General features: G+C 43.8%; 2 protein-coding genes and 1 pseudogene across 3 annotated transcripts; all 3 read left to right on the forward strand.

Annotated features, from left to right (window-relative positions):
• Positions 1-19,213: 19,213 nt before the first annotated feature.
• Positions 19,214-24,191, forward strand: LOC123072376 (disease resistance protein RGA5). 2 transcript variants are annotated; one of them, XM_044495935.1, is made up of 6 exons: positions 19,215-19,593; positions 19,753-20,709; positions 20,919-22,898; positions 22,994-23,027; positions 23,134-23,182; positions 23,762-24,191. In XM_044495935.1, exons 2-3 carry the CDS (start codon positions 19,895-19,897, stop codon positions 22,873-22,875), a joined length of 2,772 nt encoding a protein of 923 aa, XP_044351870.1. In that variant the 5' UTR covers positions 19,215-19,593; positions 19,753-19,894; the 3' UTR covers positions 22,876-22,898; positions 22,994-23,027; positions 23,134-23,182; positions 23,762-24,191. The 2 variants fall into 2 exon arrangements, with proteins under 2 accessions (XP_044351871.1, XP_044351870.1); XM_044495936.1 differs by having other exon boundaries at positions 19,214-19,593; positions 22,994-23,182.
• Positions 24,192-26,188: 1,997 nt separating this feature from the next.
• LOC123067892 (disease resistance protein RGA5-like) lies at positions 26,189-30,983 on the forward strand (annotated as a pseudogene).
• Positions 30,984-52,880: 21,897 nt separating this feature from the next.
• Positions 52,881-56,484, forward strand: LOC123066543 (disease resistance protein RGA5-like). Its single transcript, XM_044489600.1, has 2 exons — positions 52,881-53,707; positions 54,555-56,484. The coding sequence occupies exons 1-2, from the start codon at positions 52,881-52,883 to the stop codon at positions 56,482-56,484; spliced, it is 2,757 nt and encodes a 918-aa protein (XP_044345535.1).
• The last annotated feature ends 15,605 nt before the right edge of the window (positions 56,485-72,089 follow it).

The raw sequence follows: 72,089 nt of genomic DNA on the forward strand, positions 1-72,089 counted from the left end.
TAGATACCGGTTCGGTTGCTAAGTGTTAGTAACTCGAAATAAAAGCTACGGAATAAACGGAGACTAGCTAAAGGTGAGCTGACGATATGTGTTGGAAGTGTTTCCAAGGTTGATGTGATCAAGCATCGCACGCTCCCTCTACCATCGAGATTGGTGTTAAACCTAATAATTGTTATTTGGTGTTTGCGTTGAGCATAGACATGATTGGATTATGTCTATCGCAATACGGTTATTCATTTAAGGAGAATAATGGTTACTCTGTTTATTTGAATAATACCTTCAATGGTCTTGCACCTAAAAGGAATGGTTTATTGAATCTCGATCGTAGTGATACACATTTTCATGCCAAAAGATATAAGATAGTAATGATAGTACCACTTACTTGTGGCACTGCCATGTAAGTCATATTGGTATAAAACGCATGAAGAAGCTCCATGTTGATGGATCTTTGGACTCACTCGTTTTTGAAAAGTTTGAGACATGCGAACCATGTCTATTGGTGTATACGCATGAAGAAACTCCATGCAGATGGATCGTTTGGACTCACTTGATTTTGAATCACTTGAGATATGCAAATCATACCACATGGGCAAGATGACTGAAAAGCCTCGTTTTCAGTAAGATGGAACAAGATAGCAACTTGTTGGAAGTAACACATTTTGATGTGTGCAGTCCAATGAGTGCTGAGGCATGCAGTGAATATCGTTATGTTCTTACTTCACAGATGATTCGAGTAGATGTTGAGTATATTTACTTGATGAAACACAAGTCTGAATTATTGAATGGTTCAAGTAATTTCAGAGTGAAGTTGAAGATCATTGTGACAAGAGGATAAAATGTCTATGATATGATCATAGAGATGAGTATCTGAGTTACGAGCTTTGGCACGCAATTAAGACATTGTGGAAATTGTTTCACAATTAATACCGCCTGGAACACCATAGTGTGATGGTGTGTCCGAACATCATAGTTGCACCCTATTGGATATGGTGCGTACCATGATGTCTCTTATCGAATTACCACTATCGTTCATGGGTTAGGCATTAGAGACAACCGCACTCACTTTAATAGGGCACCACGTAATTCCGTTGAGACGACACCGTTTGAACTATGGTTTGGAGAAACCTAAGTTGTCGTTTCTTAAAAGTTTGGGGCTGCGACGCTTATGTGAAAAAGTTTCATCGTGATAAGCTCGAACCCAAAACGGATAAATACATCTTCATAGGATACCCAAAATGGTTGGGTATACCTCCTATCTCAGATCCGGAAGCAAAAGTAATTGTTTCTAGAAACGGGTCCTTTCTCGAGGAAAAGTTTCTCTCGAAAGAATTGAGTGGGAGGATGGTGGAGACTTGATGAGGTTATTGAACCGTCACTTCAACTAGTGTGTAGCAGGGCACAGGAAGTTGTTCCTGTGGCGCCTACACCAATTGAAGTAGAAGCTTATGATAGTGATCATGAAGTTTCGGATCAAGTCACTACCGTACCTCGTAGGGTGACAAGGATGCGTACTACTTCAGAGTGGTACGCAATCCTGTCTTAGAGGTCATGTTGCTAGACAACAATGAACCTACGAGCTATGGAGAAGCGATGGTGGGCCCGGATTCCGACGAATGGCTCGAGGCCATAAAATCCGAGAAAGGATCCATGACTTTGGAAGAAATACTTGATGGTCGTAAGGCCGTTGGGTAAAAATGGATTTTAAAAGGAAGACAGACAATGATGGTAAGAATCACCATTAAGAAAGCTCGACTTGTCGTTAAGATGTTTTCCGACAAGTTCAAGGAGTTGACTACGGTGAGGCTTTCTCACTCGTAGCGATGCTAAGAGTCTGTTGGAAATGGATTAGCAGTTACTGCATTATTTATGAAATCTTGCAGATAGGATGTCAAAACATTGTTTCCTCGACAGTTTTCTTGAGGAAAGGTTGTATGTGATACAACCAGAAGGTTTTGACAATCCTGAAAACGCTAACAAGTATGCAAAGCTCCAGCAATCCTTCTAAGGACTGGAGTAAGCATCTCGGAGTTGGAATGTACGCTTTGATGAGATGATCAAAGATTTTGGGTTTATACAAAGTTTATGAGAAACTTGTATTTCCAAAGAAGTGAGTGGGAGCACTATAGAATTTCTGATGAGTATATGTTGTTGACATATTGTTGATCAGAAATGATGTAGAATTTCTGGAAAGCATATAGGGTTATTTGAAAGTGTTTTTCAATAGAAAACCTGGATTAAGCTGCTTGAACATTGAGCATCAAGATCTATGAGGATAGATCAAAAACGCTAAATGGTACTTTCAAATGAGCACATACCTTGACATGATCTTGAAGGTGTTCAAGATGGATCAGTCAAGAAGGAGTTCTTGCCTGAGTTGTAAGGTATGAAGTTAAGAGTTAAAACTCGACCACGGCAGAAGAGAGAGAAAGGACGAAGGTCGTCCCCTATGCTTCAGACGTAGGCTCTATAGTATGCTATGCTGTGTACCGCACCGGAAGTGTGCCTTGCCATGAGTCAGTCAAGGGGTACAAGAATGATCCAGGAATGGATCATTGGACAGCGGTCAAAATTGTCCTTGGAGTAAATAAGGACATGTTTCTCGATTATGGAGGTGATAAAGAGTTCGGCGTAAAGGGTTACGTCGATGCAAGCTTTAACACCTATCCGAATGACTCTGAGTAGCAAACCGGATACGTATAGTGGAGCAACCATTTGGAATAGCTTCAAGTGGAGCGTGGAAGCAGCATTTACAATATGACATAGAGAATTGCGAAGTACATACGGATCTGAATGTTGCAGACCCGTTGACTAAAACCTCTCTCACAAGCAAAACATGATCAAACCCCAGAACTCATTGAGTCTTAATCACATGGTGATGTGAACTAGTTTAGGACACTAGTAAACTCTTTGGATGTTGGTCACATGGCGATGTGACCTATCAGTGTTAATCACATGGCGATGTGAACTAGATTATTGACTCTAGTGCAAGTGGGAGACTGTTGGAAATATGCCCTAGAGGCAATAATAAATTAGTTATTATTATATTTCCTTGTTCATGATAATCGTTTATTATCCATGCTATAATTGTATTGATAGGAAACTCAGATACATGTGTGGGTACATAGACAACACCATGTCCCTAGTAAGCCTCTAGTTGACTAGCTCGTTGATCAATAGATGGTTACGGTTTCCTGACCATGGACATTGGATGTCGTTGATAACGGGATCACATCATTAGGAGAATGATGTGATGGACAAGACCCAATCCTAAGCCTAGCACAAAGATCGTAGTTCGTATGCTAAAGCTTTTCTAATGTCAAGTATCATTTCCTTAGACCATGAGATTGTGCAACTCCCGGATACCGTAGGAATGCTTTGGGTGTACCAAACGTCACAACATAACTGCGTGGCTATAAAGGTGCACTACGGTATCTCCGAAAGTGTCTGTTGGGTTGGCATGAATCAAGACTGGGATTTGTCACTCCGTGTAACGGAGAGGTATCTCTGGGCCCACTCAGTAGGACATCATCATAATGTGCACAATGTGACCAAGGGGTTGATCACGGGATGATGTGTTATGGAACGAGTAAAGAGACTTGCCGGTAACGAGATTGAACAAGGTATCGGCATACCGACGATCGAATCTCGGGCAAGTACAATACCGCTAGACAAAGGGAATTGTATACGGGATTGATTGAGTCCTTGACATCGTGGTTCATCTGATGAGATCATCGTGGAACATGTGGGAGCCAACATGGGTATCCAGATCCCGCTGTTGGTTATTGACCGGAGAACGTCTCGGTCATGTCTGCATGATTCCCGAACCTGTAGGGTCTACACACTTAAGGTTCGATGACGCTAGGGTTATAAAGGAAGTTTGTATGTGGTTACCGAATGTTGTTCGGAGTACCGTATGAGATCCAGGACGTCAAGAGGAGTTCCGGAATGGTCCGAAGGTAAAGATTTATATATGGGAAGTCCTGTTTTGGTCACCGCAAAAGTTTCGGGTGTTATCGGTAATGTACCAGGACCACCGGGAGGGTCCCGGGGGTCCACCAAGTGGGGCCACCGGCCCCAGAGGGCAGCATGGGCCAAGTGTGGGAGGGGACCAGCCCCAGGTGGGCTGGTGCGCCCCCCACCAAGGCCCAAGGTGCCTAGGGTTTGGGGGAAATCCTAAAAGGGGGGCGCCCCCTTGCCTTGGGGGGCAAGGCAAAACCCCTGGCCGCCGCCCCCTCCTCAAATTGGATCTGAGGGGGCCGACCCCCTCTCCCTTGCCCCTATATATATGTGGGGGGTGGGAGGGCAGCCGCACCCCAAGTTCTGGCGCAGTCCTCCCCCTCTCCCAAGTAATCCTCCTCTCCCGCGGTGGTTGGTGAAGCCCTGCAGGATTGCCACGCTCCTCCACCACCACCACGCTGTCGTGCTGCTGCTGGACGGAGTCTTCCCCAACCTCTCCCTCTCTCCTTGCTGGATCAAGGCATGGGAGACGTCACCGGGCTGTACGTGTGTTGAATGCGGAGGTGCCGCCCGTTCGGCACTAGGATCTCCGGTGATTTGGATCACGATGAGTACGACTCCTTCAACCCCGTTCTCTTGAACGCTTCCGCTTAGCGATCTACAAGGGTATGTAGATGCACTCCCCTCTCCCTCGTTGCTAGTTTCTCCATAGATAGATCTTGGTGACTCGTAGGAAAATTTTGAATTTTTGCTACGTTCCCCAACAGTGGCATCATGAGCTAGGTTTATTGCGTAGATTCTATGCACGAGTAGAACACAAAGTAGTTGTGGGCGTTGATTTTGTTCAATATGCTTACCGTTACCAGTCCAATCTTGATTCGGCGCCATTGTGGGATGAAGCGGCCCGGACCGACCTTACACGTACACTTACGTGAGACAGGTTCCACCGACTGATATGCACTTGTTGCATAAGGTGGCTAGCGGGTGCCAGTCTCTCCCACTTTAGTCGGATCGGATTCGATGAAAAGGGTCCTTATGAAGGGTAAATAGCAATTGACATATCACTTTGTGGTTTTTGTGTAGGTAAGAAACGTTCTTGCTAGAAACCCATAGCAGCCACGTAAAACATGCAAACAACAATTAGAGGACGTCTAACTTGTTTTTGCAGGGTATGCTATGTGATGTGATATGGCCAAAAAGAATGTGATGAATGATATGTGATGTATGAGATTGATCATGTTCTTGTAATAGGAATCACGACTTGCATGTCGATGAGTATGACAACCGGCAGGAGCCATAGGAGTTGTCCTAATTTATTGTATGACCTGCGTGTCATTGAAACAACGCCATGTAATTACTTTACTTTAGTGCTAACCGGTAGCCATAGTAGTAGAAGTAATAGTTGGCGAGACAACTTCATGAAGACACGATGATGGAGATCATGATGATGGAGATCATGGTGTCATGCCGGTGACGATGATGATCATGGAGCCCCGAAGATGGAGATCAAAAGGAGCAAAATGATATTGGCCATATCATGTCACTTTTTGATTGCATGTGATGTTTATCATGTTTATGCATCTTATTTGCTTAGAACGGCGGTAGTAAATAAGATGATCCCTCATTAAACTTTCAAGAAAGTGTTCCCCCTAACTGTGCACCGTTGCGAAAGTTCGTCGTTTCGAAGCACCACGTGATGATCGGGTGTGATAGATTCTAACATTCACATACAACGGGTGTAAGCCAGATTTACACACGCGAAACACTTAGGTTGACTTGACAAGCCTAGCATGTACAGACATGGCCTCGTAACACAAGAGACCGAAAGGTCGAGCATGAGTCGTATAGTAGATACGATCAACATGAAGATGTTCACTGATGATGACTAGTCCGTCTCATGTGATGATCGGACACGACCTAGTTGACTCGGATCATGTAATCACTTAGATGACTAGAGGGATGTCTATCTGAGTGGGAGTTCATTAGATGAACTTAATTATCCTGAACATAGTCAAAAGGTTTTTGCAAATTATGTCATAGCTCGCGCTTTAGTTCTACTGTTTAGATATGTTCCTAGAGAAAATTTAGTTGAAAGTTGATAGTAGCAATTATGCGGACTGGGTCCGTAAACTGAGGATTGTCCTCGTTGCTTCGTAGAAGGCTTATGTCCTTAATGCACCGCTCGGTGTGCTGAACCTCGAACGTCATCTGTGGATGTTGCAAACATTTGACATACACGTTTTGATAACTACGTGATAGTTCAGTTAAACGGTTTAGAGTTGAGGCACCAAAGACGATTTCGAAACGTCGCGGAACATATGAGATGTTTCGAGGGCTGAAATTGGGATTTCAGGCTCGTGCCCACATCAAGAGGTATAAGACCTCCGACGATTTTCTTAGCCTGCAAACTAAGGGAGAAAAACTCAATCGTTGAGCTTGTGCTCAGATTGTCTGAGTACAACAATCACTTGAATCGAGTGGGAGTTGATCTTCCAGATGAGATAGTGATGTTTCTCCAAAGTCATTGCCACCAAGCTGCTAGAGCTTCGTGATGAACTATAACATATCAGGGATAGATATGATGATCCTTGAGATATTCACGATATTTGACACCGCGAAAGTAGAAATCAAGAAGGAGCATCAATTGTTGATGGTTGGTGAAACCACTAGTTTCAAGAAGGGCAAGGGCAAGAAGGGATACTTCATGAAACGGCAAATCAGCTGCTGCTCCAGTGAAGAAACCCAAGGTTGAACCCAAACCCGAGACTAAGTGCTTCTGTAATAAGGGGAACAACCACTGGAGCAGAATTACCCTAGATACTTGGTAGATAAGAAGGCTGGCAAGGTCGATAGAAGTATATTGGATATACATTATGTTAATGTGTACTTTACTAGTACTCCTAGTAGCACCAGGGTATTAGATACCGGTTCGGTTGCTAAGTGTTAGTAACTCGAAATAAAAGCTACGGAATAAACGGAGACTAGCTAAAGGTGAGCTGACGATATGTGTTGGAAGTGTTTCCAAGGTTGATGTGATCAAGCATCGCACGCTCCCTCTACCATCGAGATTGGTGTTAAACCTAATAATTGTTATTTGGTGTTTGCGTTGAGCATAGACATGATTGGATTATGTCTATCGCAATACGGTTATTCATTTAAGGAGAATAATGGTTACTCTGTTTATTTGAATAATACCTTCAATGGTCTTGCACCTAAAAGGAATGGTTTATTGAATCTCGATCGTAGTGATACACATTTTCATGCCAAAAGATATAAGATAGTAATGATAGTACCACTTACTTGTGGCACTGCCATGTAAGTCATATTGGTGTAAAACGCATGAAGAAGCTCCATGTTGATGGATCTTTGGACTCACTCGTTTTTGAAAAGTTTGAGACATGCGAACCATGTCTATTGGTGTATACGCATGAAGAAACTCCATGCAGATGGATCGTTTGGACTCACTTGATTTTGAATCACTTGAGATATGCAAATCATACCACATGGGCAAGATGACTGAAAAGCCTCGATTTCAGTAAGATGGAACAAGATAGCAACTTGTTGGAAGTAACACATTTTGATGTGTGCAGTCCAATGAGTGCTGAGGCATGCAGTGAATATCGTTATGTTCTTACTTCACAGATGATTCGAGTAGATGTTGAGTATATTTACTTGATGAAACACAAGTCTGAATTATTGAATGGTTCAAGTAATTTCAGAGTGAAGTTAAAGATCATCGTGACAAGAGGATAAAATGTCTATGATATGATCATGGAGATGAGTATCTGAGTTACGAGCTTTGGCACGCAATTAAGACATTGTGGAAATTGTTTCACAATTAATACCGCCTGGAACACCATAGTGTGATGGTGTGTCCGAACATCATATTGCACCCTATTGGATTTGGTGCGTACCATGATGTCTCTTATCGAATTGCCACTATCGTTCATGGGTTAGGCATTAGAGACAACCGCACTCACTTTAATAGGGCACCACGTAATTCCGTTGAGACGACACCGTTTGAACTATGGTTTGGAGAAACCTAAGTTGTCGTTTCTTGAAAGTTTGGGACTGCGACGCTTATGTGAAAAAGTTTCATCGTGATAAGATTGAACCCAAAACGGATAAATACATCTTCATAGGATACCCAAAATGGTTGGGTATACCTCCTATCTCAGATCTGGAAGCAAAAGTAATTGTTTCTAGAAACGGGTCCTTTCTCGAGGAAAAGTTTCTCTCGAAAGAATTGAGTGGGAGGATGGTGGAGACTTGATGAGGTTATTGAACCGTCACTTCAAGTAGTGAGTAGCAGGGCACAAGAAGTTGTTCCTGTGGCGCCTACACCAATTGAAGTAGAAGCTTATGATGGTGATCATGAAGTTTCGGATCAAGTCACTACCGTACCTCGTAGGGTGACAAGGATGCGTACTACTTCAGAGTGGTACGCAATCCTGTCTTAGAGGTCATGTTGCTAGACAACAATGAACCTACGAGCTATGGAGAAGCGATGGTGGGCCCGGATTCAGATGAATGGCTCGAGGCCATAAAATCCGAGAAAGGATCCATGACTTTGGAAAAAATACTTGATGGTCGTAAGGCCATTGGGTACAGATGGATTTTAAAAGGAAGATAGACAATGATGGTAAGAATCACCATTAAGAAAGCTCGACTTGTCGTTAAGATGTTTTCCGACAAGTTCAAGGAGTTGACTACGGTGAGGCTTTCTCACTCGTAGCGATATTAAGAGTCTGTTGGAAATGGATTGGCATGATCTTGAAGGTGTTCAAGATGGATCAGTCAAGAAGGAGTTCTTGCCTGAGTTGTAAGGTATGAATTTAAGAGTTAAAGCTCGACCACGACAGAAGAGAGATAAAGGACGAATGTCGTCCACTATGCTTCAGACGTAGGCTCTATAGTATGCTATGCTGTGTACCGCACCGGAAGTGTGCCTTGCCATGAGTCAGTCAAGGGGTACAAGAATGATCCAGGAACGGATCATTGGACAGGGTCAAAATTATCCTTAGAGGAATAAGGAAATGTTTCTCGATTATGGAGGTGATAAAGAGTTCGGCGTAAAGGGTTACGTCAATGCAAGCTTTAACACCTATCCGAATGACTCTGAGTAGCAAACTGGATACATATATTGGATCAACCATTTGGAATAGCTTCAAGTGGAGCGTGGAAGCAACATTTACAATATGACATAGAGAATTGCGAAGTACATACGGATCTGAATGTTGCAGACCCGTTGACTAAAACCTCTCTCACAAGCAAAACATGATCAAACCCCAGAACTCATTGAGACTTAATCACATGGTGATGTGAACTAGTTTAGACACTAGTAAACTCTTTGGATGTTGGTCACATGGCGATGTGAGCTATCAATGTTAATCACATGGCGATGTAAACTAGATTATTGACTCTAGTGCAAGTGGGAGACTGTTGGAAATATGCCCTAGAGGCAATAATAGATTGGTTATTATTATTATATGATAATCATTTATTATCCATGCTATAATTGTATTGATAGGAAACTCAGATACATGTGTGGGTACATAGACAACACCATGTCCCTGGTAAGCCTCTAGTTGACTAGCTCGTTGATCAATAGATGGTTATGGTTTCCTGACCATGGACATTGGATGTCGTTGATAACGGGATCACATCATTAGGAGAATGATGTGATGGACAAGACCCAATACTAAGCCTAGCACAAAGATCGTAGTTCATATGCTAAAGCTTTTCTAATGTCAAGTATCATTTCCTTAGACCATGATATTGTGCAAATCCCGGATACCGTAGGAATGCTTTGGGTGTATCAAACGTCACAACGTAACTGGATGGCTATAAAGGTGCACTATAGGTATCTCCGAAAGTGTCTGTTGGGTAGGCATGAATCAAGACTGGGATTTGTCACTCCGTGTATCGGAGAGGTATCTCTGGGCCCACTCGGTAGGACATAATCATAATGTGCACAATGTGACCAAGGAGTTGATCACGGGATGATGTGTTACGGAACGAGTAAAGAGACTTGCCGGTAATGAAATTGAACAAGGTATCGGCATACCGACGATCGAATCTCGGGCAAGTACAATACCGCTAGACAAAGGGAATTATGTACGGGATTGATTGAGTCCTTGACATCGTGGTTCATCTGATGAGATCATCGTGGAACATGTGGGAGCCAACATGGGTATCCGGATCCCGCTGTTGGTTATTGACCGGAGAATGTCTCGGTCATGTCTGCATGGTTCCCGAACCCGTAGGGTCTACACACTTAAGGTTCGATGACGCTAGGGTTATAAAGGAAGTTTGTATGTGGTTACGAATGTTGTTCGGAGTCCCAGATGAGATCCCGGACGTCACGAGGAGTTCCAGAATGGTCCGGAGGTAAATATTTATATATTGGAAGTCCTGTTTTGGTCACCGGAAAAGTTTCGGGTGTTATCGGTAATGTACCGGGACCACTGGGAGGGTCCCGGGGGTCCACCAAGTGGGGCCACCGGCCCCAGAGGGATGCATGGGCCAAGTGTGGGAGGGGACCAGCCCCAGGTGGGCTGGTGCGCCCCCCACCAAGGCCCAAGGTGCCTAGGGTTTGGGGGAAACCCTAAAAGGGGGGTGCCCCCTTGCCTTGGGGGGCAAGGCAAAACCCCTGGCCGCCGCCCCCTCCTCAGATTGGATTTGAGGGGGCCGGGCCCCCTCTCCCTTGCCCCTATATATATGTGGGGGGTGGGAGGGCAGCCGCACCCCAAGTTCTGGCGCAGCCCTCCCCCTCTCCCAAGTACTCCTCCTTTCCCGCGGTGCTTGGCGAAGCCCTGCAGGATTGCCACACTCCTCCACCACCACCACGCTGTCGTGCTGCTGCTGGACGGAGTCTTCCCCAACCTCTCCCTCTCTCCTTGCTGGATCAAGGCATGGGAGACGTCACCGGGCTGTACGTGTGTTGAATGCGGAGGTGCCGCCCGTTCGGCACTAGGATCTCCGGTGATTTGGATCACGATGATTACGACTCCTTCAACCCCTTTCTCTTGAGCGCTTCTGCTTAGCGATCTACAAGGGTATGTAGATCCACTCCCCTCTCTCTCGTTGCTTGTTTCTCCATAGATAGATCTTGGTGACTCGTAGGAAAATTTTGAATTTCTGCTACATTCCCCAACATAGGGTTCATACTTTCACTAGTGCAAGTTCTCTCAACAATAATAACATAATTGGATCTTATAACAATCCCTCAACGTGCAACAAAGAGTCACTCCAAAGTCACTAATAGCAGAAAACAAAAGAAGAGATTATTGTAGGGTACGAAACCACCTCAAAGTTATTCTTCCGATCAATTCATTGGGCTATTCCTATAAGTGTCACAAACAACCCTAGAGTTCGTAGTAAAATAACACCTTAAGACATACATCAACCAAAACCCTAATGTCACATAGATACTCCAATGTCACCACAAGTATCTGCGGTTTTGATTATACGATATGCATCACACAATCTTAGATTCATCTATTCAAACCAACACAAAGTACTTCATAGAGTGCCCCAAAGTTTATACCGGAGAGTCAAGACGAAAATGTGTGCCAACCCCTATGCATAGATTCCCAAGGTCACGGAACCCGCAAGTTGATCACCAAAACATACATCAAGTGGATCACGTGAATATCCCATTGTCACCACAGATAAGCACATGCAAGGCATACATCAAGTGTACTCAAATCCTTAAAGACTCAATCCGATAAGATAACTTCAAAGGGAAAACTCAATCCATTACAAGAAGGTAGAGGGGGAGAATCATCATAATATCCAACTATAGTAGCAAAGCTCGCGGTACATCAAGATCATGCCAAATCAATAACACGAGAGAAAGAGAGAGAGAGATCAAACACATAACTATACTGGTACATACCCTCAGCCCCGAGGGTGAACTACTCCCTCCTCGTCATGGAGAGCACCGGGATGATGAAGATGGCCACCGGTGATGATTCCCCCCTCCGGCAGGGTGCCGGAACGGGGTCCCGATTGGTTATTGGTGGCTACAAAGGCTTGCGGCGGCGGAACTCCCGATCTAGGTTCTGTTCTAGAAGTTTGGGGATATATAAGAGGTGTTGGCGTTGGGAAAAATCAGGGGGGTCCATGAGGCAGCCACGAGTTAGGGGGCGTGCCCAGGGGGTAGGGCACACCCTCCACCCTCGTGGTGGCCTCGGCACTCTTCTGGTCCATCTTCGATGCTCCGTGGGCTTCTTCTGGTCCAAAAATAATCTTCATAAATTTTCAGGTTAATTGGACTCCGTTTGATATTCCTTTCTGAGAAACTCAAAAACAAGGAAAAAACAGAAGCTGGCACTGGGCTCTAGGTTAACAGGTTAGTCCCAACAATAATATAAAATAACATATAAATGCATATAAAACATCCAAGATGGACAATATAATAGCATGGAACAATAAAAAATTATAGATATGTTGGGGACATATCATTTCTCTCCGCAAGGAATATATTAGATCAAGCATCATGTCATGTACACCATAAGCTTTTGTTGTCTTCATAGTCGATGTCTATCGGTTGGATCATGCTTTTCTTTATCAAGTCATTGAAGTAACCCTCTCCTAGCTCAAATGGGCCAATTTCTCGTTTACATGATACATAAAACATCCAGATATCTATCTCCATATGAACTGGTCTCTCTTAATTTTGCAATCTTCTGGATATATGCTTACATATAATAAGTGATGTGAAGGTAGATCATAGAACAACAACATAATCTTTAGTCTTAAACAAGGTGGAGTAGACTAGAGATAGAATGCAATATGTGTCACATACAAAACAACAACATGGAAAGTAGCAAAGAAATAGTAGAGGGAGCTCCTGACTTGTAGATTATGTCAAAGAAATGATTAGAGTCAAGCTTCTTTTACTACCAGTTTTGATCTACATTACCATCTATAGGATTAGTTATTATATGTAAGTATGTTTTCAAAAGATTAGAAGATTAAGCAACGTCAATTGATATGTAAATGGATAGCTGAATGTTTTGTTTATCATGAAAAACAAGATATTAGCTTCTTTGAGACCGGTGATAGAGTTACTCAATGAGACCATAAATAGAAACATGATTGAACCAACATAAATCGATATTGATGAAGGCATGGGAAAAAATCTTATCGTATACATGATGTGATGATTGATCCCATATGTTTTTGCCAAGTGAAGAAAACCACTTGTATGGAATTAGGTGAAACTGATCTATCTAAAGGAAAGATTTGAAAATTATCCATCCAGAAGAGGGTGATAGATATGACTACCATCAGAAGCAGCAACAATGCCACAAGTGAGCTCTCTTTGCAATATTAATGTCCAGTTGGCGTGTGTCCTCTTGATCTGTATATATGGATCTAGTTTGGACAGGATTTGGGGTTAATTTTCTCCACAGATCGTATGGCTCGGGGTATTGGACTTTGTCCTTGACTTCACGTCGATGATTTGTGGGGTGATTTTTATCTTCTTCCGTTGATCTATTCCGTCCCCGATCATGCTTTAACAACACATTTTCGGCAACTTCATCAGCGAATTCAGGAAATAGACACCATCGCGGGTATGATTTGCCTGTGTTTGCACGGCACAACTCCAGGTCTCTCTCGCTTTTGACAACCTCTACCCACTTGTCATTGAGTGTGTTTTGATTAGCTTGAAGTTGCTTCTGTTGCATTTTCATACTGCGAGCGGTTGCAACGAGCCGTCGTCAAAATCTTTCTTGCTCATACGGATGCTCAAGGACAATGAAATCCTTGGGTCCAAGGCTAACATCTTCCTCAGATTCAGGGAGGTAGTTACCACCTTCCCGTCGTCGGGATTTTCGAGGTCCTCATTATCGGACATCCATGTCGGCCGTTAACTTCGGCAGGTGTGGCGTTCTTGCCATTGACTTGGTCCTCGGCATCATCTGGAGTGGCTCCGTTATCGGTGGCCTCCGTATTGTTGGTCTGGCTCTCCTTGCCCCACCGGTACCCTTGGGTCGCCTCCAAAGACGTTGGCCGCTTGGGGGGGGGGTCCTTTGGGGTGTCGACCATGTATATGTAACGCTGTGGTCCGGTTGCCAGTATGGGATATGGCCATGGTTGATGCCACTCCTGATGTTCCATCGACATCTTCATAAATGTCCGTCGCCTCATTGGGCATATTTCAGTACGTCGGGTAAATCTTCGATCGTAGCGACTAGGTGGGTGGTGGGAGGGACATCAATTTCCCTATCGCCGGGTTTTACATCCGATCTGGTCATAGGCTGCTGATGAAATCGCGAGTTTCTGGATTCGGTCTACCACCTCGTTTAAGTGCGAGAGCTATACCGGGTCCATTGCTTGACTGTAGGCTGGGTTAACCTTCAATACGCCCAACGGGTCGCTTGACACAACCTTGGGGCATCGGTCAGCCAGCGTCGATTCCCGGTCTGTAGACGAAATGATCGGATCCGAGCCTGAGGCCGGCTCCGAAGTAAGACCTGACTCAAGATCAAGATCTGATGGGACAGTGGTCGGACCCGCACTCAAGGTTGGGTCCAACGTAAGGCCTGCCCCCGATTCTAGATCTAAAACTGGTTCCGGTGTCGAAGTCGCGCTAGTCGAAGAGATCTCAAGACGATCTGGCCTCCATCAAGAGAGGGCGACATTGCCGTGGGAGTCGGCAATGTATTCCAAACTTCCAAACATGACGACTTGGTTCAGTTGAAGCTTTCGACGAGGTCGAGATGACCGGTCGTATTGGCGTGAAGAACAATGCTGCCAAACGCAAAGGGATGGTTGGGGACAAAGATGTCGCCACAACCAATGTTGTTGTTGATCTGAAGACGAGCCATTGATCCTTTTTTACCACACATCAGGACTTGTATGGGCCATCAATGTCGGTACTAAAACCGGCTGATCTCGCGGATAGGGGGTCTCAAGCTATGGATCTGGGAATGATGGGTAATAGGAGACAATGTTTACCGAGGTTCGGGCCCTCTCAAAGAGGTAAAACCCTACGTCCTGCTTTGATTATATTGATGATGGAATATCGAGTACAAGATGACCTACCTCGAGATTGTATGTTGTGTCCTAAACCCTAGGGCTGGTAATTGTGACTACGCCCCTAAAGACTAAACCCTATAGCTTATATAGGCATCATGGGTATCTAGGGTTACATATGGTCGTTTGCCAACTTGGAATAAACACGCCGGCAATTGGAGTTGTCCTTGAAGTATACACCAAGTCTGCTGCAGTGTCCGTCTTGATCACACAAGGATTCATAGCTTCCGGAGTCCTTCCTTTGGAGATTGACGGGCCGTAAGCTCGGCCTATGGATTGTGGGTAATATAGGTTGGTACCCCCAAGTCCAGGACACCGTCAACGGGTCGAGACACCAACGATCATTTAGATTAGGTATTAGTTATACCTCCAAAGTCGGACTAGCACCATTTTGATGTAATTGTAATGAAATCCGTCATATTTATATGAAATCCGGTCGTGTTTATATGAAATCCGGACGTGTTTGAACGAATTTCATCTGTTAGTTCGAGTTGTTGCGAAAATGTATGCGACTAGCGTTAGATGGCTGCCTCCCGCATCCGTGTCCCCGGACTAGTCCCCCACCCCTGTCCGTGGACAGATGCGGGAGAAAATTTACGGATCACCGTTGGAGATGCCCTTACATGGGCCACAAGAGGCTAGTCAGCTCGTGGAAAGAACACGAACATGATGAATGGAACGATGAGAGCAACTAATCTAGGAGTACTCCTTCGGGATCCCATGCAAGGGTCACTTAGTGTGGGATGGGACCGCGCCATAAGGCGCACTTTCAGCCGCCGCCACATGTCGTGCTATGGGCGCTTCCTCCGGAATTTGTTTTTTTATCTGTACGTGTTTTCGGCTTTTAGCTAAAAAAGTTAGGATTTTTTTGGCTTTTCGGTTTCCCCCCAGTTTTTCTTAGGATTTGGACGCGAGAAAACACGGTTCCTTTTTTCGTTCCACGAGAGGCACAAATTTACTTCTCGTGGAGGCACGGATTTTCTTTCGCGAGAGGCACGATCGTGCCTGTCAGAAAGGGAAAAAGGTGTTTTTTCGTTCGGCGAGAGGCACAGATTTACTTCTCGTGGAGCATGGATATGCTTCCACGAGACGTACGATCATGCCTCTCGGAAAAAAAACATGTTTTCTTTTTTTGGTTTCGTAAGAGGCATGGATTTAGTTCTGGTGGAGGCACGTATTTGCTTTCGCAAGAGGAACGGTCATGCCTCTCGTAAAGGGGGAAAACACGTTTTTTCCATCCGCCGGGAGGCATGGATTTAGTTCTCGTGGAGGCATCGTGCCTCTGAGAAAGAAAAAAAAACACCTTCTCTGTTCTGCAAGAGGCATGAATTTATTTCTCGTGCAGGCACATATTTGGTTCCGCAACAGACACGGTCGTGCCTCAGGGAAAAGAAAAAAAGCATGGTTTTTTCGTTCCGCGAGAGGCATGAATTTGCCTCTCGGAAAAGGAAAAAACGCGTTTTTTTGTTCCGAGGAAGGCACGGATTTTCTTCTGCGGGAAAGGAAAAAAACGTGTGCCTCTGCGGGAAGTGAAAAAACGTGCTCCAGGTTCGATTTCTATCGTCAAAAAAAAGTTCGCAAAACCTTTTAACATATGATCTAGTTTTGAAGATCTCGATGCGAGAACTTGAACGGTGAAAACGGCTCGAGATTTGGACGCATGGTTTAAGAGATAAAACGTTTTGAATAAACATATCTGCTCAAAAAGGAAGAACTCTGAGGTTGCGACAAGTGACGCGCATGTGGCGCACCACGTGTCACAAACCGGGGAGGTGTGAGTGATCTTCGAAAACAATACTACTACCTCTGTCTAGGTGAATAAGTCATTCACGCAGTTCTAGGTCATCGATTTGAGGAATTAAATATGTGTTATATGTCATGAAAAGTATATCACTAGATTTGTACACGGATGTAGTTTTTAAATATATATTTTTGTCACATATAATATATATTTAGAAAATTAAATTGTCGACCTAGAATTACGTGAATGACTTATTCACCGAGACGGAGGTAGTACTTAATTAGTGATTTTGATCGATTGTGCTTAAAAAACACAAATAGATCGATCTGGTTGCATCGCTCGTCGTCTGCCTCGCGTGGTTTTCGTCTGTCCGCCGCGCGACGTGCCTATGCCATAGGCCCTACTACTCCGAACTAGTGGAGGCAGCGAGGTGGAGTAGTAGTGCAGCGACGGCCAGCAAGCCCGCAAGAGATGGCGCACAGCCGGACCTCCAATCGACTCCGGCCGGCGGAGATTGTGATTGGAAGCGCAAGCGCGGGAGCCTAGGCGTTCCTAGTGGGAATTTCACTCCGGCTCGTGGTGGCTCGTGGCCGTCAGATCTCCAACGAGCACTAGACAGCGACCCGCCACGACGTGGGCCTTCGGCGGCAAGCGACGGCTAGGTGAGTTATTACCTACAATTTATGGAAAAATTATGCAATTGAATGCTGATTGTGTCGATTATGTTTATTCAGTTTCAGAATTATTCGTTTGGTTGTGTGGCTATTGTTTAGCGAGTTATTCTGTACTTTTGTGGTCTATATGAAATATTACTTACCCAAATATAAGAGTGTGCCCAGGCTTTGAAATATATGATACTTGTGGTGTTTGGTGCTCCCTTTGTAAAGAAATTTAAAACCGTTGGGATCACTAAGTAGCAAGCTTCAAAGCATCTGATATCGGGGTTCGTATCGGTTTGGCTTCGACATACCGGATGTCGGATATATCGGGTGATATATCGGACGATATGTAGATATATCGGAGAAACCAAGTCTTGTTTTTTTTTTCATTATTCTTGTTCAAGACATTTACTTTTAGTAAAAGAAAATGTATGATCTCAATGCTTTAACATAAAACTTTTAGATTCCTAGTTTATTAACTTGTTGATAAAGAAACTATTAAGGAAGGATTCACAAAATCTCTCTATGATTCAAAACAGTAAGATATATATGCATTTGTACAAAACATTGCACATGACTTAATAATATATAATGAAATTGTAAACGCATAATGCTTTCACTGCTTTCTAATAAAGAATTGTTGTCATCTACTCATCGTTCTATATCAGTGCACACATCAGTCGATGTTTCGGTTCATATCGGATGATATGTTGGAAAATGATATTTACCAAATGATGTGTTATGCTTATATCGGTAGAAGCCCCAAAAGTGATATATCGGCCGTATCGGCCTAGATTTAAAAGCTGGCTAAGTAGTGATAACAGTGGGAGTAGATCAATGAATACTTTAGCTTACGGTGTGTCCAGGCTTTGAAAATTACGCTAGCTCCGTGCCATTGCTTGGTCGAATCACAATGAAGCAGTTAAATGACAAGGGACAACAGGAGGAGTGGTGTTTCATCGGCTCCATTGATGACGGTGGATCTCGGCGGCGTGGCGCAGTGGAGACTCGGCGCCTGATGAGCGGAGATGGACTCGCACAGGAGGGTGACGCTGCCTGGCGTCATGGTGGCGTCGGCGGCAGTTGGACCGGGCAAGGTTGATGCAGCAGTACAGCTCTCAAGATGGATTGGTGGCAGGTGGCTGCGGCGGCCTCCTCATACCCGACAGGGGTCCTGATTGAGAAGCACGCCGGACTGGTGGGTGCCCATACCCGGCAGGCGTCCTGGGTGGGACCTCAAGTCTTTAGATGTTTAGGTTTGGCTGCGTGGTCTGTTCGGTATTAGGCCCAGACTTTCAGCGCCCCTACATCAACTGGATAGGGATAGCGACAGTTGTTGCTTAGTTTGGTGGCTTTAGACTTATTGTTGTATGACTCTGTACGGTCTTGTGTCAATAATTAATAAAATGACCATATGCATCGTCCAGATGCAGAGGCCAGGGGTCGTCCTCCTTTCCTAAAAAAAATGACATGTTTGTTCGGTGCAAAACTGCATAGTGCACATGCATCAATGGTTTGGTTTTCTTCATTCATACGACCCGTTTGCTTCGAGCAGCAGTGTTGCCGACAAGAGCGCGTGATCCCACTGCCACAGTTGCATCCAGCGTGTGAATGCCCTCGACTTAAATTGGTAGCCAACGCAGCGGTCCAACAGTGGCCAGTTTGGATCATACCAAGGCAGTTAAAGCTAGGACGGACCACTGGCAGCGTAGCCTGAGCTGCACTGCACATGACCAGACCACTCATCGCTCCGGCCGGTTGGTGGCTAAATTTAAGTCTTGTACTACAGCCCGGGAAAATCATCAGTCCAATCTTTATGCTGCTCGCGGCAGCTACACACAACACACACACAAGCCATTACGAGAAGAGAAACAGAGAGGCGTCGGGGTTTCTTAGCTGTCGCCGCCGCCAAGCCTGCCCGCCCGCGTTCGAGCCTCACCGCCGGGCGCCGGCCGGCCCTGACTCCGGATCCGCCCGTCAGTTACTCGAGCCTGCACCAGACCCCGGCCCAGGCCCTGCTCCAACCCATTTGTCCCCTCCTCTTCCACCGGAGCCTCGAGCTGCTGATTTTAGTCGACCACCTCTACATCCTCGAGCCACGGTCGTCCATCTCCATCTCTAGCCGCCCTGGTTCATCTCAGGCGTTCTCTACTGGTCTCTCTGCAAGCTCTTACTGTTTGTCTGAAGGTAATTTCACTCCCACTAGTCCACCTGTTGTTGTTTAGTTTCACTTCCACCTGTTTTGTGAACATCACAAAATTGTTGTTGTTGTTGTTGTTGTTGTTGTTGTTGTTGTTGTTGTTTTATGCTGATCCTAAATGCTTGTAATCATTCATCTCACTCCAGGTTTCACACACTCCTGTATTCTCCGGAACAACAAACAAACACACAGTGAGGAGAGCCTTTGTAGCAACCAACTGTTATCTTCCACCCAGTACTACCGCAATCTTGCATGTAGAGAGAGGTCCATCCCAGCATTGAGATCGCGATGGCAGCTATCCGCCCTCTCATCCCAAAGCTCGGCGAACTGCTTGTTGGCGAGTTCACCCTCGAGAAGCGCGTGAAGAAAGGCGTGGAGTCTCTTGTCAGAGAGATGACACTCATGCAAGCCGCGCTGCGTAAGGTGGGGAAGGTGCCAGCAGACCAGCTCGATGAGGGGACCAAGATCTGGGCAGGAATGGTGAGGGAGTTGTCCTACCAAATGGAGGATATCGTTGACTCATTCATGGTGTGTGTGGAGGATGGTGGCAAGCCTGCCAACCCAAAGAACAGAGTCAAGAAGTTGCTCAAGAAGACCAAGAGATTATTCAAGAAGGGGAAGGATCTCCATCGTATCTCTGATGCTCTCGAAGAAGTGTTTGTTCAAGCTAGGCAATTGGGCGAGCTGCGTCAAAGGTATGAACAAGAGACGCGGGATTCCGACGCTGGTGCTAGTGTTGACCCTCGCGTGATGGCCCTATACACAGATGTTACAAAGCTTGTCGGCGTTGAAGAACCACGAGACAAGTTGATCGACATGTTGATTGAAGGTGATGATTGGTCGAAGCATCCATTGAAGACGGTTTCTATTGTTGGATTTGGTGGGATGGGCAAGACAACTCTTGCCAAAGCAGTGTATGACAAGCTCAAAGTGCAATTTGATTGTGGTGCCTTTGTTTCAGTTTCTCAAAATCCCGACATCAAGAAGGTTTTCAAGAATATTTTGTATGAATTTGACAAGTGCAAGTATGCACACATTCATAATACAGAATGGCAAGAAAGACATCTGATCGATGAAATCATTGAATTTCTTAATGACAAGAGGTATTCTCCTTTTTTTCTGGTTATAACAATTCTTTGCTAATAGCAGATTGTTGATCCACTATATATAGGTTGTAGTGTTGACATAAATTTCTGGAGTTCTCTCCTCTGCATTTTTTCCCTTTATCTCATCATTTTTAATAATAGTATCTTCATAAAAAAATAGATATACCAATTGATTTGTAACCAAACTCTTGCAAACTATCATATAGGTATCTCATCGTAATTGATGATATATGGAATGAAAAATCATGGGAGCTAATCAAGTGTGCTTTCTCCAAGAAGAGTCATGGCAGTAAATTAATCACGACAACCCGTATCGTAAGTGTCTCTGAAGCATGTTGCTCTTCTAGTGATGATATTTACAGAATGAAACCTCTCTCGAATGATCTCTCGAGAAGGCTCTTCTGTAAAAGAGTATTTTCTCATGAGGAAGGGTGTCCTAAAGAATTGGTGCAAGTATCCGAAGACATCTTGAAGAAATGTGGTGGAATACCGTTAGCCATTATTACTATATCAAGTCTTATGGCTAACAAGCATCGGATAAACACAAAGGAGCAATGGTATGCTTTGCTCAATTCCATTGGCAGGGGACTCGCGGAAGACCGCAGCGTGGAGGAGATGAAGAAGATATTACTATTCAGCTATTATGATTTACCGTCATATTTGAGGCCTTGCTTATTATACCTAAGCATCTTTCCAGAAGATAGTCATATTTTAAGAGACAAGCTGATATGGAAGTGGATAGCCGAGGGCTTTGTTTATAGTGAAAACCAAGAAAGTAGCTTGTATGAGCTCGGTAAGAGCTACTTTAATGAGCTAGTGAATAGAAGTATGATCAGTCCAATAGACATTGAAGATAATTGGGGAGAGAAGGAGGAAGCTTGCAGTGTACATGACATGGTGCTTGATCTCATATGCTCAATTTCAAGTGAAGAGAACTTTGTCACTATATTGGATTGCACCAAGATAAAAATGTCTAACTCGCAAAGTAAGGTTCGTAGATTATCAATCCAAAATAGCAAAGTAGATGTGGAAACCACCGGGATGGCACAAGTAAGATCTCTTTTTTGGACCAATAATATTGCTGTAAAAAAACTGGATATTTCACGTTTCCAACTACTCCGTGTACTGGATTTGGAAGGTTGTGATGTCTCAGATATTGAATATGTGGGGAATCTGTTACATTTGAGGTACTTAGGGCTAAAAGGTACTGATGTCCAGGACCTTCCCATGGAAATAGGGAGCCTACAGTTTTTGCTTACCTTGGACTTAAGAAGTACTTGGATAACAGAATTGCCATCGAGTATTGTGCAACTAAGACATCTGATGTGCCTGTATATTGCCAATGAAACGAAGCTGCCGCCTGGGATATGTAACCTGACTTCTCTGGAAGTGCTAGGTGAACCGGTGTTGTCTGACAAGGACGTCAATGTTGTGAAAGAGCTGGGCCATCTGACAAAACTGAGGGTGCTCCGGTTTGGTTTGCAAGATCTGAATGAGAGTCTAGATAAAGCATCATTGGAATCCCTAGGTAAAGCTGTGGAGGAATCCCTAGGTAAGTTGTGCCAACTGGACAGTCTCTATATTGTGTCTGATGCTGAACATCTCAATTTGATGAGTGACAGTTGGGTGCCCCCTGTACAACTCCGTAGATTGCTTATTCCCTCAATGTCCAGTTTCTTCCAGACACTGCCAGCATGGATTAATCCTTCATCACTTCCTCTACTCGCCTATCTCAGTTTAACCGTGGATGAAGTGCGATCGGAGGACATCCGGCTTCTTGGGATGATGCCGGCTCTTTGTTCTCTCATGCTTCTATGTCTTGCTGATTCCTCACGAGGGAATGTGGTGGAAGTGCCTGTCCTTTCCTCTGGTGCATTCCCATGTGCTACAGAGTGCTACTTCGTTTGTATTGACGTCGTGCCGTCAATGTTTCCACGAGGAGCAGCGCCAAGGCTTAAACGCCTTTCATTCACCTTCCCAGCTAAGTGGATCTCCCATGAAAACATTGATTTGGGCATGCGGCACCTCCCTTCCCTAGAGGAAGTCGAGGTTTCAGTTGTAAAGGAGGAAGCTAGCGACTGGGAGGTGGATGAAGCAAAGGCTGCGGTGAGGGCCGCAGTGGAGGACCACCCCAACCGTCCCGTCCTTGACCTACGTTACTAGCACACAAGCATGCATGGGGAAAAGTACGTACACTAGCCGCACAAGAAGCATGTATTTCCATTATCTCATCTGTACATTCTCCCAGTTGTTCATTGCCCTTTCTTTGTTTCTTGCTCAGTTCTAGGCAGAGAGGAAGCGAAGCATGCGTCAAGGTTTGCCAGATATATACTCCTCCACGAGCTACCTCTGTTGTTCCTGTAGTTCTTTTTTTTTTCTTTCTCATCAAGTGTCTAATTTCTCTCTTCTTCGGTTTTTCAGTTTCAGGCGGGCGGATTGCTCGGATCGATTAATCAAATGTCGCAATCAGGTATACTATACTAACTCCATTGATTAGAAGCGCCAAACTATTCTCACTTTTTGCATTTTCTTTAGCCAAAATGTTGCAACATCCATCTATTCAGTGTTGGTCTCTTAATCAAAGTTTCAAATAGCGCGCTAAGCATCTTAGCGGCGGACCTCTTCCAAATGCTATAGCGTGCTATAGCGGAGCTATAGCGCGCTATTTAAAATGTTTGTTCATTTGTTTGGACCAAAGTCTCTTAGCGCAAGACCTTATGTAAACGCTATAGCGTGCTATAGCGGAGCTATAGCGGGCTATTTAAAACAGTGCTCTTAATTTACACCGGAAAGATACATAGGGCCATTTAATTGTTTTTCTCTACTAGCACGAACCTTTTTTTTTACTTATGGTGCATACATACATAACATCAATTATTTCTTCTGCTTGCCAAATGATCACATACATACAACGTAGCCCGGGTTAGCAAGCAATCCGCTAGTAATATGTGTATAGACCTTTGCTCTAGCTGGATGGACTCTGTTTTCTTCTTCTGTGTAACATTTAACAGAACCATTCACATGTATATCCTTCCACATGGCATTGCAGGTAGTAGCAGCTAAAAATTCTCGTCCACCTGGGCTTCGATGGTGTAAGCCTCCAAACCGGGTGCCGCCTTTATTCCAACCAAAACAGTCAAGCATACTGCGTCTGACCCATCTTCCGGCTGTGTCGAGACGAAGCTCTCAATCTGTCCACTCATGTCTGAATTCTCAACTTGCTTCTGGCAATTCAAGAACCATTAAATTTGTATCCCCCCTCCCCCCTGCTTTTCACCCATTGCGAACCATTAGTTATTACTAGGTTTGGCTGTTCTCTTGCCTTCTCTTCATTGAACTCCTTTGTTTGTAACAACTTAATTTCAGACTCGATGTTCATTCCAGACACACAAACTATAAATAGTTGCGTCCAGTTTGTACTATTTGTCATATTGGCTTATTCAAATATGCCGTTTTGATTTGACATCTCTTACAGCTTATAATAAGTACATGTTTTTTTTAGTTTATTCAAACTGGAATTTGAATTGCTGGTGCATCTCACTTGTGCCTTTGCTTTGCTGTCATATTTAGTCTGTAGAGTTATTGGCCCTTAAGTGATGCAATGATTTCCGGAGGTAAGAATGATTGGGTTTACTTGGCCGAAATCACTATTCTGACCTTTTCAGCAATCTTTGCCACAAAGTGAACTCGACATGAAAGTATTTCACGATCTGATCCTTTTAGCAACGCCACAGACCGTGACGTTTCTTCTCCATATAAAAACGCCGAGCTAGTTAGCGTTTCAAATCCACATTCAAACACCGGAGTAGCTAGCGTTTCCAATCCACATAAAAACGCCAAGCAAGTTGGCGTTGCTGCCTTGGCCAGAAACGCCATAGGGCTTGGCGTTTAGGCCCTGGGTTTAGGAGCAGCTTTTTACTTTGGCAACGGGAAAGCTAATGGGCTGGGTGCCAGCGCAGAAACGCCAAAGCCCTTGGCGTTACTTACCTGGTCCGCATCGCGAGCAACCTGGGCGTTTCTCCTTTGGGCAGGAACGCTAGCTAGCTCGGCGTTTCTCCTTTGGGCAGGAACGCTAGCTAGCTCAGCGTTTTTATTTGGGGAAGAAACGCCGCGGGCTCTGGTGTTGCTAAAAGGGTCAGATCGTGAAATACTTTCATGTCGAGTTCACTTTGTGACAAAGTTTGTTGATAGGGTCAGAAGTGTACTCCCTGTCTCCCTTCATCTACTGTCAGTCTTCTCCTTTAGAATCAGTTGAAAGCCACAAGCTCGGCTCAACACCAAACTAAGGCAATGTGTCTGGTGCTTTTCCACGTCGTAAGTGCTGCTTTTTCTGTGCTTTTTCTCTGATGCGAACAGCAGGAGCTCTGTTTTGCATTGTTACAAGTGTAGACAGAGGAGAGTACAATGGGTTACCGTCTTGGTGGAAATTGTTGGAACTGCGCCGTGATGTGGTTCACTCGGATAATATACCGATCGAGGACTTGTCGCCAACATCGATCGTCATCTCAACTTCGCTTGGCCACCATCGTACTCATGGATTACCGCCGCTGCACTGCTTATTCTCTTCTTCAGAGATGCTCAGCGGTGCTTGGGATTCAGATAGTGGGATGGCGGACAGAAGATGTTCAAGTCTACCTGGTTTGTGCTGAAAATAAAAATTCTACCTCGGTTCCAAGGTTCATATCCATACAAAGTTATTTAGGATTAAATTCTCACATCTTAATTATGCAACAGGTACTTGAGATTTGATAATATTGTTTTTTTAATTTTCGCGGGGGGGGGGGGGGGGGGGGGGGGGGGGGGGGGGGAGGGATTCTCCCCACCTGAATTGTATTCATTTGTTGCCTGTAGGCTTTGCAGCCTAATACAAGATAGGGTTCAAGTGAACCAGAGAAATACAGCGAAGCACAGGAAGAAGAAATAAAGCAAAATAACACGCAGACAGACACATGGCGAGGGGGGACACAACACAACAAGGGGCACCATGGGTGCTCGAACTGCACCGGCGAGCCGAGGCAAAACCATGACACTGTACCATCGACGCAATCGAAAAGCATCGGGGCAACCAAGACCGCACAACGCCGCGACACCACCTGTGTCATGGGGTACATTCGAACGGTCACCCGGGCCGAGATGACGCCACGACACCTATGTGTCACCGGCGTAGCTGAAAGGCATCACCAAGCATAGAACTCTACATAGCACACCCAAAACATCAAAACAAGGGGCACCACGGGCGCTCGAACTGCAGCGGCGAGCCGAGACTAATCATGACGCTGCATCGTCGAAGCAATCGAAAAGCACCGGGCAACCAAGACTGCACAACGCCGCGACACCACCTATGTCATGGGGTACATTCGAACGGCCACCCGGGCCAAGACGACGCCACGGCACCTATGTGCCATCGGCGTAGTCGAAGGGCGTCGCCAAGCATAGAACTTCACATAGCACACCCAAAACATCACAAGACCGGGGGATGAAGACAACGCCATCAAGATGGGAAGACCGGCCGATTGATCAATCCGGAGTGATAGAGCAGCCCCCGCGTCGTCTCTCTGAGGCGACTCGGGCGGCCACCCTGCTGGGCATCGCCACAGCCTCTTCTCCGGCCACTGCAGCTCCCCGCCGCCGGCAAAACAACGTCGGGCAAAGCCCGGCAAAGGCTGGCGGCGGCGGGATCCGTCCCGCGCGCGTGGGTTTGGCCCTGCTGCCCCCTCCCCTCATCCGCGACGGGGGGCGCCAGATCTGGCCTCGTGCCTCCTCTGGGCTGCTCCTCCGGCATAGTAGTCCTTACGTGTACGCATGGTGATTAAACCAACGACCAAGGCCTTGCGTAGTAGTCCTTACGTGTACGCATGGTGATTAAACCAACGACCAAGGCGGCTATGGTTCTCTCTGAGATAATGCAAACTGAGTTGTTTAACTAAACTAAACTATCTCCATACGTACGCTTAGACATAGTCACAACACATGCACATCCACATTGGTATTCATTAGTTTTTTTAGTAACACATATATGGTCTCACTCACGGAGCAGGTGGGCTTGCGTGCTCTAATTTTTTTTCTTTGGTACAGCGACGCGTTTGCAGGGTCTACGCTTGTAGATTGGTAGCGCCTTGTAATTTAATTTTGGCTATGCAGTTCAAAGGGGGCATCCTAGGTTGTTTGGCCGGTCTAAGATCGGACCGAGCCTTGCCTAAGCAACCAGAGTAACACTATTAGGTACTAGAAGAACACTCGTGCGTTGCAACGGGGCCACATTAAATTTAAGAGTTTAATATCAATTATGTTAATATTACATTTAATATTCTCATACATATCAAGTGACATTGGCGACCTTTTTACCATCAAATTCTCACACACACTCTCTCCCTCCCTCCTCCTCACTCTCTCTCCCCCTCTCCCTCTCTCTCTCTCTCTCTAACACACACACATCCATCTTATTGGGTACGGGACCATAATATCCATCTATTTCACACGCACACGCGCTAGTGCATAACAATATGGATTATAAAACAGGTTCAAGGTAGTAACAAGGATTCTTCTCATGCATTAATAAACAAATGTTCTGCACTGAAGACAAGATAAACAATTCCCAAAGTGCATCAGAGCATCACAGAACATTACTGGCAAGATAAATGCACGATGTACCGGAACTGCTCGGATGAACCGGAACAGAGCCAACATATATCATCCTAGACAAACGCAACATCAACCATTTACCTTGGTACTTTAGGGACCGACAGGAGGATGCATGTAGAAGCGCTTATTGCCTGCGAATCCACAGTCAGAGAGAGAAATTGGAACCCATTCCCATCACCAACTGATAAAGAAAGCATGTAAGAAAATTGATATCGGGCCAACTTGGATCTTCGGTGATTGTCCGCCGGTATGGAGAATTTAGGAGGGTGGGTGCAGGGAGTGGCCTTGTGGATGATGGATGGAGGCGCGGAGGGATGTGGTCGCCGGAAGGTCGAAAGCGGAGAGGGTCGGGCACGTTAGGTGGAGCCGGTGGTGCGCGACAACCGGAGGCGGCCCAATCGTGGGCGGCGAACCGACGATAGCCTCGGCCCATCTCTCGACGCAGCGAAGATAGAGAGGGCGGCACTGCCGGTGCTCGAGGCCGCCGCTCGGCACCATCTACATCGAGGGAAAGAGAGGCGAGAAAGCGATAGGGTGATGCGGGGCTAGGGATTGCGGAGGAGGGTGGGGGTGTGCGATTTGAATGGATGGTTCTGCCCACCGTTTTCTTGTACGTGGCGGTGGAGACGGCGGCGTCCAGCCATGCAGGCGAGGCATGGGTCGAGCCGGGCACACGGCGAGGCGCAGTAGCAGAGGCGGGGGCGATTTTTTGCTACTGAGATGCATGGTGTGGGATTGATCGTTCATGTTCTCTTTTCCTTTTTAACGGGAGATGGATGCGATTTTTTCACGAGGGGAGAGATGCGACCACGTACAGATTCCATAATAAATTAATTAGGTCCATAACGGGAATTCTTTACAATGCGTTAAGATTTACGTGTTAGTTTTCTTAATAAAGAAATGCACTGATGTAGGGATCGATTGATTCGGGTAAGGTTCGTGATCTTTTGTATGTTAGGAAATTAGTGGTTTGCAAGGAAAGAGTGGAGAGAAAAAGAACCAATGCGACCACGTATAGATTCCATAATAAATTAATTAGGTCCATAACGGGATTTGTTTACAATGCGTTAAGATTTACGTGTTAGTTTTCTTAATAAAGAAATGCACTGATGTAGGGCGCGATTGGTTCGGGTAAGGAAAGATAGATTCGTGATCTTTTGTATGTTAGGAAATTATTGGTTTGCAAGGAAAGAGTGGAGAGAAAAAGAACCAGTGGAGGTGGGAGAAGGACAAAAATAAACCGTACGAGGCTACCAACTGCTCCATTAGGAGTAGAGATTGTTTGTGAAAATAACGTGCGACGACGACTTAGCGAGCGGATCCCCTTAAAAAAGACATAGCGAGCAGATTCCCTTAAAACTGGTAGGAATGGATACGATTGATGACGTTGATAAATAGTGGTGAATATTGGCCTAATTTACTATCATCATGCATGGAAACGAATCATCAAGAAAAAGAATACTTCCTATTACTACACTCATAGGAAGCTTCCTAATCTCTGCTACCAAACAGTTTCTGCCCAAACAAGGAAGGAAAGTTATGGACGTGATTCGAAAGGAAACAAACATTATGAAGATTAATTAATTTAGATTTTATATTAGAAATTGATTGTGATTGATTCTTTTACATAAAGACATTACTAAATAATTTGCATCAGTATAGAAAGTTCTGATCCGTTCAGTTTTTTTCGTTGTGTGAGAGGGTGAAGTGAAAATAAACCGATGAAGTGGGGGAGGCGACGAAAAAAATCTACGACGGTTAACCTACGAAAAAAACCCGGACGAAAGTTGTGGGACGAAAAAAAACCTGGAAGCGAGACTACCAACTGCTTCATTAGGAGTAGAGACTAGTACAGCTAGTTGATACATGGGACCCATCTGTGCAAAGGACCACATGGTAGTGAGTCTGCACACATCACCAGCTATGCAGAGTAATATTGTTTGCTCTTGGTTGACAGAATAAAATCATGCACTATACATGGCTTATCATTTTGGAACAACAATACGAAACATGACCACGATGCCTTCATTGTAACCTCAGAGCCCTACCACCTAGCTTCCTTCCACCCAAAACACATCCACAACATTGTGTAGCTAGAGAGATCCAGCTTGCCATGGAGATCCCCCTGGGGGCTATCGGCCTTCTCCTCCCAAGCTCAGTGCTCTCCTCGTCAGTGATTTCACCCTGGAGAAACGCATGAGAAAAGGCATTGAGTCTCTTGTGACAGAGCTCACGCTGATGGACGCTGCCCTTCGCAAGGTGGAGAAAGTGCCCCCAGAACAACTCGACGAGGGTGTCAAGATTTGGGCAGGAAAGGTGAAGGAGTTGTCCTACCACATGGAGGACATAGTTGACGCCTTCATGGTGCGTGTGGAGGATAGTGGTGAGCCTGCCAACCCTGAGTATAGAGTCAAGAAGATACTCAAGAAGGTCAAAGGATTATTCATGATTGGCAAGGATCTCCACTGGATCTCTGATGCTCTCGAAGAAGCGGTTCATCAAGCTAAGCAGTTGGCCGAGCTACGTCAAAGGTACGAGCAAGATATGCAAGATACAAGCATTGGTGCTTGTGTTGACCCTCGCATGATGGCCCTGTACACAGATGTGATAGAGCTCGTCGGCATTGAAGAAACACGAGATGAGTTGATCAACATGTTGAAAAAAGATGATGATTGGTCAAAGCATCCATTGAGGATTGTCTCTATTGTTGGATTTGGTGGGTTAGGCAAGACAACTCTTGCCAAAGCAGCATATGACAAGATCAAAGGGCAATTCGATTGTTGTGCTTTTGTTTCGGTTTCTCAGAATCCTGACATGAAGAAAGTTTTCAAAAATATTCTTTATGAACTTGACAAGAAGAAGTATGCACATATTCCTAATGAAGAATTGGAAGAAAAGCATCTGATTGACGAACTCATTGAATTCCTTAATGGCAAGAGGTATGCTTCTATTTTAGTGTTCTTATGGATCGATACATTTTGGTCTTGCAAAATTGAAACACCAATTCTTATATATAATATCATATGGTAGATTAATTACAAGTTTATAGTAAATCTTTCTGGTGTTAAACCTCTAGTAAGAATTAGGGAGTATATTTTTAGGGTTGCCAAGAAATTCTTGCTTATAGGTCGATATTCTCAGTCGTTGAATCAATACCCTATGAAAATTATAGGATTACACATTTCAAAAACATGTGCAGCTTAAGTTTTAGAAATGTGCAATACGCGCAATTGCACATTTCTACAATTACAACTACTGCACGCGATTTTTTATGAAGCTATTTATCTCACGGCATGTAGTTTGATTGCCAACTTAAATAAAACATTTTTACAAAAAAATGATTTGTCGACTAATTCAAAATTTTAATCATATAGGTACCTCATCATAATTGATGAATATGGGATAAAGAAGTGTGGAAATTAATCAAGTGTACTGCTTTCTTCAAGAAAAGTCTCGGAAGCCAACTAATCATGACAACCCGCATCGTTAGTGTCTCGGAAGCATGCTGCTCTTCTATGGGTGACATTTACAAAATGAAACCTTTTTCTGACGATGTATCAATAACTCTCTTCTATAAAAGAGTGTTCATGAGAAAGGGTGTCCTCACTTCCCTCCAGCGAGCGAGTTGAGGTTAGCATTATCGATGCAGAGGCGAATGAAGCAGAGGCTGCGCTGAGGGCTGCGGTGGAGGACCACCCCAACCATCCCATGCTTGCCTTTGACATATACTAGTTGCACAAAGCATTTATTCCCATCATTTGTTCATGCTCCCAGCGTTCAGGTTCGCTAGAGCTTACCTCTGTTGTAATTTTAGTCCCTCTTGTTCTTGTTTGCTCACCGAGTGTTTATTCCTCTCCGCTTTCATTTTTCAGTTTCAGGCGGACGGAGTGCTAGGTCGATTCATCAAATCTCGCAATCAGGTATACTACACTCTAACTAATATGTGTTTTTGTACCTGGATGAGCCCTGTGTTTTTTATTTTCTGTTCGGAACATTTGACTGAACCATTTGCATGCCTCTGCTTCCACAATCCAGAACTCTATGTATTTGCTAGCAGTATATGTGTCTATCTGAAGTTCCAACAAAGCTGCAATGTGGATTGTGCCTCGGTCACTTCGCTTATGGCGCACAAATACGTAGCAGCCATTGTTATTTCTGTTTGCCACAAGATCTCATATAACGTGGTTCACATTAGCAAGCAGTCCACTAGTAGCATATGTGCCCTTTTCTCTAGTTGAATGAAGTACGTTTTTCCTTTTCTGGTAGAATGAAAGTGTGTTGAAGAACGAGTTGAAAAAAATCTTAGCTGCTGGAAGGGCAAGCTTATGTCATATGGAGATCGGCTAGTCCTCATTAACTCAGTGCTAACTAGTATGCCGATGTTTCTACTTTCGTTCTTCGAAATTCCGAAAGGGGTTCGGAAGCGACTTGATTTCTTTAGATCTCGTTTCTTCTGGCAGTCTGATGAGGCCAAGAGGAAATACTGTCTCGCGCGATGGGATATCCTTTGCCAACCTAAAGACCAAGGGGATCTTGGTATTGAGAACTTACAAATTAAGAATAAATGTCTTATGAGCAAATGGTTATACATGCTAGAGATAGAGCCGGAGGGTATATGGTCACAAATCCCGCGCAATAAGTATTTACACTCGAAAAACTAGCCTAGGTTACCATGAGACCGACTGACTCGCCATTTTGAGGGACTTATGAGAATGAAGGACTTGTTCTTTCGTATGGTCAAATTCTTGGTTGGCAATGGGATGTCAACAAGATTTTGGAAGGATACATGGTTGGGAGAGACGCCCCTGGCCGTCCAATATCATATCCTTTATAATATTATGCAACGTAAGGAGGATTACGTAGGCACAATCCTTCAAACTATTCCCTTGAACATCCAGTTCAGACGTGTGTTAGTTGGTGAGAGATGGACTGCCTGGATGCATTTGGTTCGGAGACTGGTAGAAGTTCAACTCTCCGACCAGCCAGATATGACACAATGAAAGTTAACTAAGAATGAGATTTTTACGGTGAAATCATTCTATACGGATTTGATTAATTCTAGGCCCCTCTCAAGGTCGTTGCACATCTGGAAGGTTAAGGTTTCTTTGCGTATTAAAATCTTTATGTGGTTTGTCCACAAGCAAGTGATACTCACAAAAGACAACTTAATTAAAAGGCGATGGGCAGGAAGTTTGCGGTGCTGTTTTTGTGATCATGATGAAACAATACAACACTTATTTCTTGAATGCCCACTTGCCAAGCTACTTTGGAGAACGATTCATATAGCTTTCAACATTAATCCTCCATTCGATATTACATTATAGTTTGTGACGTGGTTAGATGGGGTTAAACAGATTACTGCGACTCGTATTCGGATTGGAATATGTGTGCTATTATTGGCTATATGAAACTGCAGCGATGATATGATTTTTAACAGACAACACACTTTAATTTTCTTACTGGGTGCAACCGATGGGAGATGGTAGTTCAGGTTATCTTCAACCGGTTCGGATGGCGCTCGCATAACATGATAGTAGTTTAGGGAGCTTATCCTTCTTATTACCGTATCGGTTGCCTTTGTCAGCTTGTAATTTTCCTTTTTTACTTTGCTCTGCTCCGTTTGCGAGTTGTACGACTTTTTTGATGATTCTTTGTGGATTTTTAATAAGATGGCTGCATGCATCTTTATGATGCAGAGGCCGGGGGCATATGCCTCCATTTCCAAAAAAAAACGTTTTTCCTTTTCTGTAACATTTAGCAGGGACACTCACATGTATCTCCTTCAACATGGCATTGCAGGTAGTATGAGTTAACTTATGTCTTCAACACGGACTTGATTGTGCATGCCTCCGCATCTTCTCCAGCCATACTGTCAAGCACACTGCGTTTGATCCATCTTCCTTCTACGACGAGTATTCTGTCCAATCATGTCTGAAGTGATGAAGTCTGAACTCAACATGGTTTAGTCAATTCAAGAACCATTAAGTTTCTACCCCCTCCTGCATTTTGCCCATGATGAACCATCAGTTTATATGTACTGATGTGCTTCGGTACACCCCCTTCACAAAATGTATAAAGGGTAGTATGGACTTTTCGCAAATTGTATCTACTACCAGTATAAAAGCACGAGAGGACGGAAAACCAAGTCATTCTATCCATCCAAACCTGCGATCTAATGGACTACATCCTTCCAAAACACCAAACGCATTTTATGCTTTAATTACCCACCATGCCATTGGGTTACCATCCACAGAAACACGTTCCGTAAAAAAAAACAATTCCGAACCCTCCCGCGACCACGCCCTCGGGCAGTTTTTGCCATCGCCCCCACCTCGTCCCCCACATCCTCCCCCACCAGCCACCGTCTGCACGGGGCACGACCGTCGGACCGCCGAACCGCCGCGCCCACGCTCCAGGCGCTCGGGCCGCCACGTCCACGCGTCGCCGGGTCCGCCCCCTCCCCGCCCCGTCCACGGGACGCCGCGCCCAGCCGAGCCGCCCCGGGCCGCCGGCACGCCACCCGGTCCGCCCCGTCCACACGGGCCGCCGCGCCCAGCCGAGCCGTCTCCACTCCCCTCCACCATCCCCAATCACGCCTCCACTCCCCTCCACCATCGACAATATTGAAGCCAATCCCACGATCCACTCGGACGTCAACTGCTCCTCCCCGACCTGCCTCGAGCCCTCGACGCCTCCCCACCGCTGCGCTCTCACTCCCTGCCCCCACGCGCCACCGCCATCCCTCCTTCCTGCTACTGTCGTTGTCGCGCCTCGCCCTCCTCCAAGTGGAACGGCTACCAGCATAGTTAGTGTCATTTTCTCCTTCTCTCGAGCGAAACGGCCTTAATATAACTCGTTGTTGCCGGTGAGAGCTGAGCGGATGCAGCCCTAGATCAAGCCAATTGATCTTTCGCGATGTGGAAAGACGCCGGGGCGCTGGACTCGCCGCCTCCCCTCCCGCATACCTGATTTTCGGCTAGGACGTTGACTCGGCTAGCACTCAACGACGAGGGATACACCGCCGCGGGCCGGGCGATGTGGTTTTTGTTTCCGGGTCCTAGGGATTTTACAAGCAGTTATTTGACCCTACTAATTTCCGTCGAATGCACATATTTCAGAGAACAGTACTCTTCTTATGGTTCTACTTGCAGGGATCCCCGTGGGTTGAGGGCGTCGAGTCAATGGAGTTGTGTGCGGCCACGGCAACAACACGCGTGGACCTGTTCCCAGTATGGTCGTGCATTCATTTTACAGGTTACTTCTGTGTTCCCTGGATAGGTGTGTTGTGCAGACCCACTGTTTTGGTAACCGAACGAAATTTCGCGATCTCGCCCGGTTACCGTGTTTATCGCCCCCCTCGAGAAATACTCATACCGGGCAAAAAATCTCGAAAATTTTGAAAATTTTGAATTCAAACGCTAAGGGTATAGTTAAATATAAGCCATCTCTTCTATATTAACATGAGTGGTCGTGGCCTAGTGGCAATGCCAGCCTTTCCTCAACAGCGCCCACTACGCCAGGAGCAAGTAGGTGATATCTTTTGAAGTTAAACCCCTATCTATATCGACCTCAAAAAATTTGAATTCAAAATTTAATTTCAAATTTTGTCTAATTTTTTCCGGTATTTCGCGGTTACCATGGTAACCGCAAATTCCGGTGCCCCTCGAGAAGAAATGTCCACTTGGGATCCAAAACCTTGTGCAGACCGGACATAGGTTGTGTTGGACACTAGCAAGTGTTCCCTGTTGCACCTGAAAAAAATCATCTTTTTTTTTGAGGAAACAGAGTAAAATTACATTACTCTTGAGCCAACCAAACAGTCGGCATCCAGCACTGTTCTCAGGTCATCCGGGACGTTAGCCATCCATTGCGTGTCCCCTTTACTTCTAGCTCGGGCTGCGAGACAGTGCGCCAGCTTGTTTTGCTTTCGATTTGTGTATCTCACCTGAGCTCCTTGGAATTTCTTTAGCTCCTCTTTGATGTCATGAAGCACCGAAAAGCAGGCAGAGCGGTTACAAGAATCAGGTTGTAGTTCCTTCGTCAGAAAAGAGCAGTCAGTCTCAGCAATAATAGGCCCCCTGTATAGCGCCGCCAAGGTCTGCAGACCACAGAGCAGAGCCCGAGCCTCAGCTTCCTCCACTGAAGAGCAGCGATCAATTCCTTTGGACAGAAAGGTTTGCTCTTTCAAAATCAATGCATTTGTTTGTACCAAGATTAAAAAGGTTTTTTAGGCAAGCTTAAGAGGGGTTGCCTAAAGGTACTGAAACGATCTGAACATCAAACTCTTTTTTTTTTGCTTGCTTGGTAGTACAATCTGCATTACTTAACAAATCTTCTAATTTCTTCAGTTATAGTCACATCTTTTGAGAAATCTTGTCAGAGGAAGAGATGATGGTCTTTACAGAATTTGAATCACGGGAGAGTGATAATAGAGGGATGCTTAATTTTGAGGTACGAACGGCTGGTTTATAAAAGTTCGGTACCAAATTTACCCAATTAGAAATAACAGTTGATGGAGCTGGTATGTTAATATGATAGCCCCGACGTTAAACATTTTCTTCTTTTGTCCTGTATATGCACACTTATCTTCTTTATTCTTGCAATAGTATGTATTAGCAAGCTTATTTGCTTTCACATATACTCCCTCCGTTCCAAAATAGATGACTCAACTTTGTACTAAAGGATCTATTTTGGAACGGAGGGAGTACACTCCTGGACGATTTTTATTTAAGAGCAGAACTTCATGAACGGAAAAGGTTATAAAGTTTACTCGCATACTCTGGTTTCGGAAACAAAATAAGAAAGGCCAATATGCAGGACCTAGCTGTCCATAGCGGGGGTGACGTAGTCAAATGCTCTTTTCGCTTGCTCATTTCACAATGGCTATGAAGTAATGTGGTGCACACTATACTCTGTTAAATAGGAATTTACTTGTATTCTACGTTTACATGCTGCTTCAGTAATTATCAGTATGATAGTGTGCGCTTAGCGACACCAGAGAAGTGAGAAAGGCTGCCATTTGGTGTGGGCCAGACTACTCACACATCTCTCTACCCTTATTTCGCATGTTGTGTTGTCTCCAATTGTTGCAATACTGTTGTCTGATTTGATTTTGTTTTTCAAAGTTGAGAAATGATGGATAAATAACAGGATTGTGTTCATATTTTCATTAGTTTGTGCTATTTAGTTGGAGAAAAAAGTTCTTACGCTTAATTCATTAATTTGTTATAGTGATATTTTGAGAAGAATGGAAATGACTTGGTGTGGATCTGAATGTGCTGATGACATTACTGTCCAATAGAGGAACCAATGTGCTCCTGGTCTGATCCATATTTCTGAAGGTCTTTTTTGGGTGGTCATTCAGGGGCTGGACTTCTCCTTCAGGTTAATGGTATTCTTTCTCGCATGAAGTATAGGATTATAACTACCGGGAAGCACATGATGTTGTTCATGAATTCGACAGTAATTTTGGTGAGGATGTGAAATCCCTCCTTCTGCTCCTTCCAATCTTTCAAATTTATTTATTCATTGTTGTAGCTTTCCTTGATCTTCTATTCATTCCGATCAAATTTCTCACCGCTTCTCCTAATGGTCCACCCAATTAATAAGAGAAAATAGGGAGAAGAAAAATGTATGACACAAGAAGAGATACCTCTAGAAGCAGTGGAAACAGGTCTGCCTTGTATCTCTTTCATGACGGATCTTGAAACTTGTACTGACAAGAGAACGGAGGAAGTGAAGAAAAACACTTCACATGACATCATGATAAGCTCTATTCTGTTGTAAACATGTTTGTAGTACCATTTATCATCAATCATTTAAAGTGTCATTAAGAGTAAAATGACATTCTCTATGTGCTCTAGGTAAACTTTGAGTGGATACACAATTCCTGTTTTTTTTGTATTTGGTCAAGCAGAATAATGTATGAGAAAATAAAGCTCTTTCATGTATTCGTGTTATATGTGGGAATATTATTACTGGTTTTGCTACCATAACATGCAATATTGCAAGTTTGGCAGAAATAAGTGACTACTGGTCAGTATAATCATATGAGGATAATATCGGGGTACAAGATCCTTTCCTGTTTTTCATGGAGTTAGAGAACAACATGGTGTGTTGCATGTTGCACATTCAGGATTGCTACATGATTAGCATGTGATCTTTAGACAAGTGAATGTCTAACTGACATTGTCAAGTGACAGCGAGAAGAAGAACGTTTCAGCTTGTGGAGTATCTTCCAAGTTAGATATACCATCCCGCAAGGTCAAGATTTACTGAAATGGATTATACTTAGAGTTGGGAAGCCTTACTTTTAACATTTTAATAAGTTTTTATTCCCTAGGTATGGGCGTTTTCAAGCTGTCCCTCGAGTTTTTCATCATGCTCTGCAATGAGATTTTCTACCTCTTCATGATCATTGTCCTGACAAGCAAAGTCCAAGATGGGTAGATTGTCGTTCATTCGCTTCGTATCTGGTACTTACTTGCTTACTCTTTTTACTTGTCTGCTGAGTTCACTATCAGAAGTTCAGAATCACAACTTGATGAGAACATTCTGAGCTAACTAAATATAGCGCGCTTCTCTTTTTATTATACATTCTTTGGAATACTACATTTATAAATTGTTACTCTTTGCTCTAATTCTCATCTTGCTGAGGATTAAATTCTTGGCAAGTAGTTTGATCAGATAGTTCTTAGTAGCGCATTTTCCCAGTCACAAAATTTTCCTTTATCCCCAAGGATAAGTTAGAGCACAAAAATGAAATCAGAAACTGGGGTAATATTGTTAGGCATGGCATTGTTGTACATCTATGCCTGCCTGCACTATGCACCATAGCATTCACGCGGATAGGATGCAACATAAATGTACTGTAACATCCAGAAATAACAAGCTAGCTGAAAAGATATACATACTATTGACTTAACAGTTGTGAAATATTTGGAGTTGCCCCAAAGAATAATAGAGGTTCAGAGTTACAGTGGAAGCCACCACCCACTGAAACTGCAACGAGTTAACTGGGGGAAGCCAAGTTCTGTCCTTGCATTGTTTTCTTCTACTATTTTCGTTCTATATTAGTACGTCGGTTGGTGTGAAATTCCCCATGTTTTGGTTAATCTACGCAGTAAAAATAAGTTCAGTTTGGTAGGATGTACACTTGTTAAACAACTTTTAACTGAACTTGTACAAGCATCAAATCTACGATAGCAGTAGTTTCATCTTATTATTCTACCAACCCGGGTTTGAGGTGTATTTGTGGTACTTTGAAGTATAAAAATTGCAGTAATTGTCCGTCCTCTTATTTTTGGTATTCTTTTAGCTCAGGCTTACACTTTGTGACTGGGCATTAAATTAAATTCTTCTGTTTTGCTGTTGCGACGAGAGTAAAAATGAGATGCGGTGCCACATGAAAAACTTGGACCAATTGATAAGATACCAAATTTGGGCACTATGTAGTTGTCTTGCATCTGAAATCTCTTTATATAGTAGTTGAGTATACTGTAGTTAATTCCACTGATATTTGTGTGTCAGTTATTTGGTTATTTGGTCTGAACCTACAATCCAAGGTTAGTAATTATTTAGTCTGAACCTACAATTCCTTTTCATGTCTTGTTGTATAATTCTCTTGACATAAAGAGTTTCCGGAGGTTGGATGGCAACTTGAAAATTCCAGTGTGTGCTTCAAGATGTATGCATCTAATTTTGGACCCTATTCATGTTGGTTCAGCATGTTTCCACCACACTCCATATCTCACAGGATTTAGAGCAGAGGGCCTTTTATAGTAAATACTACATAACATGGTGTTGTTTGGTGGGATGCAATTTTTTTTGTTTCATTCATCCCCTATCCTTGTTGTATTTTACATAGCTTATAATACTATTTTCTTTGTTTCAGGGGGGAGGGATATGCAATATAGGAAAACTTGACTAAGGTTTGTGAAATTTTGGTTCCATTGGGTGACTTTTATTTTCCTTTGATGGCTATGATGCACATGTAAAATCACATAATTTGATCCTCGCGAGTCTGGTAGATTCGCTACCAATGGTCGACTTAGCACTTATCTTGTGCTGCATAATTGTTTCAGATTACCATCCTTGTACAGCAGCAAATCAACTATGTGCCTCTTTTGAGAAGAAAAGATGTTGATTGTCCACCTTGAAGGTTATAGTTGCTAAAGAGTCTACACAGGAGAAATATTTTATCTCACAACTTTCACTTGATCAGTCTAAGAATGAAAGGAAGTATGCATTAAATATACAAAAGTCTCCATAAGGTTAGCTTAAGACGGTAGTGTCCTATCTTTAAATCCTCCAAGAACGCTAGAAACTAATTTTATTACTGACTGGACATATCTGCCATGCATGTTTAGTACCTTGACTCTTTAATCTTTATATATAGACAAAGCTCTGTATCAAGAGATGAAGCGTTTGGGAGGCCGGATGAAGAATGCTTCCGAGGCGGAAAAAGAGGAGAACTATTGAGAATGCTTCCAAACCACTCAGAGTTTTTGTTCCTTTTTGAGTTGCAGACTCCTTGTTTGATACAATACATCTGAAGAGCCCTTTTTACGCACTGTTCAAATAAGCTCTTCATTTTTGTGAGTCTGATCAAACAATGCACTTCAAATAATGAAGTTATTGTCTCGGGGATACTTAGCCAAATGTTGTACTTATCATCCTAGATAATCCATATTCATTATGTATATATGTATCACATTTCCATTTATTTTCTTTCGGGAATAGCACATCGTATTTCCATGTTTATGTTCTTTAGTTGTTTGAATTAAAAAAGGTGTAGAAGAACAAAAACTATAGAAAAGGGAACACATTAAATAGAGGTGGAATTTGAAAAATGGATTGAATTGCCAGGACGTGCATGCTTACTAGTACGTATAAAGGGTAGTATAGACTTTTCACAAATTGTATTCATTTTCCTAATATATAGGCTGTAGGTTTGTATAATACCCAATACCCGGCAAACAACCCTACCTCATGGGCTCAGCCCATTTACTTTTTTAGTTTTAATTGTAAAAAAAGTGAATGTCCTCGGCTGGATTCGAACCAAAGCCCTCACGCACTACATGTAACCGCATAAACCATCTAGGACAGCATATCTGAATTTCCTTCTAGACTCGTTTTCTTCTTCTTGTGCGGGAGACATAACGGCAAGAAACAAACACATCACTTTAGTTTATGTTTCTTTTTTTTGCACGGTTTTCTTTAGGGTTTCTAGTTTTCCTGTTTTGTTCATAAAATACTAATATTTGTATTTTTATAAATTGTACATAAATTTCAAAAAAAATGTTCATGCCTTTCAAACATGCTCAGAATGTCAAAATACGAACAGTTTTAAAAAAATAACAAAATTTGAACACGAACATTTTTGGAAAAACAGTAAAAAAACTGGAATTCCAAAAAAAACAGAAAAATATGAACAAAAATTGAATTATGAAAAAATTAAATATATGAGAAATAGAAACAATAAACATAATAAACGAAAAGTCAAAGAAGACAAAAAAATAAACATGAGAGAAGATAAAAAGAAAAAGAAAACACGGTTCACGACTTCTGAGAAGGTCCCAAAACAGGAAAAAAATGGCTGGGAAGCCGAGGTTCCCAAAACGGAGAAAACTTTTTTGCAAATTACCTTAGTGAACTTTTTTTTGAATTTTTGTGTAAATTTTCAAATCCATGAATATTTTTAAAACAATTGATGAACTTTTTCAAATCCGCGAGCTCCTAGACCGGCCCAACACGCGCCCGACGAGAGCAATGACGTCGCCTAGTTGGGCCAATGCCTAAGCATTTTATTTTTTTCTATGTTTTTCATTTGATTTCTTATTTTGTTAATTCATTTTTCTCTTTTTTGAATACCAAAGTACAAGTTTTAACTAACTTTTTAAACTAATGATTTTAAATTATTTTTTAGAAAAATATTTATTAAATGATTTTAAAAAACAACTTGGCATGGCGCGTTTAATCGGTAATATAAGATCATAGAAAGATTTGGGGTGAGTTAATGGATGCCGCAAAAACATGCTCTTAAATGGACCCTTCTCGCCTACCCGAACACCCTCTGTTGAACATGATCTATTTTTGGACATGCATGAAATCACCCCCAAACTTTTCCAAGAGGCGGGCATGCCCATGGTAGGCATCCATGCCAGGTTTGAATGAATTTCCCACACCGTATGCATGTTGTGTCACGTCCGGCCATTTATCAGGTTGTTTTCACCGAGAAAACTCTAGAAAATGGAAGAATTATCGAAAACTTAAACAGCTTGACATGGTGCCTTGATTTGATCATAGAAGGAGGTGGAAAAAATTAGGCCTTCCGAAGGATGTTGAGAAACAACGTACCCTCAGGTAGAGCCTTCTAGCCAACCCGAACACCCTTCATTAAACATGGTCTATTTTTGGACATTCTTAAAATGATCCCAACCTTTTCAAGCAGGTGGGCATGACCATGGTAGTCATCCATTCCAGGTTTGTATAATTTCTGACAACGTATGCAAGTTGTGACACGGCTGCCCATTATCGAGCGTTTTTTACCGAGAAAACTGTGAAAAATGCACAACTTGTCGAAAACCAAAACAACTTGACATGGTGCCTTGACTTGGTCATACAATGCATGAAAAAAATTAGGGCCATTTCAAGCATGTCGGGAAACGACGTGCTCTTAGACGGAGCCATCTCGCCTACTCGAACACCTCCGATGATCATGGTCTAGGTTTTCTTTTTCCATCTTTTGTAGCGCGTCACATATAACGCTAAAAAGAAAGACTCTGGTTTTCCTTTTCAACCGGGCTGGTTTTTTCTTTGGTTTTTTTACATTGGTTTCTATATTATTTTATTTTTATTTTTGTTTATTGATTTTGAAAAAAGTTCATCAATAATTCAAATTAAGTTCATTGATTTGAAAAAAAATAAAAATTTAAAAAATTCATTGATTTAGAAACAAAGTTCATCAATTTATAAAAAAGACCAACAATTTTCAAAAGCAAATTGCCAACTTGCGAAATAGTTCACGAATTTGTGAAGAAAACTGATCAATTTTGGAAGAAAAAAAAGTTCCCTGATTTGAAAGAAAAATTCAAGAATTTGAAATTTTGTCGTCATTTTCGAAAAAAAAATCATGAATTATAAGAAGTTCGCGCATTTAAGAAACAAAAAAGAAAAGAAAAAAAAACAAACAAACAGAAAATGTTGCGCTTTTCCAGTGTTGTATTTCAAGTATAAAAAAACTTACTTAACACTTGAGGTCCTGTCGCGTAGCTTTTCATTGCGCCTCTCCTAATTGTTGAAGTACCTAGGTTCGAATCCTGCAGTACTCACCTTTTTTTGCGGTTTCCAAAAAAAAAGGATGAATGTGCTGAATGGGTCAGCCCAGCACGGCAGGGTTGTACTATGCTCTGAAGTGTCATCTTGTATTTGTCACATTGGTTTGATCAAATAAACAGGGCGATCAACGGTGTCATTTTGATGCACCGGCTCTGCACCTGTATCAACTACCACATGTTTCTAATTTTGTAGAACTACAACTTTAATTGTTGTTACATCTCACGTGTGCTTCGCTTTCGTTTACTCCGTAGTCTGTAGTAGAAGTATCTTGTTATGTCGCCCCTCAGAGTTACTCTTCTTTGAATGGGGCGCGTGAGAGTACTCTTGTTACGAATCATAGGCACACGCCCTTATTTTTCTCTCAGCTATATTAGTGCTGCAAATGCCGACAGGTTGCTTTGGCCAAGCTGCAGATGCCGATGAGGCCAACCGAGGTTGTTTTGGCTGCTGTTTCAACAGAAATCAAACTGAAGCTGCAAGGGTGAAGCCATGCCAAATTCAGTCAGACAAATATTTTTGGAGATGCTTTCGGCGCTTCCACTTTTGGCAAATTAATTGTTCCTGGCGTTGTTGTGAGGATTTCCACACCCATACGTTCCAGAAATATGGTCAAGTGCTCTGTTCTTCAGTAGTGAGCAGATCGCCAGAGCTGTTTTCTGCGTCGGATGGGAGCGCAAAGCAACTCTGCAGTCTTCTCGGGCCTCTTGTGTAAGGTATTGTGGGAAGCGTAGAACCCTTCGTTTGGGCCGCATGTATTATATAGAAACATTGCCGTGGCTTACAAGACATCGATCGTACCAGAACAGATCGAGGTTTACATGAGTTGGAACAAAAGAAGGGATAGAAGACATAGTACAATTTAAACTACTTTCCTCTCCCTATACAACTTATCCTAACACTCCCCCTCAATCTAAACCTCAAGTAACCTTGCCAAGGTTAAGATTGTACTTAAACTCATCCAGTCTCTTCATAGTGAGTGGTTTTGTGAAGCCATCAGCAAGTTGATCCCCTGTAGGTATAAACCTGATATCAAGTAGCTTTTGAGCCACTCGTTCTTTTACAAAATGAAAGTCAACTTCAATTTGCTTTGTACGTGCATGAAAAACAGGGTTAGCTGAAAGATAGGTTGCACCAATGTTGTCACACCATAACCTTGCAGCTTGAGGAATTTTAATTCCAAGTTCATGAAGCAATGTCTGAATCCACATGACTTCAGCTGTAGCATTTGCTAAAGATTTATACTCAGCCTCAGTACTTGACCTTGAGACAGTAGCTTGTTTTCTTGCACTCCATGATACAAGATTTGTTCCCAGAAACACAGCAAAGCCACCTGTAGACCTCCTGTCATCAGCACACCCTGCCCAATCTGCATCAGAATAGGCAGACACAAGAAGAGATGAGGACTTGCTAATCTGAAGACCAAGTCCCTCTGTATGTCTAAGATACCTCAATATCCTTTTTACTGCAGTCCAATGAGTTGTGGTAGGAGCATGCAAATACTGACAAACTTTGTTCACAGAATAAGAAATATCAGGACGTGTAAGAGTCAAATACTGAAGAGCACCTACAACACTTCTATAGTTTGTTGCATCCTCTGTTCCAAGTGCTTCTCCAGTTTCAATAGTAAGTTTTTCCGACGTGGAAATAGGAGTACTTATAGGCTTACACTTTTCCATACGTACCCTTCTCAGAATGTCAGTAGCATACTTTTCTTGTGTAAGTAGTATACCATCTTTTACCTTCTTGACCTCAATCCCAAGAAAGTAATGAAGATCTCCCAAATCCTTGAGAGCAAACTCTAGTTTCAAATCCTTAAGGAGACATGTAGTTGCATCTGAATTTGAACTGGCAATAATTATATCATCAAAATAAACAAGAACAAACATGGTAATACTGTTCTTACTGTAAAAGAATAATGAGGTATCTGCCTTTGATGGTGTAAACCCAAGTCGTTGTAATTGTGTGCTCAACCGTGAATACCAAGCTCTTGGGGCCTGCTTCAATCCATACAAAGCTTTATCCAACTTACAAACATAGTGTGGTGTGTTTTTGTTTTCATATCCTGGTGGCTGTCGCATGAACACTTCTTTCTCAAGAACACCATGAAGAAACGCGTTCTGAACATCTAGCTGTCGAAGGCTCCATCCTCTGGAAATAGCAATAGACAATACAAGTCGAATAGTAGTTGCTTTAATAACAAGACTAAAGGTATCATCATAGTCAATGCCAAACCTTTGCTTGAAACCCTTTGCAACCAACCTAGCCTTGTATCTGTCTATACTCCCATCAGCTTTTCTTTTGAACTTGTATACCCACTTGCAATCAATCACATTATTGTCCTTTTTTGGTGGTACTAAATGCCAAGTTTTATTTTTTATGAGTGCATCATACTCATTATCCATAGCTTTCTTCCAATCTTTGTGAGCTAAAGCATCATGCAAATGTGTTGGCTCACCGGTGCTAGTAAAAAATGCTCGCTTGGTTTTATCATACCTGATTGTACCATCAGTATAAACCTTGTCCTTTGTAATCCCGGACTGAGATCTTGTATGGTGATGCGGTAGTACTGTTTGCTGCACCGTTGTAGGCCTTGCCACAGAAAATCCGGGAGATGCAGCCAAACCAGCTGAATCAGGCTCCAGATCTGACGCATCAGACTCCGGCTCCAATGCGCAGCCTGGCGACGCAGGAGAAGAACTCGCGCGGCCAGAGTCGCCCACGCTGTCGCTGGTGGGGTCCGCTCCTGAGCGGCTGTCGGCCATCCGCCCCGCAGAAGCGTGTGGTCCCCCGCCCGGTGTGCATGCAGCCACCCACCCCGCGCCAGGTGTACATGCAGAATCATCTGTGGCGCCAGCGCCGCCGATTCCCTCCTGGGATCGCGCGCCTGCAGGGAAATTTGCGTCGGATCGCTACACCTCGGATCCCGCTTCTGCAGAGAAATCCTCCTGGGATCCAGCGCCAGTTTTGGCAGGTTCTGCACACATAAAATCATATCCTACTGCTGCGCAGGTGTCAAAATTCTCCAAATTTTCTATGGATTTTTGCACATGATCAGTTCTAATTAATTCACCCTCTTGATCAGAATTAGACAAAGAGTTTGAAAGAAGAGAAATTTTAGAACGAAGTAAGGCTCCGGCATTGGGATGAAGTTTTGCAAAAGGGAACAGTGTCTCATCGAAAACAACATCTCGAGAAATATAAATGCGACCTGTTGCAATTTCTAAACACTTATACCCCTTATGAAGATTACTATAGCCAAGAAAAACACACTGAGTGGAACAGAACTCAAGTTTGTGGCGATTGTAAGGACGCAAATTTGGGTAACAAGCACACCCAAATTTTTTGAGAGAGTTGTAGTCTGGTTTTCGATGAAACAGACGTTCCAATGGAGTTGTATTTCCAATAACTCTACTAGGGAGACGATTAATGAGATAGGTAGCTGTGATGAAAGCTTCGTCCCAATATTTAAGTGGCATAGAAGCATGAGCTAATAAAGAGAGACCAACTTCAACAATGTGACGGTGTTTTCTCTCAGCCGAGCCGTTCTGTTGATGAGCATGGGGGCAAGATACATGATGAATGATACCTATGTCACGAAAGAAAGCATTGAGTTTCTCATACTCTCCTCCCCAGTCACTTTGTACTGCAAGAATTTTTCTATCGAAATATCTCTCAACAAGTTTCTGAAATTCTTGGAAGACAGAATAGACTTCTGACTTGAACTTAAGCAAATATATCTAGGTGAACTTGCTATAATCATCAATGAAACTAACATAATATTTTTTTTCTTCCAAAAAAATCTCTTGCATGAACTTGCTATAATCATCACTGAAAATAAGCTCTAAAGGAGCATGAGACACACTACTGGACACAGGATAGGGAAGTTGGTGACTGTTGGCACATTGACAAGCTTCACACACAGACTCATCATTGTAACTATTTGACAATGACAAATTGCCTTTATTGACTACTTGCTTGACTACTATTGAAGAAGGATGTCCTAATCTTTGATGCCATCTTGCTAAGGAGGGCTTGATGACGGAGTGAACTTGACGACGCTTGTGACTAAAGACTCTTGATGTGATGGGGTAAAGCCCTCGGATGCATCTACCGTGATGAATGAGCTGTTGGAAATATGCCCTAGAGGCAATAATAAAATGGTTATTATTGTATTTCCTTGTTTAATTGTTTATTGTTAATGCTATAATTGTATTGATCGGAAACCGCAATACATGCGTGAATACATAGACCACAACATGTCCCTAGTGAGCCTCTAGTTGACTAGCTCATTGATCAATAGATGGTCATGGTTTCCTGACCATGGACATTGGATGTCATTGATAACGGGATCACATCATTAGGAGAATGATGTGATGGACAAGACCCAATCCTAAGCATAGCACAAGATCGTGTAGTTCGTTTGCTAAAGCTTTTCTAATGTCAAGTATCATTTTCTTAGACCATGAGATTGTGTAACTCCCTGATACCGTAGGAGTGTTTTGGGTGTACCAAACGTCACCACGTAACTGGGTGACTATAAAGGTGCACTATAGGTATCTCCGAAAGTGTTTGTTGGGTTGGCACGAATCGACACTGGGATTTGTCACTCCGTATGACGGAGAGGTATCTCTTGGCCCACTCGGTAATGCATCATCATAATGAGCTCAATGTGACTAAGTAGTTAGTCACAGGATCATGCATTACGGAATGAGTAAAGTGACTTGCCGGTAACGAGATTGAACGAGGTATTGGGATACCGACGATCAAATCTCGGGCAAGTAAACATATTGATTGACAAAGGGAATTACATACGGGATTGCTTGAATCCTTGACATTGTGGTTCATCCGATGAGATCATCATGGAACATGTGGGAGCCAACATGGGTATCCAGATCCCGCTGTTGTTTATTGACCGGAGAACGTCTCGGTCATGTCTGCATGGTTCTCGAACCCGTAGGGTCTACACACTTAAGGTTCGGTGACGCTAGAGTTGTTATGGGAAATAGTATGTGGTTACCAAAGGTTGTTCAGAGTCCCGGATGAGATCCCGGACATGACGAGGAGCTCCGGAATGGTCCGGAGGTGAAGATCGGTATATCGGACGAAGGGTATTGGAGTCCGGAATTGTCCCGGGGGTACCAGCCTACCAGGTGATGGCCAGCGTGTCCGAAAGGGGTTTCAGAGGCCCCGACAAGCGTTGGGGGCCTTATGGGCCAAGGGGAGGGGGCACATCATCCCACTAAGGGGCTGAGTGCCCCTCCCACCCCATCTCACGTAACCTGGAGAGGTGGGGGCGCCACCCCTAGGGCAGCCATCCCTCCCGGCTTGGGGTGCAAGTTTCCTAGGGGTGGGGGCGCCCAAACCCATCTAGGGTTTCCCCTGTGGCCGCCGCCCCTCCCCTAGGGAAACCCTAGGGCGTCTTCCCCTCTTCCCTTCCCTCTATATATAGTGAGGAGGTGGGAGGGCAGCCATGACCTCTTCCCTGGCGCAGCCCTCTCCCTCCTCCAACACCTCCTCCTCCTCCGTAGTGCTTGGCGAAGCCCTGCCGGAGAACCACGAGCTCCATCACCACCATGTCGTCGTGCTGTCGGAATTCTCCCTCAACTTCTCCTCTCCCCTTGCTGGATCAAGAAGGAGGAGACGTCCCCGAGCTGTACGTGTGTTGAACGCGGAGGCACCGTTGTTCGGTGCTTAGATCGGATTCGGCCGCGATCTGAATCGCTTCGTGAACGACTCCACCGACCGCGTTCTTGTAACGCTTCTGCTTAGCAATCTTCAAGGGTATGAAGATGCACTCCCTCTCTCTCTCATTGCTAGTCTCTCCATAGATTGATCTTGGTGATGCGTAGAAAATTTTGAATTTCTGCTACGTTCCTCAACAGTGGTATCAGAGCTAGGTCTATGCGTAGATTCTATGCACGAGTATAACACAAGTTAAACATTTTCAAAATCCTCAAAAACCTCAAAAACCTAACAGAAAAAAGTTACGGGGCTTTTAAGATCTAGAGTGGAAAAAATCGAATTTTTTTTTTCAAACTGTGGTCAAACAATGGTCAATCAATGGTCAAACTAATTATTCTAGAATTTTAGTGTTACTAAATAATTATTTCTGTTATTTTGAATTTTGGTCAAATCTGGTCAAACTGTGGTCAAACAATGGTCAAACTAATTATTCAAGAAATATTAGTGTTACTAAATAATTATTGTTTTTTAAAACAATAGTTTCAAACTCAAACAGTGAAATGTGTCACTTCATGCTCAAGCAAAATTCCTGAAGATTAATAGGATTGACATCTTATTATTATGAGGAAAACAACAAGTGCAGACTTGGAAACGAGGGAGAATAGAACCCGGAAGTTAAGCGTGCTCAGGCTGAGGGAGTGGGAGGATGGGTGACTGTTCGGGAAGTTAGATGATTTGGAATGATGAGGGGTGATTAGAGATTAGAGGATAAATTGAGCAGTGATGAGGGTGGTGATTAGAGATTAGAGGTTAAAATAATTCAGAAATTTGAAAATAAAAAAAATCAAAAAAAAATTCAAAAAAATCATAAAATTTCCTTTAGTCCCGGTTGGTAACACCAACCGGGACTAAAGGTGGAGCTCCACGTGGCCGCGGCCTTTAGTCCCGGTTCGTTTAAGAACCGGGACTAAAGCGGAGAGGCATTAGTAACGACCCTTTAGTCCACGTTCAAAAACTGGGACTAAAGGGCCTTACCAATCGGGACTAGTGGGGGGTTTTCTACTAGTACCTATACGATGGGATGTCTGGCTACGTAGAGCGTAGAACAACCAAGATCACTACCCAGGTGTTCAAATCGTCCAAGACCTGAGGAATTCTAGATTTTTATTCAACGACTATATGCCATGAGGCAAAATTAATGAAGTATACCAAAATTCTAAAATAGCAGTTAACTTCATATAGTAATCAAGAACACAAAAATTCAGAATTAGCAATACATGGCAACAGGATTCACCTACAGGTGCCGTAAATTCGGTTCCAAAATAGCAGTTAGCTTCAGATAGTAATCAGGAACAGAAAAATTCAGATTTAGCAATACATGGCAACACGATTCACCTATAGGTGCCATAAATTCAAGGCTTTTGGATATGCAGCTGGGGAAGAACAACCAAGATGGGGGCCCTCGCGTCCAATTCATTCAGTACCTGAGGAAGTCCAACATTGTGATTCAACTTGCAACATGTCATAGGGAATGTCAAGAAGGACAGGGGAGGGAGTTGCTCATCACTGGTACGGGTATGAGCGGTATGGCAGACAACCCAACCGTATGGAGGACGATTGGTACAAAGTGAGTTTAGGTGGAGCACCGAATTTAAAGAGGAATTCATCAGTTTCTTGTGCAGAGATCGTGGGGAGAGGAAGTGAAGCATCAATCACTAGTGACCAGCAGCGGAAGCGTTTAAGCCATGGCAACGGAGAAGATAAACGGCATGGGCCATTTGGAGCATTGGGCTGCATAGGCGTCCACGAAGTGGGCTGTGTGGTTTGGTGTCAGCAAACAAAACAATTGAGGACGTACAGCTTCAGAAGCCTAGCGAGCAGCAGTGAAGTAAATGCGGCTGTGCTCACCTCGCCTTTGAATCGGGCTCCTCACCATCGATGCCGCGGAGCAGAGGAACAATGTACAGATAGTCCATTCTGGGTGGACCGTGACCATGGCGGACAACCCGCGTCCCAACTGTGGTCGATACGCGAGCGAAGGGATTGGCGCAGCGTGCAGCAGGAGGAGGTGACCGGAGGAGGGAGGGAAGGAAGGAAGCTTGGCGGACAGCCGGGGCGATATGCGAGCGACAGGAGCGGCTTGAAGTTGGGACCGGGAGTTAGTCTGGTGGCGGAGGAGGCGAACAGGGGTGGCGGCGCGCATGGGGGGCGCGGTGGATGCGTGGGCGCAGCGCTCAGCAGGACGAGGTGACCGGATGAGGGAGAGGGGGAAGCGCGGCGGACAGCCGACACTCTGCATGTGGCACCGCGGAGGCACCATTTCTGGGCACAGCGAGGGAGGAGGAGAAGACCTGAGGGAGGAGAGGAGGAAGTGCGCCGGATGGGAGGCGCTCCGGTGGTGTCATGGTGGAGGCGAAGTCACCGTGGGCGCAAGCGAGGAGATCGGAGGGGGGAGTGTAGCCCGGCGCTGCAGATTTGTTGGGGCGGCCGGCCGTGCGGGATGGATTGAAAATCTCTTGGATGAGCGGCTGCTGCGGTAGAGGGAAAATACAGTTTTTCTTTTCAACGCATGACCATACGGGGAACAAATGATTGGCTGGTTTTGCAAACTGAACGATGACGTGGCATAAAAGCTGACGTGGATAATGTGCATGATGAGAGAATAGAGAGAAGCGGGGAGCAACTTTTTAAGAACTAGAGGATGCCCCGCGCGTTGCTGCGGGAATTTGTATAAAATAAATAAAAGATGCACTAAACCCGCATTTCAATACCTTAAAGAACACTGCCATCTGGACAACCTTATTCGCACTATCCATGTACGATGATGCACGTCAACCATGAACCATCCATATTTCACGACACATCACTGGGTCCGTTGTTGTACAGGAATTAGACACCAAAGTGTCATAGACCCCGTACCTTAAAGGGAGAAATAAATGGCACAATTACTATATCTTAAAAGAAATGGTTCATTTCTTTTGCGGGGAAAAGAAATGGTTCATTTAACAGCACTTTCCGTCCTAAGCTAGAGTATCTTGCTTCCAGTCAATCATTGCATTTCTAGCACAGGCCATCGTTGCCTTCCCTGCATGCGTTTCTTGCTCCCAGTCAATCCTGCAGACCTGCACATATATTAATTCAAACACACTTAAGTCTCCTGCATGCAAGCGTCGGTTACTGCATGCTTGCATGCTTCTGAATGCGGATGCTCTCAACATGTAATATCGAATGGCTATTATAGACTCAGCTAGTATATCCAATGGCCAAATTAATTTTGATGATGTGGCTTAAGGAAAAGGCAGAGAATTATTGGTAGTGGGGGCTAGCTATTTAGATACAGTAGATGTTAGATGCATCTATAGATCGCACCACCCGAGGCACATACGATTTCACAAGTGCCAAAGAAACGGGCGGGTGGGTGATTAAACATTGCATGGGTGGAGTAATTAACTAGAGTTGCTCACACGTACACATGCTCTCAGGGAGCAAGACGAATCTCCCCTCACATTTCTCAGCATGCGAGTAAAGTGCGCGCATGGAGACCGGTGTAGTGATGCAATTTAACCGGTCACCGCAGTCGAAGCGGCATCCAAGGGCATTTGTCGCTCATCTCAAGATCGCATCGAGCTTGAGCCCCGTCTAATGCTCTTTTGCCTCACTTTTAATCTCTCTCGTTCTTTTTCTTCCCTGCTTCGCGACAAAGCGTGCATGGGAGATTGGTGTAAATTTAAACCCGACGACACGGCAGTCCGAGCTGCGTCGCCCGAGGTGCCATCTGAGGCCTGCGAGAGCAACACTTGAGATGAACGCATGGAGGTGCGTGGTGCCAACGTTGATTAATCCAACCAACGTGGTTGTTTGCGTCTCTCTAGACAATGCAATCTGAAGTAATCCACCTGCTCAACCAGAGGCATCGATGGCATCATCGCAAGTGTTGAGGGCAGACCATTCGCTAGCACCAAAGGGCCGGTCTGTACGCTTATCTTAAAGCTTAGTCATGGTCTACAAATTTAGATGTAACTTTTCTTCTTTCTGGTGTTCATTGTACTGATATGATTGAAGGTAAATAGATTGAAAGTTTCTTGAAAAAAAAGATAAGTATTAGTTTGCTGTTGCACACATGGTCTCACGGAGCAAGCAGGCTTACTCTAATTTTTTCTAGTAGTAAGCCCGATAACGCGTTCAGAAGGCTAGCGTATGGAGATTGATTTATACAAGACATCGGAGTTATTGGCCCAAAAATGATGCAACGATTTCCAGAGTTTCCGCTAGTTGCCGCTCAAGTCACCAATCCAGGGAAGTTACGTTCTCATTAACAATGATCGTCGTACCCAATCCCAGATCGTCATGAAATTTGTAAGAATTATGCACTCCCCAACGCTGTTTTCTATACCTGGCTAGTTTCTCCTCTACCAGGACACGATAATTGCCCAGAGTGCCTTAGGAGAAACATTGTAACGCTTCCAGCTCTCTTACACCAAAAACACTACGAGAGAGGTTAGGACATGGAGATTGCCATGGGGGCCATTGGCCCTCTCCTCCCGAAGCTCGGTGAGCTGCTCATCGGCGAGCTCACCATGGAGAAACGAGTGAGGAAAAGCATCGAGTCTATCATGACAGAGCTCACATTGATGCATGATGCCCTCTGCAAGGTGGCGGAAGTGCCGGCGGACCAGCTTGACAAGGGGGTGAAGATCTGGGCAGGAAAGGTCAAGGAGTTGTCCTATCAAATGGAGGACATTGTTGATGCTTTCATGGTGCGTGTGGAGGATGGTGGTGAGCCTACCAACCCGAAGAACAGAGTCAAGAAGATACTCAAGAAGGTCAAAAGATTATTCAAGAATGGCAAGGATCTCCATCGGATCTCTGATGCTCTGGAAGAAGTGGTTCTCCAAGCTAAGCAATTAGCCGAGCTACGCCAAAGGTATGAGCAAGGGATGCGATATCCAACCACTAGTACTAGTGTTGACCCTCGCATGATGGCCCTATACACAGATGTGTCAGAACTCGCAGGCATTGAAGAAACACGAGACGAGTTGATCAACATGTTGACTGAAGGTGATGAATGGTTGAATCATCCATTGAAGACGGTCTCTATTGTTGGATTTGGTGGGTTGGGCAAGACAACTCTTGCCAAATCAGCATATGACAAGATCAAAGGGCAATTCGATTGTGATGCTTTTATTTCGGTTTCTCAGAATCCCGACAAGAAGAAAGTCTTCAAGAATATTCTCTATGAACTTGACAAGAACAAGTATGCACGCATTCGTGGTGAAGAATGGGAAGAAAATCATTTGATTGATGAAATCATCGAATTCCTTAATGGAAAGAGGTACATGTTTTTTTTCGTTTACAAAGCAGATTATCCTTTTGTCTAGATAAACAATGATAGTATTTTAGACTATTGCATACACATCAGGTGTGGATTTTTCGAAGTTGGGTCTAGGCGCACATAGGCAACTTTTGTAAAAAAAAATAGTAAAAAAATATGAAACATTTTTGGAACAAACATTGTCTATTGTATTACTCACTTGTAAAGTTTCGGGACAAGATGACTTATGTGGTATTGTCAGCAAAAAGACAAAATTGCAAGTACAAATTATGTGAATAGTAAGCTTAATATAGTATCGGTTTTGCATTTATTCATCCAGAATACCACACAAGTCGCGTTCTCACGAAATATTACACATGAATAATACATTAGACAATGGTTGCTTTGAAAAGGTTTGAAAAAGATTTTACCATTTTTACTATTTTATAATATTTTTGCAATTCGGGTGCATGTGCACCCGTGTCCCAAGGTGTATTTTTTATATGCATCTTGATATCGTATTACTTATTTACTGTTTTATCCTTTTGGTGTAAATGAGGTAGTTAGTACATAACCTATCTTTCAACAATTAGGGAGTGCATATATCTAAGGTGACTTAGAAATTCTAATGCCTAAGTGAACGATCTCGACTGTTAAAAACCATGCGCAACAATTTCACATTTCTACAACTAGAATTTCTCATAAGTTTTTGTGCGTGTGGAATCTAGGTCTCAGAATATGCAATTCGGTCAAGTTATAAATATTTTTTGTTAGTTTCCCTTGAAATAACATTTGTACTAATATAATATATCTTACTATATATATCTTCATTGTATTGGTTGTTAACTATTCTAAATTGTAAATAAAGGTACCTCGTCATAAATGATGACATATGGGATAAAGATGTGTGGAAATTAATCAAGTGTGCTTTCTCCAAGAAGAGTCCTGGAAGCCGAGTAATCACAACAACCCGCATTGTTAGTGTCTCTGAAGCATGCTGCTCTTCTAGGGATGATATTTACAAAATGAAACATCTTTCTGATGATGTATCAAGAGTGCTTTTCTGTAAAAGAGTATTTTACAAGAAAGGGTGTCCTCAAGAGTTGGTGCAAGTATCCGAAGACATTTTGAAGAAATGTGGTGGCATACCATTAGCTATTATTTCTATAGCAAGTCTCCTGGCTAATAATAATCAGAGAAAAACCAAGGACCAATGGTATACTTTGCTCAATTCCATTGGCCGTGGACTCACGGAAGATCAAAGTTTGGAGGAGATGAAAAATATATTATTATTCAGCTATTATGATCTACCCTCATATCTGAAACCTTGTTTATTATATCTTAGCATCTTCCCAGAAGACCACAAGATTGTGAGAGATAGACTGATATGGAGATGGATATCCGAAGGTCTTGTTTACAGCGATAAACAAGAAACTAGCTTATATGAGCTCGGTAATAGCTACTTCAATGAGCTAGTAAATAGAAGTATGATCCAGGCAATAGGCATTGATGTTCAAGGAAATGTAGAAGGTTGCCGTGTACATGACATGGTGCTTGACCTTATATGCTCATTATCAAGTGAAGAAAATTTTGTCACAATACTAGATGACACCAGAAGAAAAATACATAACTCAGAGATCAAGGTTCGCAGATTGTCTATTCAAAATAGCAAGATATACGTGGATACCACTAGGATGGAGCATATGAGATCTCTTACCATTTTCACAAGTGATGCTATTGGGAAAGTGTTGGATATTTCAAGTTTTCAAGTTTTGCGCGTGTTGGATTTAGAAGGTAGTGATGTCTCAGATGTTGGGTATGTGGAGAATCTGTTGCATTTGAGGTACTTGGGGCTAAAAGGTACTCATGTTAAGGACCTTCCCGTGGAAATAGGGAAGCTGCAGTTTTTGCTTACCTTGGACTTGAGAGGTTCTAATATACAAGTACTGCCATCTAGTGTTGTTCAGCTAAGACGTCTGACGTGCCTGTATGTTAATTATGGTATGAAGCTGCCATCTGGAATAGGTAACTTGACTTCCCTAGAAGTGCTAGATTACATGGGATTATCTGACGTGGACCTTGATTTTGTGAAAGAATTGGGCCATCTGACCAAGCTCAGGGTGCTCAGTCTTGAGTGCGATGATTTCGATGAGAGCCTGGGTAAAGCTTTGGAGGAATCCATTAGTAATATATACAAACTGGATAGTCTAGATGTATATGTCTCGCGTGGACTCATCAATTGCCCGAGCGAAGATTGGGTGCCTCCTCCACAACTTCGTAGATTAGTTTTCTGGTCAATTGAAAGTTGGTTCGAGACATTGCCGTCATGGATTAATCCTTCATCGCTTCCTCTCCTCTCCTATCTGGAGATAGTTGTGTTTGAAGTGCGATCGGAAGACATCCAGCTTCTTGGGATGCTGCCTGCTCTTTGTGTTCTCTTGGTGACGGATAATTCTTTGTTCCGAGGAGATGATGTGATGGAAATGCCCGTGCTTTCCTCTCGTGCTGCATTATTCCCATGCGCGACAGTGTGTCGTTTCTTTGGTACTCGTGCTGTGCCGTCTATGTTTCCACAAGGAGCAGCGCCAAGGCTTAAACATCTTAGGTTCTCCTTCCCAGCTAAGTGGATCTCCCGTGAAAACATTGATCTGGGTATGCGGCACCTCCCTTCCCTCCAGCGAGTCAGGGTTGACGTTATCAAGGAGGGAGCTAGTGATGCGGAGGTGAATGAAGCGGAGGCTGCACTGATGGCCGCAGCGGAGGACCACCCTAACCATCCCGTCCTTGACAGCCGGTGAAGCCTGCAGAAAAGGTTCGCTCTCATCTCGCCCAAGGCTGGGCTATGTATATTCGTTCCGATTCCTTTGTTTTGTCAACAAGGTTCAGTATTCATTTTTCCTTCTTCCTTTTTCCTTTTTCAGCAGGTGGAGGAAGGCTTCATTAATCAGATCCTTTATGCAGGTACTATTCTTTCATCATTTAATTACTAGCGCCGAACTATTTTTTCATCATTTCTTTAGCCTGCGTGCATCAATCAGGTCCCTAAAGCCTAGCATTACTGCTTATTTTAAGTGACAAGAATATTGCGATGTGAATTCCGCTGTGGCTAGTTATGCAGCTAAAGTACTAGCAGAAGTGTTCTTATTTATGCATGCTACAAAATTACACGTGACAGACAACCCAACAGTAATACTGAATTGCTGATACATGTGTGCCTTTTTCTCTGTACTTGGATGAACTCTGCTTTCTTCTTTTCTGTAACATTGAACTGAAGCATTTATATGTGTGTTTCTTCCAAATGGCATTGCAGGTAGCATAGTAGGAGCTAGCAGATGTCATTTCGTCGACACTCCAACAACTCCTCCCGTGTGTGCTCTGCTATTTGATCTGTCTTCCCTCTGCATCCGAATGAACCTCCTCCTTCTGTCTGCTTATGTTTGGATTCTCTTCATGCTTCCGCCAACTCAAGAACCATTATGTTTGAGGGCGCCTTCCCCATGTGTTTCGCCCTCGATGAACCATTAATTACGATGCACTGCTTGGCTGCTTTGCTTGCTCTCATTCATTCTGAATTGTATTGCTTTGTTTGGAGCAGCTAAATGTTTTGTTCCAGACTCGTAAACTATGATGTTCCGGTGCAGGTTGCCGTATTGGTTTCATGATGAAATAAACAGGCTTGTATTAAGTACATCTTTGTATTGCAGTGGAACTAGAATTTGAATCGCTGTTGCATACTACATGTGCTTTCGATGTCATCTAGTACCATGTAAGATTATTGGCCCTCAACTGATGCAATGGTTTCTGGATGATATAATAATTCCGTATCCCTTCACTGACTACCTTAATCATACATGAAGCAAATCATAAGAGTTATCTTGCTTGCGATGATGCAAATTATACGATGTAATGCACATGAAGACCCGCTTATTACCAACTGAATAAGTTCATGCACAGATATCATTGACAGTATCTTGTTATGTTGCCCCCATCAGACTTGCTTTTGTTTGTATGTGTGTGGTTACTCTTGTCGCGGTCGAGCTACAAGTGTTTGTTCGTTTGTTTCTGCTAGCATTTACAGTTCATCTTCCTTCATTTTTCCCATTTCTGGTGGAGCGATTGAATCATCAAAATCCTGCATGAAGGTACTATTTTTGCAGCATCTATCTCCTTAAACCCGTTTACTATGGCTAGCAAGTTTGGTGGGTCAGAAAGGGCTACTATGGTTTCCGTCCATTTAGAGTGGCAAGCAAATTGCAACGTGAATATAATTTCACCCCGGTTATTTATGTATTACGGTTCATAGTTACATATACAATGCTAGAGTTGTGTCGAATATTGTGTACAAGGTAGGGTTTTTTATTTTTGCGGGAAGTATACAAGGTAGGTTACAGTTGGACTTGTAGTTGTATTGTGTTTACATAGGATATGTAGTCGTGTCCAAGTAGGACACTTGTATCCTAGGTCTCTCATATATAGCGGGGGTAGACACACGATGTAACATATGCCAACATAATAGCACAGGCGCGGAAGGGGGAGCGGCGGCGCGTGCCGGCGCCCGGGTGGCCGGTGTGCGGTATTGTGACGGTGTCACGGGGAGGAGCACCCGTAGTCAGGCCCCGGGAATGTAGCCATATCGGTGAACCTCGTTAACAAATCTCGGTGTCCTGCTTCGTGTGATTGCTTGGTTCTCGGATGATCAATGGTATGCCTCGGATTTATTCTAACAAGTGGTGGAATTAGAAGCTTTAGGTTGTCCAGAGGTTGGTGGATTGTTGATGCAGAGGAAGGAGCGAAAAACATTCGTGGAAGCAGTTGAATTTGTCACGCGTGGTGATGGAGCTTTCGACTTGCGGCGAAGATGTTTTGCTCGTGGTAGCGATTGAAAGCGGTGACGACGTAACGTGCCACAGCAGCAGCAGTCGGACCAGCAGGCTTCTAGGGCATGCTTGGATGGGCTGGTAGCAGGCGCTGGGATGGGCTGGCACCAGGCCGGCTTAGGTGCTTGTGTTTCAGGCAGCGTGGCCGCAAAGCTAGGATGTGGTCCAGGTTCGGAGCTGGCAAGGCGGCAGCCGCTGCGTGGTGTGCACGACAGATTTTGTTTTGGACCAAAAGTAGGACCGAGTCCTTGTGTGCGATGCGGACAGAGGCAGCCGGATCAATTAGAGCCAAGAGTGATATCCATTGATATGCATCCATCAGGAACTAGCAATAAGAGTTTTGGCAAAGCAAATTAGCTAGCGTCAGAAAGTTGAGCCAAGACCGGAGCTATTACACGTGAAGACCAGAAGTTTTTTTGGTTGGAATTTGCTATTAGTAGCTGAGGGTGTACCACGTCAGGTTTTGCTTGTGTATTTGGGCATCACGCGAGGAAAGCTCAGATAATTTTTCGCAAGGTCAGCCGTATAAAGAACTGTGGCGCCATCGGATACTAGGTTTGAGGTAGAGAAATTCGATTGGACTGAAAACCTTGGGTTATGGCAGACATGATGAAAGATTTGTTCGCACGACAAGGATGTTTGAAGGCGTTGCGGGAAGTCATGTCAGCTGAGATGGATTTATCATGTGATGGATGAAAATTCATGAAAGACGATTTGGGAGTCTTGAGCGTGTCGTTGCAGTCGAACAAGTTCGGCTGGGTTGGACTAGATGGTCTGACGGATCGACGCAAGTCGGTTGGTACAGAATACGGTGGTGGGATCGGCGACGACGACATAGGAACGTGATGCTGATAGTGACCGACTTCTGGCATGGAAACACGTGATGCACATGGTCGAGGCTTGTTCGACTTCGACAAGACTATGGCGCGGGATTGATTCAAGGTGGTGTCACTAGTAGAAAAACACCTAATAGTCCCGGTTCGTAAGGGTCTTTAGTCCCGGTTCATGAACCGGGACTAATGGGTCGTTACTAATACCTCCACCCATTAGTCCTGGTTCAAACACGAACTGGGACCAATGTGCCTCCATGTGGCCCTGTGCGCCGAGCCCAGTCAGGGGGCCTTTGGTCCCGGTTTGTGGCACCAACCGGGACCAAAAGTCCATGTTTTTTTTAGAAAAGTGGCTGCTTTAGGGGTTTTGGGGGTTATTTTTAGGTTGTTATTAGCTAGCTAATAGAGAGAAGTGTCCTCTCTTATATCTTCGTCCTTGGTTTACCAACGCTGCTGCTATATATGTTCATTTCACCCGCTGATATAATAACTCATGCATTCTCGCATCATACATCATCATATATAATAACAAGTCCTACTAATCATGCATCATCATACAACTTCTACTCGTTATTAATAATAAGTCATACGATCATCATCCTCATAGTCATCGAACCCAACCCTACATAATTGTTCTTAATTAGCACATGATCATCAGTATCAGGTAGGAGATGGCCTAAACACCCTTAAGGTAAAATAGCATAAAACAATATAGACCCTGACTCTCCATTATGAAGAATGGCGATCATCTTGTCTCCAATTCTTGCCCTCCGCTGATTGTTGCTTTCAAGAAGCTCCTTACGACTGTCCATACATTTTTTCCATTCTTTGATTGTCATGTCTCCATTTTTTTTAGAAACCCGGTATGGACAGTTCGGATTCGTAGGAAGACCTGGTTGTATGTTCAAAACATGAAGGCTACCGTGTGTATACATCAGATGAGGCACACAATCATTCGGGATTATCTGTTGAAAAACATAGTAATAACTTCGTAGTTAGCAATGATGTACTAGATTTAGAAGTGTGCAAAAAGATGCACGGATGTCGTAATAGTAAAAAATCTTACCAAGGTATCTCCATGGTAGTTACCGTAGTTCAACACGTGCACTAGTGGCACGTATTGACCATAATGTTGAGGAGTTTGATTGTAGATATTATAATTCTCAAGATCAGTACAAAATGCGACCAGATGATTTTTCTCCTGATAAGTTAATTCGGAGCCTTCGGTGTAGTAGGTTCTGTCTACCATCTTCCGCACATTCTTTGAAGAATGAAAATAAGCTGTCAATGGAAATAAGTTGTCAACTATTTTGAAATAAACAATATAAATTACTTAATAACTATGTTAAGCTCACATGGGAAAGAATTGGAGGTGTATCCACAAGGACGAAAATCGAAGGTCTCTCTTACGCGATTGTAGGATCACCAAGATCCATGGTGATAAGCATACCCTCATCAAAACCATACATCTTGCAAAGTGCTTCCCAGTTTTTGCAACCAAAATGGGTTACACTCTGAGCATTGTACAACTTTACTTGAAAATCCACACCATGATGGGTAATTAGGATAATTTTTTTGGTTTCCATACTTTCATGGGCTTCAAAACCCATCCTCTCCAAGACATAGCGTCTTGCAAAGCATGGGATAAGCTAGTCGAATTGGAAAAGATGAAAAATGAAGGAAATATGCCCTAGAGGCAATAATAAAGTTATTATTTATTTCCTTATAATCATGATAAATGTTTATTATTCATGCTAGAATTGTATTAACCGGAAACATAATACATGTGTGAATAAATAGACAAACAAAGTGTCACTAGTATGCCTCTACTTGACTAGCTTGTTAATGAAAGATGGTTATGTTTCCTAACCATGAACAATAAGTTGTTATTTGATTAACGAGGTCACATCATTAGTTGAATGATCTGATTGACATGACCCATTCCATTAGCTTAGCACCCGATCGTTTAGTATGTTGCTATTGCTTTCTTCATGACTTATACATGTTCCTATAACTATGAGATTATGCAACTCCCGTTTACCGGAGGAACACTTTGGGTACTACCAAACGTCACGCTTAATGTTACGATGACAGTTATTATGAGTTTATGCATTTTGATGTACCGAAGGTTGTTCGGAGTCCCGGATTTGATCACGGACATGACGAGGAGTCTCGAAATGGTCGATACATAAAGATTGATATATTGGAAGCCTATGTTTGGACATCGGAAGTGTTCCGGGTGAAATCAGGATTTTACCGGATTACCGGGAGGTTACCGGAACCCCCCGGGAGTCATATGGGCCTTATTGGGCCTTAGTGGAAAGGTGAAAGGGCTGCCCATAAGGGCTGCGCGCCTCCCCCCCTCCCCTAGTCCTATTAGGACTAGGAGAGGTGGCCGGCCACCCCTCTCCCTCTTTCCCCCTTGGGAATCCTAGTTGGAATAGGATTGGGGGGAGTCCTACTCCCGGTAGGAGTAGGACTCCTCCTGCGCCCTCCTCCTGGCCGGCGCACCTCTCCCCCTTGGCTCCTTTATATACGGAGGCAGGGGGCACCTCTAGACACACAAGTTGATCATTGAGATCGTTCCTTAGCCGTGTGCGGTGCCCCCTGCCACCATATTCCACCTCGATCATATCGTTGTAGTGCTTAGGCGAAGCCCTGCGTCGGTAATACATCAAGATCGTCACCACGCCGTTGTGCTAACAGAACTCCTCCCCGAAGCTTTGCTGGGTCGGAGCCCGGGGATCGTCATCGAGCTGTACGTGTGCTAAGAACTCGGAGGTACCGGAGTAACGGTGCTTGGATCGGTTGGATCGGGAAGAATACGTACGACTACTTCCTCTACGTTGTGTCAATGCTTCCGTTGCGATCTACAAGGGTACGGAGATCATACTCTCCCCTCGTTGTTATGCATCACCATGATCTTGCGTATGCGTAGGAAAATTTTGAAATTTCTACGTTACCCAACAGTGGCATCCGAGCCTAGGTTTTATGGTTTGATGTTATTTGCACGAGTAGAACACAAGTGAGTTGTGGACGATACAAGTCATACTGCCTACCAGCATGTCATACTTTGGTTCGGCAGTATTGTTGGACGAGACGACCCAGACCAACCTTACGCGTACGCTTACGCGAGGCCGGTTCCCTCGACGTGCTTTGCACATAGATGGCTTGCGGGAGACTGTCTCTCCAACTTTAGTTGAACCGAGTGTGGCTACGCCCGGTCCTTGCGAAGGTTAAAACAGAGTCTATTTGACAAACTATCGTTGTGGTTTTGATGCGTAGGTGAGATTGGTTCTTGCTTAAAGCCCGTAGCAGCCACGTAAAACTTGCAACAACAAAGTAGAGGACGTCTAACTTGTTTTTGCAGGGCATGTTGTGATGTGATATGGTCAAGGCATGATGCTAAATTTTATTGTATGAGATGATCATGTTTTGTAACCGAGTTATCGGCAACTGGCAGGAGCCATATGGTTGTCGCTTTATTGTATGCAATGTAATCGCGATGTAATGCTTTACTTTATCACTAAACGGTAGCCGTGGAAGCATAAGATTGGCAAGACGACAACGATGCTACGATGGAGATCAAGGTGTCGCGCCGGTGACAATGGTGATCATGACGGTGCTTCGGAGATGGAGATCACAGGCACAAGATGATGATGGCCATATCATATCACTTATATTGATTGCATGTGATGTTTATCTTTATATGCATCCTATCTTGCTTTGATTGACGGTAGCATTATAAGATGATCTCTCACTAAATTATCAAGAAGTGTTCTCCCTGAGTATGCACCGTTGCGAAAGTTCTTCGTGCTGAGACACCACGTGATGATCGGGTGTGATAGGCTCTACGTTCAAATACAACGGGTGCAAAACAGTTGCACACGCGGAATACTCAGGTTATACTTGACGAGCCAAGCATATACAGATATGGCCTCGGAACACGGAGACCGAAAGGTCGAGCGTGAATCATATAGTAGATATGATCAACATAATGATGTTCACCGATGAAACTACTCCATCTCACGTGATGATCGGACATGGTTTAGTTGATTTGGATCACGTGATCACTTAGAGGATTAGAGGGATGTCTATCTAAGTGGGAGTTCTTAAGTAATATAATTAATTGAACTTAAATTTATCATGAACTTAGTACCTGATAGTATCTTGCTTGTTTATGTTGATTGTAGATAGATGGCTCGTGCTTTTGTTCCGTTGAATTTTAATGCGTTCCTTGAGAAAGCAAAATTGAAAGATGATGGTAGCAATTACACGGACTGGGTCCGTAACTTGAGGATTATCCTCATTGCTGCACAGAAGAATTACGTCCTGGAAGCACCGCTGGGTGCCAGGCCTGTTGCTGGAGCAACACCAGATGTTATGAACGTCTGGCAGAGCAAAGCTGATGACTACTCGATAGTTCAGTGTGCCATGCTTTACGGCTTAGAATCGGGACTTCAACGACGTTTTGAACGTCATGGAGCATATGAGATGTTTCAGGAGTTGAAGTTAATATTTCAAGCAAATGCTCGGATTGAGAGATATGAAGTCTCCAATAAGTTCTATAGCTGCAAGATGGAAGAGAACAGTTCTGTCAGTGAGCATATACTCAAAATGTTTGGGTATAATAATCACTTGATTCAATTGGGAGTTAATCTTCCAGATGATTGCGTCATTGACAGAATTCTCCAATCACTGCCACCAAGCTACAAGAGCTTCGTGATGAACTATAATATGCAAGGGATGAACAAGACTATTCCCGAGCTCTTCGCAATGCTGAAAGCTGCGGAGGTAGAAATCAAAAAGGAGCATCAAGTGTTGATGGTTAACAAAACCACTAGTTTCAAGAAAAAGGGCAAAGGAAAGAAGAAGGGGAACTTTAAGAAGAACGGCAAGCAAGTTGCTGCTCAAGAGAAGAAACCCAAGTCTGGACCTAAGCCTGAAACTGAGTGCTTCTACTGCAAGCAGACTGGTCACTGGAAGCGGAACTGCCCAAAATATTTGGCGGATAAGAAGGATGGCAAGGTGAACAAAGGTATATATGATATACATGTTATTGATGTGTACCTTACTAATGCTCGCAGTAGCACCTGGGTATTTGATACTGGTTCTGTTGCTAATATTTGCAACTCGAAATAGGGGCTACGAATTAAGCGAAGATTGGCTAAGGACGAGGTGACGATGCGCGTGGGAAACGGTTCCAAAGTCGATGTGATCGCGGTCGGCGCGCTACCTCTACATCTACCTTCGGGATTAGTATTAGACCTAAATAATTGTTATTTAGTGCCAACGTTAAGCATGAACATTACATCTGGATCTTGTTTGATGCGAGACGGTTATTCATTTAAATCATAGAATAATGGTTGTTCTATTTATATGAGTAATATCTTTTATGGTCACGCACCCTTGAAGAGTGGTCTATTCTTATTGAATCTCGCGAGTAGTGATACACATATTCATAATGTTGAAACCAAAAGATGCAGAGTTGATAATGATGGTGCAACTTATTTGTGGCACTGCCGTTTAGGTCATATCGGTGTAAAGCGCATGAAGAAACTCCATACTGATGGACTTTTGGAACCACTTGATTATGAATCACTTGGTACTTGCGAACCGTGCCTCATGGGCAAGATGACTAAAACACCGTTCTCCGGTACTATGGAGAGAGCAGCAGATTTGTTGGAAATCATACATACAGATGTATGTGGTCCGATGAATATTGAGGCTCGTGGCGAATATCGTTATTTTCTCACCTTCACAGATGATTTAAGCAGATATGGTTATATCTACTTAATGAAACATAAGTTTGAAACATTTGAAAAGTTCAAAGAATTTCAGAGTGAAGTGGAAAATCATCGTAACAAGAAAATAAAGTTTCTACGATCTGATCGTGGAGGAGAATATTTGAGTTACGAGTTTGATGTACATTTGAAAAATTATGGAATAGTTTCGCAACTCACGCCACCCGGAACACCACAGCGTAATGGTGTGTCCGAACGTCGTAATCATACTTTACTAGATATGGTGCGATCTATGATGTCTCTTACTGATTTACCGCTATCATTTTGGGGATACGCTCTAGAGACGGCCGCATTCACGTTAAACAGGGCACCATCAAAATCCGTTAAGACGACGCCGTATGAACTATGGTTTGGCAAGAAACCAAAGTTGTCGTTTCTGAAAGTTTGGGGCTGCGATGCTTATGTGAAAAAGCTTCAACCTGATAAGCTCGAACCCAAATCGGAGAAATGTGTCTTCGATATCCAAAGGAAACTATTGGATACACCTTCTATCACAGATCCGAAGGCAAGACTTTTGTTGCTAAATTCGGAAACTTTCTTGAGAAGGAGTTTCTCTCGAAAGAAGTGAGTGGGAGGAAAGTAGAACTTGACGAGGTAACTGTACCTGCTCCCTTGTTGGAAAATAGTACATCGCATAAAACTGTTTCTGTGACACCTACACCAATAAGTGAGGAAGTTAATGATAATGATCATGAAACTTCAGAACAAGAAACTACTGAACCTCGTAGATCAACCAGAGTAAGATCCGCACCAGAGTGGTACGGTAATCCAGTTCTGGAAGTCATGCTACTAGATCATGATGAACCTACGAACTATGAAGAAGCGATGGTGAGCCCAAATTCCGCAAAGTGGCTTGAAGCCATGAAATCTGAGATGGGATCCATGTATGAGAACACAGTATGGACTTTGGTTGACTTGCCTGATGATCGGCAAGCAATTGAGAATAAATGGATCTTCAAGAAAAAGACTGACGCTGACGGTAATGTTACTGTCTATAAAGCTCGACTTGTCGCAAAAGGTTTTCGACAAGTTCAAGGGGTTGACTACGATGAGACCTTCTCACCCGTAGCGATGCTTAAGTCTGTCCGAATCATGTTAGCAATTGCCGCATTTTATAATTATGAAATTTGGCAGATGGATGTCAAAACTGCATTCCTGAATGGATTTCTGGAAGAAGAGTTGTATATGATGCAACCAGAAGGTTTTGTTGATCCAAAGGGAGCTAACAAAGTGTGCAAGCTCCAGCGATCCATTTATGGACTGGTGCAAGCCTCTCGGAGTTGGAATAAACGCTTTGATAGTGTGATTAAAGCATTTGGGTTTATACAGACTTTCGGAGAAGCCTGTATTTACAAGAAAGTGAGTGGGGGCTCTGTAGCATTTCTGATATTATATGTGGATGACATATTATTGATTGGAAATGATATAGAATTTCTGGATAGCATAAAGGGATACTTAAATAAGAGTTTTTCAATGAAAGACCTCGGTGAAGCTGCTTACATATTAGGCATAAAGATCTATAGAGATAGATCAAGACGCTTAATTGGACTTTCACAAAGCACATACCTTGACAAGATTTTAAAAAAGTTCAAAATGGATCGAGCAAAGAAAGGGTTCTTGCCTGTGTTACAAGGTGTGAAGTTGAGTCAGACTCAATGCCCAACCACTGCAGAAGATAGAGAGAAAATGAAATATGTTCCCTATGCTTCAGCCATAGGCTCTATCATGTATGCAATGTTGTGTACCAGACCTGATGTGTGCCTTGCTATAAGTTTAGCAGGGAGGTACCAAAGTAATCCAGGAGTGGATCACTGGACAGCGGTCAAGAACATCCTGAAATACCTGAAAAGGACTAAGGATATATTTCTCGTATATGGAGGTGACAAAGAGCTCACCGTAAAAGGTTACGTTGATGCAAGCTTTGACATTGATCCGGACGATTCTAAATCGCAAACCGGATACGTGTTTACATTGAACAGTGGAGCTGTCAGTTGGTGCAGTTCTAAACAAAGCGTCGTAGCGGGATCTACATGTGAAGCGGAGTACATAGCTGCTTCGGAAGCAGCAAACGAAGGAGTCTGGATGAAGGAGTTCATATCCGATCTAGGTGTCATACCTAGTGCATCGGGTCCAATGAAAATCTTTTGTGACAATATTGGTGCAATTGCGTTGGCAAAGGAATCCAGATTTCACAAAAGGACCAAGCACATCAAGAGACGCTTCAACTCCATCCGGGATCTAGTCCAGGTGGGAGACATAGAGATTTGCAAGATACATACGGATCTGAATGTTGCAGACCCGTTGACTAAGCCTCTTCCACGAGCAAAACATGATCAGCACCAAGGCTCCATGGGTGTTAGAATCATTACAGTGTAATCTAGATTATTGACTCTAGTGCAAGTGGGAGACTGAAGGAAATATGCCCTAGAGGCAATAATAAAGTTATTATTTATTTCCTTATAATCATGATAAATGTTTATTATTCATGCTAGAATTGTATTAACCGGAAACATAATACATGTGTGAATAAATAGACAAACAAAGTGTCACTAGTATGCCTCTACTTGACTAGCTCGTTAATGAAAGATGGTTATGTTTCCTAACCATGAACAATAAGTTGTTATTTGATTAACGAGGTCACATCATTAGTTGAATGATCTGATTGACATGACCCATTCCATTAGCTTAGCACCCGATCGTTTAGTATGTTGCTATTGCTTTCTTCATGACTTATACATGTTCCTATAACTATGAGATTATGCAACTCCCGTTTACCGGAGGAACACTTTGGGTACTACCAAACGTCACAACGTAACTGGGTGATTATAAAGGAGTACTACAGGTGTCTCCAATGGTACATGTTGGGTTGGCGTATTTCGAGATTAGGTTTTGTCACTCCGATTGTCGGAGAGGTATCTCTGGGCCCTCTCGGTAATGCACATCACATAAGCCTTGCAAGCATTACAACTAATATGGTAGTTGTGAGATGATGTATTACGGAACGAGTAAAGAGACTCGCCGGTAACGAGATTGAACTAGGTATTGGATACCGACGATCGAATCTCGGGCAAGTAACATACCAATGACAAAGGGAACAACGTATGTTGTTATGCGGTCTGACCGATAAAGATCTTCGTAGAATATGTAGGAACCAATATGGGCATCCAGGTCCCGCTATTGGTTATTGACCGGAGACGTGTCTCGGTCATGTCTACATTGTTCTCGAACCGTAGGGTCCGCACGCTTAACGTTACGATGACAGTTATTATGAGTTTATGCATTTTGATGTACCGAAGGTTGTTCGGAGTCCCGGATGTGATCACGGACATGACGAGGAGTCTCGAAATGGTCGAGACATAAAGATTGATATATTGGAAGCCTATGTTTGGACATCGGAAGTGTTCCGGGTGAAATCAGGATTTTACCGGATTACCGGGAGGTTACCGGAACCCCCCGGGAGTCATATGGGCCTTATTGGGCCTTAGTGGAAAGGTGAAAGGGCTGCCCATAAGGGCTGCGCGCCTCCCCCCCTCCCCTAGTCCTATTAGGACTAGGAGAGGTGGCCGGCCACCCCTCTCCCTCTTTCCCCCTTGGGAATCCTAGTTGGAATAGGATTGGGGGGGGAGTCCTACTCCCGGTAGGAGTAGGACTCCTCCTGCGCCCTCCTCCTGGCCGGCGCACCTCTCCCCCTTGGCTCCTTTATATACGGAGGCAGGGGGCACCTCTAGACACACAAGTTGATCATTGAGATCGTTCCTTAGCCGTGTGCGGTGCCCCCTGCCACCATATTCCACCTCGATCATATCGTTGTAGTGCTTAGGCGAAGCCCTGCGTCGGTAATACATCAAGATCGTCACCACGCCGTCGTGCTGACAGAACTCCTCCCCGAAGCTTTGCTGGATCGGAGCCCGGGGATCGTCATCGAGCTGTACGTGTGCTAAGAACTCGGAGGTGCCGGAGTAGCGGTGCTTGGATCGGTTGGATCGGGAAGAAGACGTACGACTACTTCCTCTACGTTGTGTCAACGCTTCCGTTGCGATCTACAAGGGTACGTAGATCATACTCTCCCCTCGTTGCTATGCATCACCATGATCTTGCGTGTGCGTAGGAAAATTTTGAAATTACTACGTTACCCAACAAAAAATACACGTTAAAATAGTTGAAGTCGTGCTTAATTACGAAAAAAACTATTGTCGTCGTTGTGTACCGTATGAACATCGAAGGTCTCCTCGAGCTTAATGCTGAAGCGCCAATCTTTGTCCAGTTCAATAAACCTGTCGCACATACCTCGGTCGTCGTGGCACTAGTCGCACTCCCCCGGACGGTTTTCATCGTCCGAGTACGACATTTCCGGCCTAAGTTCATAATTCAAATATTAAATATATATACTAAAAAACCTAAATTAGATCATTATTATTAATCACGGGTTGACTATCGGTGATGGTATGTAGCTCCTCCTTTCATTCCCGAGTGCATTATTACAACAAATTGTCTAGCAGACGGGAATGAAGGAGAAGCTACCCCCACGACGGCGTGGATGATGGAGGGGGCTCCTAGATTTCTGCATGGAGAGTGCTCTTCAATTTTAGCATTCAAAGTAGGAGTACTTTTCCAATATGACAATTAAATAAGCAAAACCAAATCGTAAAATAAAGTAGTATTTAAATTAGCATGCATTCAATTATAACCAAAAGTACATCATCTCTTATGTCCGTACATCGTCGAATACTCCTCGAATACAATCATACATATAGCAGCTAATTAATACAGCTAGAACCGTAGCGCCCGATGGGTATCGTCGCGGGAGGTGGACACCCAAAGATAAGGAATGATCACATGATCATAGCTCCAGTGAGATCCCTGAAGAACCTGCCAGGTATTGTCGAACCTGCCCTCCAACGCAACCATGTAGCGACGGACGTGCTCGTCCTCCTCGGTGACACGGTGACGTACCACCTCCGCGGTGTCCGGAAGCCTCGGCACCGTCACTGGCCCACGCGACCACCACCAAACAAGGATCGGGTCAACAACGGGCTGCCTCCTCACCAACCTACGTCCCCTAGAAGGTAGCACCTCCCAATACCAGCCCGGCGGAGCCGAGTCCCGAACATGGCCCTGATCAACCAGGCCTCCACCGCTGAGTCGACGACGACGAGGATGCGGGATAGGCATCGCCGACGTCGATGCGGGAACTACGTACTTCTATATATAGTTAAATAAAGTAGTTTTATTAATTAAATCAATTATCTAGTTCAACTACTAAGCACTTACTATAAATAAATAAAGTAGCACTTACTATAAATAAATAAAGTAGCACTTACTACAAACTACTTCTATATATAGTTAAATAAAGTAGCACTTACTACAAACTACTTCTATATATAGTTAAATAAAATAGTTTTATTAATTAAATCAACTATACAAACTATACTAAGCACTTACTATAAATAAATAAAGTAGTACTTACTAAAAATAAAGTAGCACTTACTATATAATACTTACTAAAAATAAACTAGTATTTTTCTAACTAACTAATATTTTTCTAACTAATTATATTACCAAAAAAATCTAAATAAAATAGTAATTATATTTTTCTAACTAGCTAGTTCAATTATAGTACTTTTACTAACACAATCTAAATATGAACAAATTAATTACACCAAAAAAATCTATTAACAGAAAAAAATCTAACACAATATGAACAAATTAATTACACCAAAAAATCTATTAACAGAAAAAAAATCTAACACAATATGAACAAATTAATTACACAATCTAAATTAACATACTATGAACTACATATCTAAATTACTACACATCTAATCTAACAAAAAAAATCTATAAACTACAAAAAAATCTAACAAAAATCATACAAAGTTGCTCACGGCGAGGTCGACGGCGACGGCTAGGTGCGGTAGGGCGGGGCGGGGCGGCGACGGCGTCGGGGCGGCGAGGTCGGGGCGGCAGGGCAGGGCGGGGCGGCGACGGCGAGGTGCGGCAGGTCGGGGCGGGGCGGCGATGTCGAGGCGGGGCGGCGACGGCGTCGGGGCGGGGGCGGGGCGGCGATAGCGTCGGGTCGGGGCGGGGCGGCGACGACGTCAGGGCGGGACGGCGACGGCGTCGGGGCGGGGCGACGACGACGAGGTGGCGGCAGGCGACGGCGCGCGGCGTCGGGAGAGATCGAGGAGGAGGAGAGATCGAAGTGGGGATGCGGTTCTGAAATTTTCCTTATATAGCAGAGTCTTTGGTCCCGGTTGGTGGCTCCAACCGGGACTAATGCACCCTTTAGCCCCGGTTGGTAGCATCAACCGGGACCAAATGCCTCTTTTCAGCAGCCCAAAGGGCGGGAAGCAGAGGGCTTTGGTCCCGGTTGGAGCCACCAACCTGGACTAAAGGGTGGGCATTGGTCCCAGTTGGAGCCGCCAAACGGGACCAATGGTCGTGTGCTGGCACGGTGCGGCACGAAAGTTTAGTCCCACCTCGCTAGCTGAGAGGGGCGCGCAGTGGTTTATAAGCCCCACTGCCGCACCCCTCTCGAGCTCCTCTCCACTGCAGGCTTACGGGCCTACTTACTACTGCTTTGCCTGATGGGCTTACTGGGCCACCTGCGGGCCTGAATCCTGGTCCATGGTGGGTTCCTAGTCGTATTCAGACCGTGGGGGCCTAGTAGGAGGCACTTTTTTTCTTTACTTATTGTTGCTATTTTTATTTTTTCCTAGATTTTTAGTTCTGTTTTCTGCATTATTTATTTTCTTTTGTTTTTTTGCTTTATTTTTTAATTCTTTTTACTTTTACTTTTAGAAAAATTATAAACTTTCTGTTAGTGCCATTAGTTCTCAAATTTGAAAACACTTTTTTGTTTTTTGGTTTGTTTCGTGCTTTATTTATTTTA

This window comes from Triticum aestivum, chromosome 3B, assembly GCF_018294505.1.
Source record: "Triticum aestivum cultivar Chinese Spring chromosome 3B, IWGSC CS RefSeq v2.1, whole genome shotgun sequence".
NCBI lineage: Eukaryota > Viridiplantae > Streptophyta > Magnoliopsida > Poales > Poaceae > Triticum > Triticum aestivum.

Coding starts and splice junctions, on each gene's coding strand:
- LOC123072376 (XM_044495936.1), top strand. CDS start 19,895: ATGGCAGCTATCCGCCCTCTCATCCCAAAGCTCGGCGAACTGCTTGTT. Junction 20,710..20,918: donor GAATTTCTTAATGACAAGAG/GTATTCTCCTTT, acceptor ACTATCATATAG/GTATCTCATCGTAATTGATG.
- LOC123066543 (XM_044489600.1), top strand. CDS start 52,881: ATGGAGATTGCCATGGGGGCCATTGGCCCTCTCCTCCCGAAGCTCGGT. Junction 53,708..54,554: donor GAATTCCTTAATGGAAAGAG/GTACATGTTTTT, acceptor TTGTAAATAAAG/GTACCTCGTCATAAATGATG.